General features: G+C 42.7%; 4 protein-coding genes across 5 annotated transcripts in view; 3 read left to right on the top strand and 1 right to left on the bottom strand.

Annotated features, from left to right (window-relative positions):
* The window catches only part of LOC114440796 (scavenger receptor class F member 2-like), a 12769-nt gene extending 3904 nt beyond the window's left edge, over positions 1–8865 (top strand). The window contains 8 exon segments of the mRNA XM_028413299.1: positions 44–262; positions 423–551; positions 873–895; positions 898–975; positions 1858–1972; positions 2285–2382; positions 6908–7063; positions 7511–8865. Coding sequence (XP_028269100.1) covers positions 44–262; positions 423–551; positions 873–895; positions 898–975; positions 1858–1972; positions 2285–2382; positions 6908–7063; positions 7511–8745 — 2053 coding nt within the window. The 3' untranslated portion in view covers positions 8746–8865.
* Positions 8866–20027: 11162 nt separating this feature from the next.
* Positions 20028–21778, top strand: LOC114440800 (selenoprotein M-like). The gene is made up of 4 exons (XM_028413306.1): positions 20028–20164; positions 20392–20468; positions 20751–20829; positions 21436–21778. Exons 1-4 carry the CDS (start codon positions 20057–20059, stop codon positions 21577–21579), a joined length of 408 nt encoding a protein of 135 aa, XP_028269107.1. The 5' UTR covers positions 20028–20056; the 3' UTR covers positions 21580–21778.
* A 340-nt stretch (positions 21779–22118) lies between these two features.
* LOC114441203 (transmembrane protein 17A-like) lies at positions 22119–23460 on the top strand. Its single transcript, XM_028414006.1, has 4 exons — positions 22119–22245; positions 22492–22598; positions 22852–22965; positions 23140–23460. Exons 1-4 carry the CDS (start codon positions 22119–22121, stop codon positions 23458–23460), a joined length of 669 nt encoding a protein of 222 aa, XP_028269807.1.
* A 19529-nt stretch (positions 23461–42989) lies between these two features.
* Positions 42990–58969, bottom strand: LOC114440799 (calcium-binding protein 7-like). 2 transcript variants are annotated; one of them, XM_028413304.1, is made up of 6 exons: positions 58861–58969; positions 45575–45718; positions 45334–45446; positions 43850–44000; positions 43161–43164; positions 42990–43113 (listed from the first exon to the last, which is right to left on the bottom strand). In XM_028413304.1, the coding sequence occupies exons 1-6, from the start codon at positions 58967–58969 to the stop codon at positions 42990–42992; spliced, it is 645 nt and encodes a 214-aa protein (XP_028269105.1). The 2 variants fall into 2 exon arrangements, with proteins under 2 accessions (XP_028269105.1, XP_028269104.1); XM_028413303.1 differs by lacking the exon at positions 43161–43164 and having other exon boundaries at positions 42990–43120.
* Positions 58970–72089: the final 13120 nt, after the last annotated feature.

Below are 72089 nucleotides of genomic sequence, written 5' to 3'. Positions count from 1 at the left end.
CTGTTTATCTATAAATAACCATTCCTTGGTGTTTTCCCACCAGGTGTGGGCACTGCAAAGGCCAGCAGCCCTGCAAGGTGACAGAGGGACGCTGCATCACCTGCGACCGTGGCTGGAACGGCACTCGGTGCGATCAGCTCTGCTCCAAAGGCTTCTTTGGTGAAAACTGTCAGGAGGTTTGTCCCACCTGTAAAGACGGGCACCACTGTGACCCGATTCATGGCAAGTGCTCCCACTGTAACCCCGGCTGGATTGGGGACAGGTAGGAGAACACACAACACAGCTTGGAATGTGTACAAAAACAAAACAACAACAGAATAATGACAGTACTGCATGTGTGTGTCATTTTCTGCACTGTGATTATGTCCATGACTCATACCGCTAAGCTTAAAAATGACATGTCATCATCATCATCATCACAGATGTGAGGTGCGCTGCCCCAACGGCACGTATGGTGAGAACTGTGAGAACAACTGCAGTCACTGTTTCAACGGCATCTGTCACGTTGTCACCGGAGAGTGCCTGTGTGACCCGGGATTTTATGGCATCTAGTAAGTATAAGACACTTTATAGCCTAAAAAAAACTCATGTTTATGCCCTCGGCTGTAGCAGCAGCAGCACGAGTGACAGAGGGTTTGATAGGCTTGTCGTGCACTTGGGAATTTGAAGGATGGAGCTTGTGTTTGGAGCACACTGTTAAAAAAAAGAGAGAAGTTAACATTTTTACAAACTCTCATCACAGAAAAGTCAAAGTGCTTGGAACAGCAAGCTAATCCTACTATCCCTTATTTCCTCTCCCTCCTTTGTGCCATTGACACCATCAGTCGCTTGGAATGAACATTAAACAGATGTCTGTCTCTCTTGTACTCAAGCTGCAATATGACCTGTCAGCCTGGCCATATGGCGTCAACTGCAACCAAACCTGCCCCTGCCATGACAAGAACTGTGACCCTGTGTCCGGCGCCTGCTATCTCCGTAAGCAAACCTTCATTTTTAAACCATTTATCCCGAATTTATAGCACTGCAAAGCTTCCTGTGGATTATATGTCTAATATTTGGCTGCACACATTGAGTACTAACAAACAGGTCAATGTGTGTAGGGAGACTTTTGAGGCCTTGATAGTGTTTCCAGACCTAAACCGGTGTCCTTTTTATGGCTGTGTTTGTTGGCTCTGCTCCTGTCCAGCCAGAGGGAGAGAGAGAGAGAGAGAGAGAGAGGAGAGGAGAGGGGAAGGAAGGAAGAAGAAAAAAGGGGGATGGAGAAAAGAACAGAAAATCTGGAGACAGAGAAGGGAGGCATGGAGAATATAGCAGTGTAACACTCACGCACAGGCAGCAGGGATTTTTAGCCGTTTAGCGTGATGACTGGTGGCGGCTTGGTGAGTGATATAAGACCCTGTCACCTTAGCCTCCTTTAAAATTTGTTAGGACGTAATGGCACACCCCCAGCAGTCATATCTAAAAGAATTAAGGGTCGCTGCTAAATACCCCTTAACTGATCGTCTCTGGTGTCATTATCTTCGGGGTGTATCCCACAGGAAAAGGGAGGGGTGCTAATAAATCATCAGCTGCGACGGCTGTGTGGTGAAGAGGAGGTCTGCAGGAAATCAACACTGAACGCTTAATCATGAATTATTTATGAATTTCAGCATATTTTTAAAGTAGCGATGTTTTACAGTAGCAGCTATTAACATCGGCCGATGTCTTTATTATGAAAGGTGACATACGCTTAAACCCCTACCCCCCCCAATTCAAAGCCAGGGGAGGTTTGAGTGTGACAGAGGGAGACATTTGTTGTAACTGGCGTCCGTCCCCTGACGTGGCACACCCAGAATTCCCTGCATTTGGTCTTTTCAGAGCCCAACCAGCGGATGGGTGTGATCGCAGCCGGGACCCTGGTCTCCTTCTTACTGATTGTGCTGCTCTCGCTGCTGTGCTGCTGCTGTCTCTGTCGCCACAAGGACGACCACAAGTGAGTGACAGAGAGGTGTCTTCACCTCACAGTCCGCTCCTATGCAAAAAATACACGGAGAAAAATGTTTGCTCTTAACCCTTTTCTCACAGGTACCAGGCTGTTAAATGAATAAATGCATATAAATTGTATTTTAAGTACTTTTATTGTTGACATTACAGTGTGAATAGAAATCTGAGCAGCCCCCCCCCCCTGAGCCCTCATAAGTTAGGGGCACAGGGCCAGGTTTAAAATGCCTCTTTTGAATGATTCATTTGGATTTCCATGCCGTCATCCCTTTTTCAGTCCTAACCAAGACAACTCTACCAACAGCAAAAAAGCCAAGCGGATCCTGTGTGGACGATTCAGCCGAATCAGCACTAAACTCCCCCGTATTCCACTGAGGCGACAGAAACTGCCCAAAGTAGTCGGTAAGCCCCAGAACTCTCTTCTCATATCCCACCGCAGGGCTGCCAGCAGGCTGCTGCTGCTGCTGATGTGTTTTATGTAATCTTTCTGCTTGTACAACAGTCTGCTGGATGTGTGGTGTGTGTGTGTGTGTCCGTGTCCGTCTTAGCTTCATTAATGACATTTCAGATGATAAAAAAAAAACAGGCTGTCAGTGCGTTTAAATGTTTGACAGAGTGGAGACAATGACAGTGTGAGTGTTTCAGTGCTACCTCAGTCTGCTTCTGAGATGATGAATAGGGTTGAAGAGTGTATGGTGGCTGCCAGGCGAGTGTGGGGTTTCATTTGAAAGGAATGTGCTGGTTTTAGAGCCCTATTATTCTTGGCACTCTCAAATGCCATGTGTTCATATTATTACAACCCTAAACTCGGTCTTTTTTTTTTTCTTCCCATTTTCTTTACTCTTTTCCATCATCTTATTCCCCAAGACATTTTTTTTTCTTGTGCTGAGCAGGAGGAGGAGGAGGAGGCTGTGTTATTAAAAGAAGGCCAGTGGTTGTTAGGGTAGGGTAGGGGGGGATGTCTGGTGGTGAGTGATGCGCTATCAAAGGGCGCTCTGTTTGGGTCGATGCTGCGGCTCTGCTGCTCCATGTGGAGGTCTCGTGGTGTGTGACAGATCTGTCTGTGACCCCCCCCCCCCCCCCACCCCACCCCTCTCTTCTTCTTTTCCATTGTAAGCACAGGAGATGTGGTGATGAAGCTCATCACACACTGTTTATCATAGTTCAAGAATCATCAGGCCACAGCAAGCTCCAATATCTGAGCTCCTATATTGTAAAGACATCCATGACCTCTCCAGGAGCCCTGATTTTGAGCATGTTCCCTGGTTCCGGCACGTCAGATGTGAGGTTGTGCAGGGTTTTTTTTTGAATATCTGAGGAGGACTTTTTTTATAGACCAAAAGGATTGTTGACTTTCTAACTTTGACAACTTTGGCTTTGGTGCTTTTTTAAAAGAGGTCTTTTGAAGTTAGAGTGGTGCTGAAGGAGTTAAAGCATGTTGACCTGGATTCTTTTTCCATGTCTGAGCAGCATGTGCCTCCGTTATCCAGATGATTATTTGAGCTAGAATCTGTCTACATCATGCCTCATTTCCAGATTCAACACAGGGTCAGAGCAGCCTTAGTCATCCCAGTGTGCGGCACATTAATGCTTGTTTATGAAGAGTTTAAACAAGTCGTACGTCTTGCAGTTTTGCAGAAAGATACGAGAAACACATGTCAATTTCTTTTTGGCCCATTGTCACTCTTTTACACTCACACTTTAAATACAAGCGGGTGTGTATTGCTCAAGCACTCTTGACACAGAGACGCATCAAACTCCTCAGACCCGTCACTTAGCTCCTTCTCTGCCGGTTTGTCCAATCCAAATTTTTTGCTGCTTTCTCTTGGCCTGCCCACAGAAGCATGGCCTGCCAACATTTAGAAACTCCACTCTGACTGCAGCTTCACAGTCCCCCACACACACACACATTCCAAAGGGGGCCCGATGGGGCTGGAAACAGGAAGTGGTCAAATTTACCCCAGCGAGTGTCAGAACTGTGATTTATCCACACCAGGGTCACTGGCAACAGATGTGGCAAGACAAAAAAAAGAAAAGAAAAAGGGACACAGGGACAAACAGGGGACAGAGGACAACATTTACTCCTAGCATAGCTAGCCTCCACATAAACACACTGCCACCTATTCCCCTCTTGGCAAAACTGAGGCTCTTTGCTTGTAGTTTAGCATTCCATTCTAAGCATATTTACTCCCCACCCCTCTATTCACGTCTGTCCGGCATTCCTTGCATCCACTGTGACCAAATGCTTCATCCTGAATGAGTGCTGTGAGCAGCACCACCTGCTTTTTTCATCTTTATTTATCCAGGGAAACTTGGCTGCACTTGCAAATGTGTTTGCAGTGCAGTTGTGAGTTGCCCAATAAAATGCGCTGAAAACTTTCTCACACCCTGAGAAGTGCAACAGCGAGGTGGAAAAGCTGCAGTTGTGTCTTCAGAGCTGAATCCACTGTGCATACTGTAGGTTGAATGCCATTCACCGCAGCCCTGCTAGAAGCTAATTCAGGCTGAGATTTAGTCACACATTTCCAGCGGCTTTAACCTACCCCTTCAACCCCTTTGACTACCCCCTTACCCTTAGCAAGCAACTGTTGCGATGGAGCTCTGCAGCTGGGGTGGGTCAATAATACCCCGTTGTGTGTCGGGCCTCCATGCAGGGAGGGATCGCCCCGGCGTCCAGTCTGCAGAGCGATCTGCCCCACAGTCTGGAAGAAGCAGCTTTCAAGGGCAGCAGTTGTTCGTTGCTGCATACAGCTAATCTCACAAAATGCCCATGTGTTAGCTTGCTGACTAACATGACTGAGATCTTTGCATAGGTTAGCTGCTTTACATTCCTCAGCCCCTCTGAGTCTCTGTCTACTGCTGCACGGTGAGGGCAAACACAACATATACTTGTTTTTTGTCGCCCAACATCCACTACACAGGTTGTAGTAAACAGGATATTCCTAAATAATCACACATGCAAGCTCCCTTTGCACGGAAGTCCCCCTTTTCATGTCTAAATACCTGTTATTTCTGGTCTGCAGTGACTCTTTTATTGTAGACGTGTTGCACCTGCACATCTCACAAACATGTTAAACTGCCAAACATGACGAAACCTGCTTTTTGTCTGAGAACACACTGTAAGCAACAGAAAGCTGCATGTGGTGAGCCAGATGGATGGACACAGGAAGCCATAAACCTCACCAACAAGCTTTGTTTACACTCACTAGTGAGAGGCGCCTCTCTGAGATGAAGACTGTACATGCTTTTAAAAAAGCTGTGTGAAATCTGAGTGATACAAGGTTTCTATATCTATTAAGTCCAAGTCTGCAAAAATCCAGCTGTGGATCTCATCATTTCAGTCAGACAACAACAGAATTTGTTCCTGGCCTGGGTCCTGGTGCAGTTTTCCTTCCATAGAAGGTTTATCTAAGGTCTAAACAAACGGATCTACCCATGTGTCATCGGGCATGTAAACAGGAGCATCTGATGTGGTCGGTCATGTCGCGTTAACGCCCAGGACGGCCTACGCCAAAACTCCGCTGTTCACGCCAGATGGGAAGATTAACCCCAAGTATCCCTCAGAAACCGCAGCTGTCGTGAGACTGAAGGGTCAGCAGAAAGCTGACGGGGGGAGGGAGGAAGGAAGACACAGAGAGCGAGAGGGAGACGGTTAGAAGGAAATATGGCTTGACCTACATATGGTCGAGGGAGAGGATTCAGGGAAGTTGACAAAAGAGAGCAATTGTGGTTTATTTAGCTCATATACTAGAAAAAAAAGCAGATGACATGATGCTGTGCTAACACTGAGACTCAGATTTTATTATGAAGGATCAGATATTACTGCTCCGTGATTTCTAAGGTAGACACAGATCACATTTTGCAGTGTGTGCTTGCTGTGGCTTTTGAAGGGGCAAGATTCAAAGATTTATTATCAGATTTTGATAATAACTGCTGTCACGCCATAATAAAAACGTCTGCATATTGCACCACTTGATGGGCTAGTTAGTCAGTTTCAGTTCAGCGTTCATAGAGAGTCTATGGAGCATTTTAGGACTTCCTAAGGGCAAGAGCAGTAGTGATTTAGTTATGATGAATTTGTCTGTCGTTCTATAGCTTAGCATTAGCTTTTTACTTCTGGTATTTAGACTTTAAGTTGCTCCTAACGGTCTTTTGTCAAGGGAACAAACTTCCATGTTGGCCATAAAAAACACATCATCCCCGCTGCACGCTGTTCTTGTGTAAATATAATTTTGATATTAGAGCATCTGGAGTTCTAATTATGTACATACACTATTATATGATGGTGGCATGAACCTCTTTTGTACTAGACTAGAGGTTGGGGGATCCTTGTGGGCCTAAAAACAAATCCTGTCCACCCTACTCTGGTCACAGTCAGAGTTCCGAGACTGTTGTTTTAACAACCTCTGCGTTACAGTTCCAGATGCTGACATTCAGGTCAACACTCGCCTCACTGTGGCGTCAGAAATGCAGCTCTGTGCTGAGAGGCGGCTGCGGCGGCGGTGGTTGGTGTATTTACATCAACAGAGAACGGTTCTGAGCCAGTTTCTCATCTCTCTGGGTGGAGAATCAACTCTTGCATTGCTGTGTGTGGTGATATAAAATTGAAAGTGGCTGCTGCAGTATCTCAGGGCTAATTACCAAGAAGCAGCGGATACTATACGCTGTTATTTAAATATCTTTCTTTTCTATGTAAAACCAGTTTCAGCCATCAGAAACTATTAATACTGAATGTAGCCATTATGTGGGAGCCTTTGTTAGCTCACATGTAAAACCAATAAAACCCCTTTTTTCTGCAGACTCACTTAAACCAACGCTTTCTACAACTCTGCTGTGAGACTGAGTGAGAACAGACTGTTGTTCTTGTAACACGGTACAAAACCCCCTGACTGACCTTTTGGCTTCTGCATTTGTTTTCTGTTCTCAGTAGCCCACCACGACCCAGAGAACACCTTCAACTGCAGCTTCATCGAGCCCCCATCTGCGGCCGAGGAGGCCTCTCCGTCCTCCTGGTCGTCCCAGGAGTCCTTCTCCTCGTTCGAGAGCGGGGAGGAGGGGCCAGTTTACTGTGTTCCTCATGAAGGTGAATCAACAGATGAATAAATAAGCAGATTTGTTATCTAGAATGACGCACGTAAATCCACAATTTGTCTTTGGCATGGGGTCCTTAACACACACACACACAGACATGGGTACATGTTTCTGTAAAAGTTAATCTGCTCAGTGACTCACACACTTCTGTAAATCTCATTATGGAGATAGTTGGCTTTTAATCACATGCCATGGGTCCAGGTTTTCCTTTGAGAACAAGGGGAATATAAACAGGAAATGGAATGGTCGAGTCAGCATATGGCACAAATCCAAACAGTGACTAACTCCATGGAAGTTTGCTGGAAAATACCGTTTTCTATTCTGGAAGCATGACTTGGCAAATTGGGCTTTATTTGTTGGATGTTTGTGCACATGGAGTACTTTCTTCTATGAATGGATTCTGCTTTAATGACTGCCTTCTGTTATAAATGATCCACAGAATCTATGAATGAATTCAAGGAGAAGCGGAGCCCTAGCCCGGCAGTGGAGAAGCCAGAAGATGACCCCAATGAGGAGGATGCAGGGGAGTACACCTCCCTGAAAGACACAAGCATCACCAAACCAGAAGGCAACGAGCAGCCCCTGCTCAAGTCTGTGGACAGCGAAGGGTCCACCAGCGGCTCTGAGTCTGCAGCTGCGGCCCAGTACGCCCGCATCACCCGCTTCTCCAAGCAGTCCAAGGAGGACGAGGGTAGCAGCAAGGATGGGGATGGCACACCTACACCGGAGGCCAAGCGCAACGGAAAGCCACCGCCTTCACCTGGTAAGCCCAAACCGCGACCACCAGACCCGTCCACCAAACCCAAAGTGTCATGGATACACGGAAACACCACAGGGCCGCCCCAGCCGGAGCAGCAGGGGGCAGTTAAGGCTCTCCCAGTGTCAAAGGAGAACAAGAGGAGCTCCAGTGATGGCTCGTCCAAGAGTGAGGAGCGGCAGAAAATGAAGGAAAAGAGTCGTGAGCAGCAGAAGAAACAGGAGGGGAAGGAAGCAGATGCCAACGGCTCTCCCAGCAAACACAAACCTCTGCGAGGTAAGAAGTCTGGGGATGAGCACGGCAGTCCCAGTCACATGGAGCACATCAATGGTGTTGTTCAGAATGCTCTAAAGAAGATCAGTAACTTCCACAGTTCTTCATCTGAGAAGAAGAATGCTGACAGTCCAAAGCAGACTCCTAAAGAACCGCCCAAGAGCCCCAAGCTCATCCACCCTCACATGAACTCGGAGGCTGCCACGCTGCTCGCTGCTCAGCTCAAGGAGAAAACTCAAAGTATCAACAGGAATGAGGGGACAGGACTGACAAAGACCAATGGTCTCTCCACACCGAAGGGAAACCGGGAGAAGCCCACACCTCCGCAGAAAGCCAAGAGGACGGCCTCTGGAGGAACGATCCAGCAAGGCTCCACCAAGCCCCTGCTGCCCACATCGAGCAGCCTCCAAAAGATGGTGGCGCCTGTCAGCACCAACCTTGGGACCCCTGAGGCCAAGAGCCCGGAGAAGCAGGACTTGAACGCTCCAGGGCAGGGGACCCCAGTGGATTCTACACCAAAGAAGACTCCCATTAAAAAGCCACCCAGGAAGAAAGGCAAGGAGGGTACTTCGGATACTCCTGAAAATAAGACACCTCAGCCAAAGACAGCCATAATGCCGCCACAGGTAGTCAATAGCCTATAACAACATGTTGCACAAAGTTCCTGTTGGATATTCAGATTTGAATTTGTTGAACGCTGAAGCACCACATAGTTTTTCAACCACGGAATTTATACTTGTTTTTGTGAGTGAATGTGCTGTGACTCCAGGAGAAAGTTTTCAAAACGGCGATCGAGGTCGGATTATAATAACCTCTATACACATTGTATTACATTACAAAAAAAAAACCTTTTATTTAGTATGTATCAACCTCACACCACAACCTGTGGCTAGCCGGACACGACTGTGAGAGCAGTGGCGCAAAGACATAATCCAAAGTTATTCATCTCTACTCGTCTGCAGTACGCCCACTTCTATATTTATACAAGGAACGCTTTGAACGTTGCAGAAATCTACAGGTCACAGGTGTAAGAAAATAGCTACTTTCATGTATGCTCTCCACAGGTACTAAAAATAATGACAAAATTAGATCCTCTGAGGATTTCAAGCTAATTTTCGTAACATTAAATATTTCACATTTGGATACAGAAACACGGTATAAGCCAGCTGAAGATGTAATCCTTACACGTAAAGGTTCTGTTTGTATGAATGCAGGTTTTTATTGCTTAATGCAGATTGTAAGAGGATGGATCAGGTGTTGGTTGACTGATCTGTTGTGTGAGTGATTGCTAGCCACAAGGTGCTGGCTGCAGTTCACCAAACAGGCCACAGGGGTCACTATAAACAACATGAAAGCCTTTAATGAAAAGGTCATTCTTTGCAGATGAGGGTTTACTTGAACCTTGAGTTCAAGGCTGCTGTTATTGGGCCATCCGAGTTATAATTCTTCACTAAAGTAAATTCAGCATGCTGATGTACGCACATGTGTATGCGTCACATTTAGGGCTGCAACAAACGAGTATTTTGGATACTCACCGATTATTATATATTGCGAGTATTCGAGTACCGTATTTCCGGACTATAGGTCGCACCGGAGTATAAGTCGCACCAGTCAAAAATGCGTAATGAAGAAGAAAAAAACCATATAAGTAGCACCGGACTATTAGTCTCACCAGCGGCCATCATAAAGCCCTGGAAAATACGGTAATCGGATCATATAAATGTCATAGTTTTCCCCATAATACGGCTGGCAGGCTAATAGAGTTGGACCCGTGCTTTGTCATTGTTTCAGTCCGTGGCCGCCTCCATGCACGGCGCCAAGAGTGCTTGAGTGTCTGTCTGACCTGCAAACAGCTCGCCCAGATTTTGAACCCAGGCCTGTTGCACCCAAAACGCTGGTCATCCCGCTGCGCCACAAGCCAGAGAATCATTCTCGATGACGTCACTAACGAGTCATCGAATACTAAATTAATTGTTATTGTTAATGCATTTTGCCCTCGAATATTACTCGAGTACTCGAATAATCGTTGCAGCCCTACTCACATTTAAGATGTCTCTCATGCAAACTTCTGCAAATACAAAATCACCAAATGTGCTCTTACTGTACGTTTTGTTCATTCAGGTAAACCACTACACCAAAAATGACCCCCCTAAAGCTATCCCATGTCCCCATGCTTTTAAATCACTTAAAATTCACTGACTTCTGTCTGTTATAAGGAAACATCTACTCTTTTATATGCTATATTACATCAGACAACATCCTCAGTGTGCATCACAGTTTATGATAAACAGCATGCGTCTGCGTCTCAGTTTAGGCAAGAAGTGATGTCTGCGTCACCGTTTGAGCTAGTTTCATTTGACATAAATACCATCAGGGTACCGTGGGGGGAAGGAGATGATATTATTTTAAGCTAGCAGATTCAGAGAAGTGAAACTGTGTTTTAATGCCATTGTTACCAAATGGTACTGTGCCTTACAGTGTTAGATAAAGTGCCTCAACTGTGGATCAGTTCAAGCAAAAAGAAGCTATGTTTGCCAAAGTTTATTTCAAGTGTTGATCCTAAAAATAAGTAAACAACCAAAAACAGCTTAAACGGGAAGAGGAACAAAAATAATCAACTTTATATCAGTTCATATGTTTAAAGCTATGAAGAGATTTACATCCACAGCTATAAGAAAGTCTTGATGTTTGTGTGTTTTTTTTTTGTCAAGGTACAACACATGTAGGTTATTTTTTCAACAGTTTACTTGTATACATTGTGTACTTCTTATTATCTTGTAAGCTGTGCTTATATGACCGTTCGGGTTCTTCTGTTTTCAATGAACTGCTTTCATTTTTGCTTTTGTTTTTTTTTTTAAATGTTGCTTATTTAGGGCTCTGGAGCAAACCTGCAGTATGAGTGCTCTCCTTCTGTAAAGTTTACATTGGCTTTGTAATTGTTCTCTGTTGATGTTATTGTTTGTGTAACTGCATGACGCAGAGTGTAATTATATGGCATTAATAGCTGCAGAGGAAATCTGTAACCTTCTCTTCTTCTTCTCCCTTCCTTTGTTATTATTGCCCCACTCATACAGAAAGGATTGTACGATACTGCTATAATACCACTGTTCGAATGATTGCATATACTTAAAAACCATAATATTGTATGATTATAAAGTGGCCATCTTTTTTTTTTTTTTTTTTTAATCCGACTGGCCCGGCCTCACAGAGCATTTTTTTGTAAAGAAGGGCCTGAAAAGCTGCAAACATTACCGACTGTAAGGTATAATTTGTCTTTTGTGGTTTTGATTTCCATGTGTGTTCCTCATTTACTTCTTTGGAATAAAAAAAAAAACAATACAAGTAGCTATATAGCAAACCAGAAACTTAAATACGACCCGTCCTCTTTAAATTAATTCGCTGTGACAGTCGTCATATCTGAACTCACTTTCCCTGTGTGTTCTCGTGGGGTCGTGACCTCCCCTTGGCTTCTTCTCTAGTATCTGATTTCAGTGAAAAAAAAAATCTGAGTAATGCACCACTAATGTATCCTCTGGAAGATATTCATTAGGACGCTGATTGATATTCAACCCTTTCCGGTGACTCTGGCCCGCCGAGCTGGCCTGACTTCCTGCAGAGTCATTCGGTCACGGCGGCTCTTCAAAGAGCCCGGGAGACCAGGCGACTGTTGATTTGGCTCCTTCAGGATAGGGTGGAGGGGTGGGAGGACAAGAGCTCCTTTCAATAGGGGGGGGGAACAGTAGAAACTCTGTGCTGAAGGAGTTAATCACGCGCTGCTTATGTGCCCTGGGGAGTAGACAGATATTGCTAAAACTGGGCCACCAGGCAAACGAAGGAGGATGAAGTGGATGCATATGAGGATAGATCGATCAAGAACATGTGTGATGTATTTGTAATTCACGTCTATCCTGATACCGACAACAAATCGATGTTGATCTCATCATGGCCCAAATAATCGTGAAAAATATTACAGAGTATTGTATTGGTATCCGCACCTCACAGTAAAATTTATGGTGACCAACGCGCCTCCTGTCCACAGCTGGACTCTCGAGAGTCTTCTCACTGATAGGAGAAGGTCATTTTGGTGCCTTAACTGAACCAAACAGTGACTAAAAATGAGGATAAAATGACAGGAATAATCAGACATTGTATAGGCTGGGCTGGGGCTCATTGCCAGGACGGTTGGTGGTGTCTGAGTGGAGATGACTGCAGGTGATCTGTGTTTGCTAATTAGCCTCTCTTCTTTATCTGCAGTGGACACTGTTTGGTGAACACACCACATGTGAGCTGTGGCATCAGTCCAAAGACAACTCTTGTTTTCGTGTGTGTGTGTGTGTGTGTTTTTGTCCAGCATTGAAGCTGCGAGGGCTGCTCAACACAGTGCAGGTTTTGTGTTTGAGCTGAGGTGTTAATGAGATTGTTGCCTTCACACCTTTTTTCTGGGCTGTTCAATCCCAGCTTTCAGCCCAATACACTATATGGACAGAAGCAAATGGTCATTGTGAGCATGCTAGCTTCTGGTCCTAAATCTTCACCGCTATGACGTCTTCAGATTATTCAACTTCCTTCATGGGATTGTCCGCTAAATCCCTCATTAGGATCTCCACCCACTACTCAATACCATCTTCTTCTTCATGTGACAGCAGCTTGAAGGAAAATTTATGACCAGAATGGAGAGGAATGTTGACACAACTGCCTCCATCTGCCCGTCCTCAGCTCGCAGATGGAGAAGATTCTCAAGCTGAGCTTACCGACACATGTTCTCTGGCTGTCCGTCCTCGGCGTGCTGTGGAAAGTCACAGACTGCAAATGTGCATTTCGTGTCACCACTGCACAGCATTTCAGGAGGAGCTGCATTGATTAAGCATGTGCAAGACACGGCCTCTTCACATCCCCTCTGCAGTCAGATTTGTATTGATTCTGTATTGAATGTGGACGTGTGAAACCTAAATTGGCGCTGCAGCACAAAATAACACTAACACAAAGCAGTGACTATGCTGCATAACGCGGGGGGGGGGGGGGGGGGGGGGGGGGGGGGGGGGTTCAGGGACATCTCAGCGGCCAGTCTAAACATGACTTGGAACCGGGGTGGGGGGTGGGGGGTGCCCTCGGTGTGCCATGAAACAGCGACTGTTTAAAACCCAGGCTCTATGAGTCAGCCAAAAGCTCTGAAAAAAAAAAAGACGATTCCAGTCCCTGCATTTCCATGGCAACAGGAACAGATTGGAACCACATCTGGTAGCCATTTCAGTCCCTGCAAGGAGAGGAAGAAAAGAAATTTATGAGTGAGGGGGAAAAAGACAAATATTTTCTGCAATGCAAAGCAGAAAGAAGAAAGTGGAGTCAGGTTACACTTGAAAGTGGCTGAAAGTATTAATTCGAGCACGGGCCGAGTCGGCAGCGGGTTTTCAGTGTCCGTGGAAGTTTAGGAAAAGTGGATTAGGCCTGTAAAAAGTGAACAGCATGGTTGTATTAGGTGCATGCATGGATATGATGATGATGATGATGTTGCTGAAATGGAACAAATGTTTTCTTTCACCGTCTGTGCAGCAGAATTTCCTGAAACGCTGTCATTTCCTCGGCCGACTCGTTGTATCAGACGTGGCCGCAGGAGGCTGGAAAGTGCTGTTTTCATCTCCCCTTGCCGTCGACGCGCTGTCTGCGAGAAGCGCTGTCTAATTGCAGTCCTTCTTACACGTTAAACGTTGTTTCTCAGCCCTGTGGAAACGCAGTAACTATGAAATGACATTTACTGGAAATGGAGCTCGTGCTTCGCTCGAGCCAAAACCACGGGAGAACTGAGGTCAGCGTGCACAAGCAAGATGGAGGGTTGGGGGGGGGTGGAGGGTTGCACACCAGCACCATCGAATGTGTGTTTATAGATTTCCAGTGACATCTACACACTCTGCGATTTAAGACTGTGTCATTATAATAGACCCTTAAACTCCGTTCTGGTTGGCACAGAGCTAGAAACGGCTGCTCTTAATGCTCAAATTAAGAGGAACCGCACAACGAGCAGACCTCCCAGAGAGATTTTCACCAGGCTGGTGAAGCAGAGTTTGGATTTTTTTTAAACTTTAACCCACTTTTACTGCATCGGAGCAGAGCTGATGCATTGTTGTGGACAGTTTTCTGAACAAATGCATCTTCTCTCTGTGCAAACAGTCGTCTGGGGCTTTGAGTCGCCCTGGATTTTCCCCTTTTGTCAGCATAATTCCAGGGAACGAGCGTATTAAGGGAGAAGATTTGACGGCTAATAGAAAGCAGATCAGTCAGATGCTGTTTCTTTCTTCCTCTTAAAACTTTCTCTGTAGCCTATTTTTCCTCTCTCCCCCCCCCCCCCCCCTTTCCCCTTCCCCTTCCCCTTCCCTCTCGTCCTTTATTTCCTCACACACCCATCCATCCACTATCTGTGCAGTAAAGTGGGACTTCAGACTTCATAATGTGGCCCGAGGTTTCAGCTTTCACATAATTCCACTGGCTGACCCAGAGTTTTTTTTCTCTCTCCCCTCTTTTTTCTGCTTCTCACTCACTCCATCCTGGAGCAACAGAAAGAAAGAAAGAAAGATACTGGGACGGAAAATGATCACAAGACCCAACGTGTCTGCCCAAACCCAGAAAAATAAGCAGATGGCTGCATGTTTTTATGCAGTGAACCCGTGAATGTCCCGACAATCCGTCCAGTCCGGGACCAGCAGCACTTCTGTTGTTTGAGATGCAGACTTTTTTTTCCCCCCTCTCTCACAGTAACATGTCGGTGCAGAGTTTCTCGCCTTCAGCCTGCAGCTGGGTCAGGATCGTTGACTCCTTCCTTCTGGATAGATGAACCTCCCGTAATGTGTCTGCAGTGCACATGTGAAGCAAAGCTACATTCCCCCCTGACTGCAGCTCGGTCACACACATATACGTGACCCTTGCAGCCTTGTTCTACCTCACAGGACAACACTGCAGCCATTATGGGGAGCCATGTGTTTCTGATTAGAGGGAGGGGAGCAGCGATGCTGTCTGCTTGCCCACCGGCTCCTCTGTTGTGGCCGACAACTGGACATCCATCAGCGCAAATCCCTCCAACACCCTCAGCCCAACACCCTCAGCCCGTTCCCACCTCCACATCCGCATGATGCCCCCACCTTCCACTCCTTATTGTCAGTGGTTTGTATTGACCTACATACTGAGAGCTGCTACTGCTGTAGTAGTGCTTGTTGTTGCTAAACAGTGTGGGGTTTGTCGACCTCAGTGGAGAAATGCATTTTTTAACTTCACCCTCTACTCAAATGAAGCTTGTTCAGGGTCAGATAGGAAACACAGAGGACAGCGGTGTGACTGTGTTGTTGTTGTTTAGTGCACACTGTACCAGAGATCATCATCAGGCTGCTCGCATCATCCATCAAAAGTGTCCCAGAATTGTCAAAACGTTCTCACATTGGTAGTTTTGACCCACAGAAATGACAAATATTCAGACTAATTTAATGTTTTCTGTGTAAGTTCATCATCTATTCGAGAAAAACAAAAAAAGAACAAAACCTTTTGCCTTTAGGATAAAAAAATACAAATTTCTTGGAACGATAAGATCACAAAAAGACAGGAGAAGGGCAGTGAAAGAATCCTCCAGGTCAACAAACACATGAGAAGGCGACTGAAAACAGTCAATTAAAAACAGGAACAGAAGATGTTGCCTATAAACCCCAAAGGATTATTTTTTGTCATGTTTTTTTTTTAGGTTTGCAAAAACAGACGCTGAGCACGTGTTACAGGGCACATTTTCCACCATTTCCTTGGCTACCATGGCAACAAGTCGCAGCCTGACAGATATTTTTACATGCATTTACTTACACAACCACAGGAGGGCGTATACATCAACACCAGACACTGTGTGTACGGATACATGTTGCCTCTCCGACTCCACCCCGCCATACAAAAGTGAGGCTAAAATATGGAACTCCTGTTTCAAGGAGTAGAAGTCGAGTGGTGAAGCTGCGCCATCACTGATCCTCCTGTTTTTAGCGAATAATAATCAATCAAGCAATAAACATGGATGTAACAAAACTCCAACAGGCTGCTTGCACACACACACAAACCCTCCTCGTCATCCAGGCCTGTTCAGGACGGGTCCTGTGCCGAAGCCAGCAGCGCCGCGCACACACACACAGCCACACACACAGCCACACACACAGCAGCACAGCCACACACACACACACAGCCCTCTGCGGCCTCTCTGCGTGGAGAAAATTGGAGCCACTTATTTTAGGTCGTAGGTTCAGGCTGAACCACAAGCTAAATCAAACTCGGTGACGTTCTCATTTACTCTGTAAAGCTGTAAATGTGCTTACAGTTGCTGTCACGCACAGGCATCTCCCTGCTGTTTTTGTTTCCTAATTCACTGTGATTCTATACCCCCCACTACAAACGGTGGTATTTTATATTGATAAAGCAATATTTTGGCATCAGACCTTGACCTCCCACAAGGTTACGTCCACTTAACTGTACAGTGGAGCACAGGCATTAGCATTGTGCTGAACTCCCGCCACATCGCCTTCACTTCCTTTAATGCAGCCTCTCTTCTTTATGAGCGGACCGGAGAACAGCAGGCAGACAGAGGCAGCATGCCCCCCCACCCCCCTCCAGCTGCCCCGAGGCTCCAGACAGATAAGCACACACACACACACACACACACACAGACATGGAGATAAAAGTTTCAAAACTCAAGCTATATTTGATCACATCCCCTGCTTATTCCTAAGAATACAAATAAACGTCCACAGAGACGAATCCTTCTCACAAACGACCGTAACACGCAGACTAATGTCTTGCTGGCTTAGTAGTAGTAGGCAGCATCCGGCACTTTGGAGAAACAGGAAGTGTGTGTGTGTGTGTGTGTGTGTGCGTCTTTACAGCAGGCCCTGTGCAGGCAGGAGGGTTGCAGCGAGGTGCGTTTGATCTTTTTCCAGCTGCAAGTGTTGCAGTTTACCAAACCCCCTCCTGGAAAAAGTTGCTCAGTCTAAATGTTTTCATCATCTGTGCTGTGTTAGAAATGACTGCGTTTCCCCTTTGTCAGCAGATTAATAATAACAACATCCCCCTTTTGGTGTGATGTAAGCTGAAACATGCTGATCATGGAAACATATGGAATGCATCCACCCCCCCCCCCCCCACCCCAACTCCTTATTGTTTTCTCCACTTTTATTTTCTGCAAATTTAAAGTCAGAAAAAAAACAACTTCTGAAACTTTTAACAGACACAAAAAAATAAAAACATTATGCCGGCTGCAGAGTGGAGGAAGCCCTGTAAAAAAAAAAGGGGGGGGGGGGTCTTTTTTAACTGCCATCTGACACATAATCCCAAACAGTGCATGCTGAGCAGCACTCTGAGCTCCACGCCTGGAGCAGACGGAGACAGCAGCGATGGTTTTACTTCAGCATACCAGGCAGGAATGGTTTATTTTTGTTGGAAACATAATTGTCTGTGGCTGGGAGTTTGGATGTACACACTTTACCCGCCAAACTGCCAGGCAGGAAGTGCACATGTGGCCATTACCGCCCTCTTGTGGTGACCTGATGAATTTGCTTCTTTCACAACACAAAGCAGTTTGAGCAAACCTGGAGCAGAGACAGGTTTTTTTTTTTTTTTTTTTGCTTCTAGGGTGTCGACGCAGTGCAAATGTGCTCTGCTGTCACAGGCTGACTTCAAACAGCAAACACAAAGAAATTAAACATCACATGCAACTGCAGCACCATGACAACAGTAGCAAATGTGTGTGTGTGTGGAGGCGTCTTGATTGTATTTGGGAAAAGCAAATATTCTCCAACAACAATGTTGCTATTGAACATTTCTGCACAGATACACTCTGCACATTACTGAGTCTATAATATGTATCATATCACAATATTTTATATTATATATTTTAAGAGCAAACGGTTGAGTCACAGCAACGTTATCAACACTGTCAGCTGCTGCAAAATGATGCAAAATCCAGTGAACTTAGCCTTTATGCTAACCACCTAGCATGTACAGAAAGCTAGTTAGTCACAAAGATAGCTTGTGTTGAACTGTATGTAAAAGCTAATGCTAATGTTAGAGCTAATAAGTAGCTACAGTCATCGCTACATGTGCTTCAGACAGTAAAGTCTGTTCTGTAATCTGTGGAGTCAGAGCACAGTCTACTCTTCAAGCTGTCATGGCACCATGTCTCAGTCAGCTAAAACATGTTTTTTTGATGCACCATAAAAAAGAGATTCTACTTGAAATGGTTTCAACCAATTGTCTTCAAACAACTTCATTAGACACAGAGACTCACAGAGAGATCAGATCTATAATAAATAAATAAATATGGTAAGTGGTATGCAGGCAGTGGTGGAAAGTAACTAAGTATTTGTACTTTGTTACTGTACTTAAGTAATTTTTTATGTATTTCTACTTTACTTAAGTAAAAATAATAGTGCATACTTTATACTTTGACTCCATTACATTTTGTTACCTGTGCTTTCTCCTCCACTACATTTCTCCAGTGTCTGTAGTTCCTTGTTCCATGTGATGAACACAGTGCTGGACTGATGTGAGGTCAGACTCTGCATGGAGGCGGTGTCACGCTGCCAGCTGTGTTTCTATATTGAGCCTCAGTCATGATGCCGGTGCTCTGGCTCAGTGAGCTAACTAGTTAGCTACTGTCTGCTAACACAGGTCCATCCATTAATGTCTGATGAACATGAATCATAACATGAATCTACAGCAGGAACACTGACACAGTGAACATAATGAATGCCTGTTTGTTATCAGCAGCCTCTCTGTTCACTTGATGCCTACAGCCTGCCTCATGACACACAGACCTGTCCACAGCTGCTTCTGGACTGAACATGGACATTAACTACACATGGTCCATTTTCATTTGAGATGATTTCTTTGATTATTTTAACCTGTTCAGATCCTTTGCAATGGAAATCAATCATATATATTCAGTGTGTGAGTATTTTTACTTTTAATACTTTAAGTACATTTAAAAGTAATTAAGACTTTTACTTAAGTAGGATTGTTGATGTTGCACTTCTACTTTTACTTAAGTATATATTTTGCTGGGTAATTGTACTTTTACTTAAGTACCAGGCTTCAGTACTTCCTCCACCTCTGTATGCAGATATACATTTCACATAGGTGTCATGAACCCAAGTGCGAGGGGGACCACTGTCTTCTTGTTGCAGCTTCCAAATAAAGTTTAACATTACAAAATAAAAGATTTGAAGCTCCGTGTTAGTGTTAATCATATGCTAAAAATATCAATACTTTGTCATGGTGTTAGGATAGTGAGATTGTAAGATGAGGATTAGGACACACAAAGATTATACAGAAGAGATTCCAACAGTGTACTGTATGATCCTAAAAAGTCATCAAATTTTCATTTACCACCAGTCAAAGATTCTATTCTCTTATATATGTTATGCATTTTTATCCACTCAGATCCCAAATAACTTCTGTTTCAGTGCAGCTTCTCCATTGTATTGAAATAAAGGAGACAGATGAGGCTTCAGCAGCTGTGTGAGTGTGTGGCTGCTCTCAGCGGCCATCAACCACCTGCAAGTTCACTGTATGGGAAAAAGTGATAAGAGCGCAGATGTTCTGTGGATTCTGTGGACAGCCAGCGACATCTGATGTGGAAGAAACTATAAACTAAAAAGCCATGGGGGGGGGGGCTTTAAAAAAATCACACGCTGTCTGTTCACCAACGCTGTTTCACAATGAGAACAACTGCAGACACATTGGAGAAGCAGTTTGCAGATTATTCAGAATTTCTGTGAGGAAAAAAATAACAAAAGCGAGTGACCGGTGCAGACCAGGTGAGCCCTGCCCCCCCCCCCCTGCTGAGAGTCTGCCGTGGATTTGTCCACCTTGAGAAACTGTCCAAATGGATTAAAGCGTTACATATTGTTGGGTATCAGCACACACAGATACGTATTTGTCATAAACATGTGGGCCTTCTTGGTGCTCGCCCTTGCCCTGGCTGTGGGAGCGTCAGAAAGCAACAATGACACAGCCGTGGAAGAAAAGCTCGCCATCGCCAGAGGCAAACTGATGGTGAGTACTTCATCTGGTCTTTGGTCCATTAAATATTCAGGATGTTGTGCAGAAAACAGGAAACGCTGCAGTAGAAAGGGGAGCTGTGTGTTGTGTTGTGTCAGTTTTCACACTGCTGAGACATGAAATCAATTTCTGCCACCTTTGATCACACACACACACACATGAAGCATGCACAATGCAGCTTGTCATGCTGTTTTAACAACTGTGTGTTGTCATCCCTGCAGGCTCCCAGTGTGGTTGGATGAGGCATAAAGAAAATGCCTGAGCTCCATCATTTCCTGATGGAGCGCCTGGCGTTATAGTATCCTCTTCTCATGTTCCATCAGGCCTTTTTTTTTCTGCTGAGATGTGACCTTTCCATTAAAACACACACACACACACCGACGACACACTGATTTTCTCATGACCTCTGAAAACACTGTGTTTTGTTTCAGTACGTTGCCAAATTTAGTGCCAGCTCCATGAGCTTTCCAAAAAAATCAAATCTAAGAATAGCTAAAAACAGCTGGATGCTGCTTCACAACACCGCCTACCTGTTGTTGTTGTTGTTTTTCTTCCTTGATCTACTTTTTTTCCCGTGCAGCCACAACTTGGAGTATGATTCGTCGGAGGAGAAGAACCCTCGTCTGATACTCTACGACGAAAAGGACGAGGTTGTAAAGGTGAGCTCAGGGGGGGATCTGTTTGTGATGGAGCTTATCGACGGAGGTGCCAGAATGTCAGGACGGATTCATGTAGCCAAGTTTTAAGAGCTGCTGCATCTGTTATCAGATCCTCTGTCAGTCCCACAGAGTCCAGAGTGAGACGGAAAAGTGTATAACATGAGGAGTGTTTTCTGTGCTGTTTTGATATGATGTAAATTTGAACACTGTGTGCCCTGAAAGTTTCCCACAGACGTTATTTACTTCAGGCCCTGTCGGGACAGTAAAACTCTGCAGTAATGAATTTCCTTTGTGATGGCCTACATGCACAAAGAGCCTCAGCAGCAATGATTTAGCTGTTTTTATTTTCCCATTAAAACGAGAATGTGGGAGCTTTACTTTAGTCTCATTCAGTCACTGATATTTGTTGTTTTCATTTATGGATTTCATAATGCAGGCTCCCTGTGAGACTGAATTATTGAACAAATGAATGTGCAGGAGGAGCGCTGCGAAGTTTTTTAATGAAAACCCAGATCCTGTAAACCATTACTGCACATATACATCAACAAACACAGCCTTTAACTGTGTGTGTGTGTGTGTGTGTGTGTGTGTTTCCCGCACCGTCAGACTGTTCCTGTGAAGAAAATGAAGGCGGACGAGATCGGCAGCCTGCTGGAGTCGCTCGGTTTCTACAAGAGGTCCCAGAAAGGGGAAGAGGTGCCAGAGGAGTTCCAGCATTTCCCCCTGCATGCCCCCAGGGACGAGCTGTGATGACACCTTGTGGCCAAACTCTGTCTCTGCACCTAGGCCACATAAATGATGAGTGGAGCCCCAAGGCTTAAAAAAAAAAAAAGCTAGGCATCATTCTGAGGAGCCGCTGGCCTGGTGCAGGGTGCAGGGGTTGTTACTCACTGCTGTGTCATTCTGTTTTTTTCATAAATTTAAAAAATAAAAAAAAACATTAAAATCACACCGCTCTAATTGTCACCAGTATCTGTTCATGCTCACCCTCCCGGTTTGATCTCATTGCATTTCCTAATTGGATAAACAATTTCACTGAGCATCATAAATAACTAACTGACTAACAAACCGCCATGCTGCTGCCACCGCCGCCGCTGCTGTTAATCCTCAGCCCGCCTCCTTCACCATAATCTGATTAGCAGCAATGTCTGCCAGCCTGTGTGTGTTTTTGTGCGTCCATTTGTGAGACTTAGCAGAGCCAGGATTAGCAGTTAGACACTGAAAGACAGTTTTGGACTGTTACACTTCCTGACTTCTTGGCACGGTCATGGTCACCAGCTTTACCCACAATGCCTGTGTTTTACTCGCCCGTGCCCGAGAACCTGCAGATGGGTCTGGCCTACATGGGGGGCTCGGTGTTCACCAACAACAGGACGGCGGACAGCGACTTCACCAGGGAGCAGGAGGATGCGTCTGGTTAGTTTACAACAGCAGAACAGAGCAATGCTTTTTAACGCACAAACAACCGAGGTGATGACTTCTGGTAAATGAGCAGGGCGCCTGATCATGATGAAGTGTTTGGGTTTCTATAATTGATGTTTTCAGCTATTTTTAAACTGCTACTTGCTGCTGATTACTGGAATTTAACACAGATTCCTTTTGGTTTTAGTGCCAGTAAACACAGTAACAATGACACACAATGATGGTTCACTTGCCTTGCAGTGGTCAACGAGCTGGTTTCTCACCTTCCCCTTCAAATGCTGCTGTACTTCAACATGTTTTACTTTCCCTGCTGGTGGTTCTCTGCTGTCTTCATGCTGGAAATAAAGGTTAGTTCGGCCTGTCTCCACAGGCCGGATCATTTATGTTGATATGATCGATTGATCTTCCAGGATCTCTTATTTTAGTCCCTCCTGTCATAGATGTAAACATGAAGTCACTTGGGCAACAGTTGCAGAGAAAAACCTGTGACTTTGGCACCATCTAGTGGTCATGTATAGTAACGACTGCACCACTTTGTCTTGTGCATGCAGCATTATGATAGTTTCATATATTTACATGATTGTTTTGTTGTTTTTGCAGTACTCTTATCTCCCTGGGTACTACCAGGCTCTGCTCATAACTGGCATGATCCTCCTCACAGTCATTGAAGTGGTCCGACTGTATCTGGGCTACATTGGAAACCTTGAAGAAAAGGTAAGTGTAACTAGCCAGTGCTGCTTTATGAGTGACACAAAGGAGGAAAAGCTGCTCTTGCTCTGTAGAGTTCATGTGTGGCTGGACATACAGATGTGTCTGCGCTCTCATGTGGTAAGAAGTGACGTCTCTGTCTCTGTCTCGTCGCCCGTCTCCCTCCCTCTCTGTCATCAGGTGCCAGAGCTGGCAGCCTTCTGGCTCCTGTCTTTCATGTTCCAGCTGCCGGTGCTGCTGTTCTTCCTGACCGATGAAGGAATTATCATCCTGCCCCTGGAGAGGGCCGTCCACTCCCTTTACCTCCTCTTCCTGCTCGCCCAGATCCTGGCCTCCTTTTTGGCACTCAGGACCATGACCCGAAAGCTCACCATGCTCTTCTACCTGCGCCAGATTGGGAAGGTGGAGAGCTTTGGTCACGCAGGGATGAGTCCTGTGTACGGGCTTCCTTATCACCGCAGTGTGTTGCCAATTTCCCCCACCTATGACATGTACCATTAACCCATCCTCACCTAATAACATATTTTGATTTCTCTGAAAGGATGTTTGATTGTACAGTGGAGAAGTCACGCCCCTTATAGAATATGTATGACAAACAATGTGCTATTCCCTTTGAATCTGAGCACACTGGAGATGGGGGCCGGACGTGTCCTCTCCATATAAAACCCACCTGAGGGCAGGAGTCATGATTATGTTGTTGTTTTTTGATAAATCAGAAACTTTAAGCTGTATATACAGATGGAGAGCCAGGTTTTATTTTTGCTTTGATACACAAATGAGGCCTTGTTGGAAAAAGATGCCAGAGTCTAAGCCGTCTATTTTCTCCATACTTCAGCTGCTCCATTGGCTGCTCACCATGATGTCACTTCCTCCTTGACAATAACTGATTACAAACACAGAAGAAAAAAACATTTGAACACAGATCAGTGTGATAAAAACCAACTAACCATCCATCTCTGAGAATATTTACTTTATACTATTTACTTTCTTTTTATTTTAATTGGGTCCATGTCCCATCCACTAACATGGAGGGAGGAGGGAGGGAGGGAGACCTACACTGCAGCCAGCCGTCAGGAATGAGATCCACCTTTATATACAGTCCATGTAAAATACCATCAAGAATAAACTACCTTTGTCCTTGTTGTGCCTAGTACTTAATGCATTAACTTGATGCATTGTATGTAAAACCATTGATCTGCATGTTGATCTGTTGAGGCCACCATCTTTGTGTGCATTTATATCTCCTAGTTTGGCTTATGTTTGATTTAAAATGACAGCAGCTCTTAGGGAGGGGAAAAAAAAGCCTGTGCTGTCTGACATTTTCTGTTGATGTGTTAAAAAGATGAAAAACATCACTTTAACTCCACTCTAAATGTCAGAATCTGACACCATGTTAGCCAAACTGTCATGAAGTGACACAACTTCACAGGGAAATGGTGGAGGAATACACTATCAAACTTATAAACGGGAAGAAAAAAACAAGGTAGCATGTCGCCGCTGGCTGCTTTTTTCTTTTTTTCCCCTCATCAAACTGTGTTAAAGCGTTTCATTTTTCCCCCTCTATTTGTTAATGGTGATAGATGATGGAGGCTGCAGTCAGGTAGAACAGAAACATCGGTGCCAAACCAATAGATTCAATTTTTTTTTTTGCCCATGAGACAAGATTAGTGTTTCCAGGGTAGAAAACAACTTGATGTTTCATTTCTGGGAAGAATCTAAATCATGTTTTCCCCTCTTTTTTAGTCATATGAATTATTACCCTTACAATGTGATCAGCGAGATGAATGAATGTAATTTCTCCCAGCTTGTAAAGTGAGAGAAACCTAAGTGCAGCAGAACTGTGTTAAATATTTATGACCACACAGTGGCAGTCAGTGACCAGCAGAGGAGTGACGGTGCTGCAAAGACCAATGAAAGCTGATTATCATGCAGCTCATGTCCTGATGAGGAAACCCTGCAGCAGGGGATTAAAGGTTAGGCCTGTCTACAGTTGAAGATGATGATGTATTATTTGATGATCTATAAGTCGAGCATAAACAGAAATCAATATCTTCTTGTCTGCATTTCTTCCCCCCCCCCCTCACATGAATATATCATGTTTTCCAGCATCAGCATCAGTTTGGTGTTTTTATTATTTTGTTCCTGGTGAGAAATTATTTAGCAAGTTCGGCACTAAATAGTCAACAAGCCGGTTATGTGAGAGGCACAGTTTCTGTGATACAACGTGCTCATTCTGCTCTACTTTACATGCAGGAAACAACAAGCTGCAGTGGCTGCTGCACTCTTCACAGAGAGCAGATCATTTCATGCAAATGCTTAAAGAATGACAACAACCATGAGGTCAGTCTCACAGTTTTTGTGTACATGTGAAGCAGCCTCGTTGTTCCTTCTGTAGCACAAAGACTGTGTTTTTTTGTTTTTTAATGTTCAGCATCAACATATTCATCCACATTTAAATGTGTGGAAGAGTTTCTCCACAGCCTGCAGGAATCTGACGGACATGCAGATGGTGGAAGGAAGGCTCAGGATGCTGAACAGAGGTCATAAAAACACCCTGTGAGTGCAGACCAAAGTGTTCAAAGTGGGGATTTTATTCAGGGCTTAAAGGATCTGTCTGATCCATTGCATCTGGAGTCATACAGGGGGGCAGGTTCTGAGCAAGCGGCAACCTTCGGGGCTCAAAGTTGAAGCCCATGCGGAAGTGTCAAAACTTGTAATTCACGCCGCAACAGCTGGGGGCTGGCTCCAAAAGCGAGTAATTTCCCATAGACTCCCATGTTAAAATGGCCGACTTCACAGCAGAAAAAAACATGTTTACAGCCTGGTACAAAAAACCACTCTGGTCTCAGATGATAGGTTCTCTTCTAGTGTCAATTCCGTCAATTCTTCTGCTGTTAATCAGCTGATCTGGTTCACCTGCCTGCACAGCTGTACCCGGTCACTCAGTAGCTCGACACAGGTTATATACGGAGGGTCAGAAGTCACATTGCTGTTTTCCGATGCCCATGTTAGCTGCCCAGCTCATGAGTGGAGTGCAGTCTGGAAAGCTCATGGGTCTCTCTTTGGCATATCTAGACTAGATTAGAGGGGAGGAAATCCACCTTCCAATAGCAATTTGAGTGCTCACAGAAAAATCTTCTGCTTTAAAATAGAAAAATGTTACACAAATTTTGGAAAATGGGCCCAACTTTTACAGGCAGTAGTGCTAATAAACCTGTAGCCTACTTGTCAGAGTTTGGTCTGTCCTGGTGTCATCTTCATCTTCGCCCTGACGTCCGTTCTGCCTTCACACTCCCCTCTCTGCACAGAGGGCTTTCTGTTCACCCGTCGAGCTTTGTCCTGCATCGTGTATGGGTTTAATAAGTATGAAGTCTATTAGGTGCTGGAGAGGAAGATTAACCAGCTGGTGGTGGAAAAAAAATGGAATAAAATCTCCCCCCGGAGACGCAGTGGTTACATCTATAGCAGCTCCTTCCTCGCACCTTTCGCCTCATCAAATTGCCTTTCTTTGCTGTTGTGTGTGAACAATAAGCCCGGGATGCTGTGTGGGAGACGTAATATTCTCTATCTCTCGAAACATATTGTTTGCTGCTTATGCTCCTCTCAACTTCTGATCAAGTTTTCCCATCATGCAGCATTGTCAGCTGGGCTGTCATCAGCCTAATTATGATTGGGTGTGCAGCTCAGAGGTAATCACCAAATGTGAGCGACGAGGCTGTGCTGTAAGCACCGGTGAGAGGCAATATCCGAGACATCACAGGGACATCCTTGTGCTTTATTTCACTAATCCTTCATGGTGGAGGGCTCGCTGGCTCGGCCAAGAAGCCTGGAAATGGTCCCAACCTCTTAATCCCATGTGGTTACACAATGAGCTGTAACACTCACACGCTGTCGTACTTCAGCCTCATTCATGAAGTTGCTTATAATTAATACAGTATGAGTGCATAAAAACGACACTTACTTGTCTGAATGACTTCCGTTTAATGTAAAACAAACAAATCCCACTTGTTAGATTTGAGCCACACCTGTGCACAGCGTGACTCATCGCTCCGAAACAAACCCACATGCACTGCATGCTCTGCTCTAAATACTCACCAGAGCATCGAAATAACAGCAGCACCGCTGCAAAAATGCAAAAACTACCCTGTCCTCAGGAATTCTTTCAGCATTATTTTATAAAAATGAAATCATATTTGTGATCTGTTTTCACACAGCTCAGAGCCATAAAGTTCATATTAAACCATTCTCAGCAGCAAAGTCTTTCAATACTGCAACAGCTGCATGAGCTCACATGTGGAATTGATCGTTTCCTGTGTTGCTTTGTCCCTTGATGTGCATCACCTGTGTCTAACTGTCCATCCTCTGTGTGTGTAGCTGTTGTCTTCCTCTCCTCTTTCTGTGTTAGATCATCTTCGTCGTGTCTCCCAGCCTTTTTGTTTCCTGCTGCTGCTGCTTGCTCTCCCCACGCTGTTTTCTCAGACAGAACATTTATGCCTGCTCCCTCAGATTTGTTTGCCAATCTTGGACCATTTACCTGCACAGCTCCAGTTCCTCACTGGTCGTTATGGTTGGCAGCGCCTCGCACAAAAAAAATCACGGTACAACACAAATGTTCTCAGGCATGGAAGAAAGACAAACATTTCTCCAAGGGGGGGGGGGGGGTCAGATGTTTGGAAACAGCTCCAAGAAACCAGGAATTTGTGCCAAAGACTTGCAAGAAAGCCTGATGAAGGCAGGAACAGTATGAATACTGAATATAGTCAGGTAAAGCTGGCAGGCTTGGGTTTGTTGTTGTGTTTTGGGGTTTTGGGTACTGGGAGAGGAGCTGGAGTCTGTGGTGGAGGTGACGGAGAGGAGGATGCTGAGGAAACTCCTCAGTATTCGTAACAACACGTCTCACCCCCTGCATGACACACTGCTGTCCTACAGGAGCACATTCAGCGGTAAACTGAGACTACCGAGGAGCAGCACAGAAAGCCACAGGAGGTCCTTCCTGCCAGTGGCCATCAGACTGTATAACTCCTCCCCTTTCTGTAGGGAGAAGAGCTAGATAATCATGTCAGGCATCACTGTCATTCCCTCCACTGGTCTATATTTATGTTTACTTAGCACATTATATCTCCATATTTGTATCCATGTATCATATATTGTGCTCATACTGCGTACTGTACTCTGATTTGGATTATAGTGACACTTATACTCTTATACTCTGTACTTAACTGCATTTAATGTAACTTGATACCTCTGGCACAAGAATTTCCTTCGGGATTAATAAAGTTTTATCTTATCTTATCTCTTATCTTTAAATCTGCTAAAATGGGCTTATCATAATATATGTATATTACTGTATATTTAAGGCAATTAAGCCAAAACATCTTTACTGCCCCCTGGTGGCTGACTGCAGTATGCATTATAAACGTCCCTTCTCCTGTATAAGTGGATGAAAATATGGACCCAACTAAAAAATTTAAAAGTACTCATTGAATCATTTATGGCTTGTTTGAAAACTTTATTCATGCTGATCTGTGTCACAAATACTCACATCACAATAAACACATCAACAGCTGACCCACCTCTGCAGCCCCCCCATCCCATCTTATTCCTCCATAACCTGTTTCCATTTGGAACTGTGAGGCCTGCTGCAGAGTGTCTAGCCGCGAGCCTACTGCCTAATCCTCTGGGACACTGTTCAATCATTCTGACTCATTTCCCTGGACATGCCTGGTAGGACCTGCTCTGTACAAAGAAAATGAAAATCTGATAGTTGATGGGAACACATGTATGCCTCTATTATTCGATGCCGTTCCTATGACCCAGCTGCTTCGAAACTCAAATCAGAAGTGCCTTTTAGGGGTACAGAATACATATTGCCCACTTACTGACTCTAAATGATATTGGGTCATGAAATTCAAATCTCATTCATAAGCCACTTATATTGTCTCCACCTTTACAGCCAGCAGGAAGAGCGACATCACACTGGCAGGCAGGGAATATTGAAACTCGGACTGAAACTGGCGGATGGATATTTTCAATTTGGGTCTGATTACCTGGGTGAAGGGGGGATGGCAGGGCAATTCACTTCTCCCACTGGTTTAAATGGACACTCGGCATACAGTAGAGATGAGTATTTCATCAGCAGCAACAGCATTAAATCTGCAGAGCTAGATGACACTGAATGTACTTGGCTTCAGGGGAAATCGGAGGAAAAAATGCTGCCATTTCATTTATGTGTACGTTTGATTTTGTTATAATTGGAGTTTTTGTTGTAATAAAGTCATTTCCAACTTACCTGGGTGTGCCAATATAAATAAGGTGGAATACAACTGTACAATACAGTATGTGGACATCCAGGGTTTGCTGGCCTCCATGTTTTTTGTTACCTGTCCAGCTCAATCTGATGACCATCAATAAATAATTCAAATAATCATCAGCTGCTTAACTAGAAGACTTCAGCATTAATATTTCTCATCTTTATAGTCAGGACAATAAAGATGCTAGTGGATGCTAGTTCCTACAGTATACTATGCAATAAAGATGACAAAATTATGTCTAAATAACATAGAAAAGATTGTTATAAGTTCATGTTTTACTAAAACTGCACGTTAAAGAGGCACCAGCACCAAATAGTTAAAAGAATAACACAGGATATCTCTAAATGGGCTACTTTTAGGCAGCCCGAATGCATCAAATCTGCTCTTACTTATTTCCGGGTATTTTGTCCCGCCCTCACCAGATCGGTTCTGACCAATCAGCAGCGGGCTGGCGCCGGGTAAATGATTGACAGGTGTCGTTTCACACCCCCCCGTGATTTACTTGTCATTTGGGCTGATTTCACCAAAGAAGAAGAAAAAAAAAGAAGACGAAGAAGAAAAAAAATGGCGGACGTTTATATGAATGAGGTGGATGAACGTAATAATAATCCGTTTTCTTCAATGTCCTATGAGGAAAAATTAGAAATTAAGTTTTCTACAAAGTAAAATGGGACAGGACAGACTAAACGCCCTGGCTCTGTGGAGCGGGAGTTCAACAGAAAACCAGACTTTTATGACAAGGACATGAACACCTTTGCCTCCAAGAAAGGCTGCAGGAGTGAGCTTCTTCTCAATTAAGGTAGGCCCCAGTTTATAAACTGTTTAAAGGACAGCAGCCATGCTGTCTGGCCTCTGTTGTGCTGTTGTTCGTTGTTTTTTTTCAGGGTCCAGTGTAGCTACATAAGCTATTCTATTGCTATATTTATTTGTTAGCCCACCCAATCAATTTCACCACCAGCTGCCACTGTTTATAGCTAACAAATGACCAGCTAAAGCTTCCACACTAGTGTACATAGTGTTTAAGGCTTTCATGAATGAACACACTCAACTTTCTAATAGAGTTCCAATGAAACAGATTAAGAGAGGCAAAAATTGCATCTCCACTAACTCTGAGTTCATTTTCTTCACTTCTCATAGCCAGCCACACACAGCCCATCCATCCAGCACTAGATGCTGTAAATCCCCCTCCATTACAGATAAAATTTAACTACACCATAAAAGCAATCCATCTGCCTGTCAGATCCCTTGTCCTTGGTGGATTCTACAGGAGGCTGTTGTTACTGTAAGGCTTAATGTGTGGGGAAACCCACCTAGGTAAAAAAAAAAAAGGAAAGAAGAAGTTGTGAGGGATGCTACCTAATCTGATAGGTGCTTAAATCCTTGGTTGATATTAAATATCTGCAATAAGGAATTTAATCCATATAATCCTGGAACTGCTTGTTTCAACACTGCATTAAAGTCAGGACTTTGACTTTGTTCTTTGGCATAAGGACTAGTGTGCGTGGGGTTAATGCTGTTTCTCTTGAGTTTCAGCTCGGAGACAGACTTCCTGACATTTCCCTTTAGAAGGGACTGGTATAATTAAGAATTCATTGGCTCAGATGCTGCAAAAGAAGCAGAAGTCATGACACTACCACCACAGATTGCACAAGGCTCCTTATTTGATTGGGTTTTCTTTGTCTACTTTGAGGACTGCTGATATTTTAGGTCATATTTATGCAGAAATGTGTTGACAAAGTGATATATTTTGATCAGAATTGTAGAACCATAAGTGGACAAACATCATTTCATCACTGGCAGAAAACAGAGACAGTTTAAAATTTACTCACGTTGATTTCTACACTGCATTCCAAGCTGCTGCTGCTGCGGCTTCTGTCACCTTCAGCTTTCGATTCAAGCCCAGCGGTGCGTGGCGCTTTCTGTAGCGCAGGCATTTCCTGCCATCTTTGCCAAACCCATTGATTAAATTCAAGGTTTGTTAGACAGCAGCCACTCTGACCTGCGGGTGAGCGCAGTTCAAACCATAAACGAGCAGATGACAAAAACATGGTGCTCGAGCAGCCGTGAATTACAGTTTAGGCCTTTATCTAATCAAAAGACCTGTCATTGAGTGAGCAGGTGAGGGTTAATCATCTCTCTCTCTCTCTCTCTCTCTTCTTTTCAAGGACACTTGATAGATCTACAGTAACCTTGGCTGTTGAACAGACTGAACAAAAACATTCTGCTAGCCATTTTAAGGAGCTGAATACTTTTATTTAATGATGGTTATTTTCAGATGCTAAATAGGCCTGCATGCAATGATGCTGTACCTGTTAGAATGGCCTCTGTGTGGCAGTTCCAGCCAGCTTCCACTCCTCTCACTCAGGTTGCCTAATGAGATCTTTAAAGCAGAATCTTGGGAATTGAAGGAAAAGCAATTATCCTGCATTGTGTAGCTATGGTGGCTGCAGAACATCAAAAGTAATGCTGTGTAGCTTCACAGCGTGGCGCCTCAGTGCTCTTATTTTTGGTTTTTTAAATTATTGGATTGTAGCCAAAATATTTTTGTTTGTTTTTTTTTCTGCATTGTGTTTCATTTCGGAGGTTGTTAATTGACAGAAGACGTCTTAAATCTGTCACATCAAATAATTCAATTGATGTTTCAATATTTAGTGTCTGCCAAATCTAATCTCTGAAACTTTGCAGTTATATTGCATATTCTGTATAAAGTCGTCATCCGAATCTCCTGCCTTTTTATGGCTTTTGATTAATCCTTCCTTTGTTCTCAAAAGACAGTTTGATGATGGGTCTATGAATATAAATATAAGGGCTCATTTAAGCCCCTCTATTAAAGATCGGAGCATCACAGTTACATTTCCAAGCAGGACCTGGCTGCCAGCATTTGAGTCAGGCTGATATCTGTTTGAGGTGCGTTCTGACAAAAACGGTATGAAAGCCTTTGGCTTGAGAGATTCTAGGATAAGCAGCAGTTCAGTTAATTGATGGGTGGGATGCAAGCATGCAGTGCTCAAGAAAATGCTAATTATTTTTGGAATATTAATAATTTATTCAAGTAATGAGATTCATTACACCCCAACTCCCCCTAAAAGCAGTTGCGCATGAACTCTTATTTTCTGCATGTTCTGGCTGTGTGTTTTTGTCAGGAGGGGCAGGAAGCCACAGAGCTTCTGAGAATTCTCCACAGGCGCTCATGGGAAAACATGTTTTAACTGTGATAGTTAGCCGGATGATCGAGCTGCCTCCAAGCTGACAAACAGTTGAGGGAGAACATGGCAGAGAGTGATGAAAAACTCATCGCTCCCTTCCAGTTCCGACGGTTCTTCAAGTGAAGCCAAGTACATCAAAGAGATAAATCCAAAAAAAAAAGCAGGAAATATTTGACGATCAAGACACAGAGATTAGAATTTATGATCATAAGAGGGGGCACAGCTTCTGAGTCACGCCCATTCAATGAGATATTTGTTTATTTATTTTTAATAAAATTAAGCTACATGTATTCTGACCACATTTTTTTATATATATTCAGGAGCTATTAACTTTTGTTATGTCTTCAGTTATTGCACCCGTCTCATGCATATTCTTAATGCTCTGCTCGGTATTTTTCTACCCACGGGCTGCTGGTAGACTCCTGGGGAGACTGTGGCTTCAATTCAATTAAAACTTCGAGTTCTGTGACTCCTGATCCAATCAAGGTCTTGGCTGCGGTCCTTAACCATGACGTGAATGATAATGCTGAAGACAATTGCAGAGGCAGATGAGAACGCATGACACTGCAGAATCTGGCAGGCAGCACAGTGTGATGGAGATGAATTATACAAATAATAAGACCAAGCACAAGTCACTGCAGCGTGATGACCATATGTCTAGAAACTGCAATGATGTTTCATTTTTCAACAACAGAAAGAAAAGGTTTTTCCGAGGTGCAGCTCTGATGGAGGAAACGCTATATGATGGCAAACAGAATATGTTTGTTATGTGAATGATACAGAAAAAAAGGGGGGAATAAAGGTGTACAAAACCATAGAACTGCCAGTCAAGAATTAGGGCGTGTTATGCCAGGAGGGGCTAATGTAGCCTGGAGTTATTAGCCTCAAGCAGATGAGGAGCTAAGCTGACTTTTCGATATTCAGACTTGTCATCTGTAGCCTCAAATGATGCCGATTTAAGTGACATCCCTTGAGGGTAATTATCTTTACACTGCTCCCTCCGCAGCCATTAAAAACAGCCTTATTTTATCCCCAATGTATGCAGGAAGAGTCCCAAAGTGTAAATCAGTTTGAGATTAAAAACTGAAACTAGTGTATGATTAATCCCAGAGTGATGGTTACATTTTACTTTGCAGCATCTAATGTGGATGAAGTTTTCTAATAAATAAAGCAGGTGACCGTTTTTAGAGTGGAAGCTTTTACTCCCACTCTAAAAAGGGCCTGTTTAATTAAATATTGATTAAACAGGTTAAACAATTTGGGGATGAAAATACACAATTATAAGTTACATTGCAGTAACAACCCACATTTATTTATTTTTAGTTGGTGGAGCTCCTGCACATGTGAAGAGCAACATAAGAAGAGCTCTATTTGTAATAATTGTCTTAAATACTGAGCAAATATATGATATAATCTGTCCCTGCAGCACCACTCCCTGACACACTGCAGTCTGTAATCCATCTCTGCACAGGGATCTGATTGGGTTGAGGGCTACACTCAGCCAGCCAGCCAGGCAGGGGGTCACATCCCCTAAATGTTGAGATTAATTTTCCCTGGATCTGAGTCATTACACACTGCTCCTGAAATTGACTACAAGTGGCCTTTCGCTTGCTGTGACCTTAAGCTTTCAATTAAGAGCTTTGGAAAGGTGAAATGATTTTCCAAGTGTATTATATTAAGCACCTTTCAGCCTTTTGTGCGAATAGAAAGTTACAGTGTCCCTACATTCATGTAGCGCTGCAAGGGTTTTGCTATAATCACATTTTTGTGTACTTTTTATACAGATTTCCTCCATTACATGGTAGCAATCGTAATTTATGATGATACCAACCAAAAATATGTTGTAACTAATCAGGTGGTGAATTAAAGCAGCTTGAAACATCATAGCTGCAGAGGCTTACTTTGGACAGTAGGCGGCAGAGTGATACAGTTTTGAGGAGTTCGTGCTGAAGTGGTCACAGCCAAACATGCTAGCTATATGTGAACGTTGCTGAGACTGCAATAAATGATCAGTTGCTGTTTGTGTGTGTGTACTTGGCAAAATACAGCACTATGATACAGTGGTGGCTTCATTTAAAAAAACAAAGGCTCCAATTTAAGACATAAAATAAATACATGAGCATTCAAAGCTGGATATATAAGGCAAAAAAAAATCAGGTTAATAATAGAACAGGACAGACAATGAAAGTCAAACATGCAGCCCCAGCTGGCCTAGCATCTGCAGTGAGCTCTCCATCTGCCCCCATCTACTCCAGCACTGATGGCATCCAATAGATTCCCAGGTCCTCACTCACACAAGCTAAGTGGCCTTGACCTTGGGGGTCGGCTTGAACGACATCTCCTCTTGGCAGGAAATATAGTAATGTTTGATTTCCTGGAGGTTGGATGATTACTTTCCATCTCCTGAGCTGTGAACGTGCCGGACTGGTGGACTGACGTGTTATTGACAGTTTCTAAGTGGAAGCTGGATGGAGATGAGCAGCTTTCATATATATATATATATATATATATATATGAAATCTCATTTGTCATTCAGTTTAGTTGCTTTGCTGGGAAGGCTGACACTTATATTTCTTGGAGGATATTCTTGTTGTGCGTTGCTGAGCTTAATGTTACAAGCACTGCTGGATTTTGTGCACAAACCCACAGCGGATGTGTCTGAGCGGTGTCTCATCTTTTTCTTCTTTTCAGTTGATATAAGAACAGTTTTGTGTTTGTGTGGTGAATTTATTTATGGGATGCAGTGTAGCAAGCACACACACATGAAACCTTGTTTTCTAACGAAAGAAATATGGACCTATTTTACAGAGTGCGTTCTCAATAAGCCAGATCAATGCAATGGATCATCCTGAACTGCCCCTAACTGACTTTGGTCTTCTGCACTTTTGTTTACTATTGATTGATGTGGATGATGTAATGACTTTTAACAATTGTAATTCTTACTGAAATGTAAGATTTGAAAGAAAAAAAAAACTGAATCTGTGATTCCATTTAAACAGGCTCATCAGTAATAGATGAGAAACCTCTCCATTTTTCTGCTGCTGTGAGAACCAGTCCTTTTAATCACTGGATCTCCATGGGAGATATTGTAGCCTGATGTGACTACCCGTTGACAACAATGTGATCCATTGCTACAATATGCACTGAGTGCAGCCATTTCTGAAAGCCTGCTGCATGTACAGATCACAGAGCATCAGTCATCTGTATGCAGCCCGTGCTGCCCAAATGTATGATGATTGGCAAACACTACAGTCTGTCCCTTGACAATTAACTTAGTTGGATTGTGTAAATGTGTTTAGCACCTTATTGAGAAATGATAATGACTGGTTGTGCCGAAACGCCCAGGAGAGCGAGGGGGTGACTGGCTGTAACAAAAAAGCATTTAATTCTCAGTTTGAGCTTTAATTTAAACCATTATTTTACACATTTGCATTCAGCATCCACTATCTGCACAGTAGTGCAAGTCATGCACCTGACTGGCAAACATGTGAGGGGTGATTGATACATTTGTGGCCTAGGGTAGACATTTATTTGTCACCATAATACCATTGTAGAGTCCACAGATCCACAGTCATATTTTCTGAGGATTCTGTTTAGCGTCAATCCCTGCCGTGGACAGATGTGCTGGAGCTTCTCAGCTCCAAATGCTGATTCATCTTCTTGACCTCCACAATACCATTGTGCAGTAAACTTTGGTATTAGTCTGTCTCTTTTCATTGTTGTGATCCCCTTGTGTCCCAGAAAACTTACTGACTTGTCTTGGAAGTAGAAACTCTGAGTGTTTGATTGAACCTTCTCCTCTGATTAGAAGTGCTGCACTCAAGACTCGTCATGCCTACAAAGTCTGTGAGAATCGTGGTTAAAAACTTGCAGATTGTCCCCTTAACATGTTGTGTTGTGCTTCTTATCCGGTGGTAAACAACTATTAACAACATCATCCAGGTTTCCTCTGTAGTCCTTGAGGTAGCATTCAGTGATATAAATAAACACAACACTTAGACCCTGTTCACACTGGGGAAATTAATCCGGCTAGGGCAGGATTCGGGCCGTATCCGTATTACATATATCCGGATAGGTTTTTTTCTGAGTCTGAACAACACGAATCCGGATATATCCGGATAGATCTCGATGCACCTCTCAGAGGTGGATCTAGCCGGATTGGCTCTAATGTGGCTGAGGTCTGAACGCAAATGCAGCTAGCAACGTGATACGTCTGGTTCTCGGGGACAGTGTCCTGGTCGTGTACAAAAGCCGTATGTAAATAACCGTCGAACTACGACAGCTTTGCCCCGAGTTTATTTTCCACAGGGCTACAAAGGAATAAACTGAGACACAGGACAAAAAAAAAATGCATGACGCATGTGTACACACGGTCCTACCGCAGTCTGAGTGGACTCTGTATGTTACGAGGCGCTACCTAGTGGTTTGGATGACAACGAGCAAGCCAGATTAAGCCAGATTGAGCGCGGACATTGAAAATAGGTCTGAACGTATCCAACTTGAAGGCTATTCAATCAGTGTGAACAGGGCCTGAGTTTTTCAGTTTGCCTTGTTTGTCTGTAATATAATGTGTATTGTTCTATTTATTTAAACTTATACCAGAACATGTTTTGTCCTCACTGTATCGTTCAACATCATCAACACTTTACTTTTTTATTCTCTGTGTACCTCTTTTTTTTTAACTTTAGCTTTGGATGACGATTTAGTTTTTGTGTGCATTCAATTCTCCCTTGTGTTGTTTATGCCATCTGAACATTATATTATATTTATGAATCTGCAGAATAAAGTTTTTTTATTTGCTCTTTAATTCACTCCCTTCCATAAATAAATGTTATTATCAGTGGCACTGCACCACATCGGCTTAGCTCTGCTGCCTATTAGGTATGGTAGAGAGGGAATCACATTCAGTTGCCCATTTTGTTTGTGCAGCTGTGATGAGATTAACACAACTTCCTCTAAGGGTTCACACTGCTCTTAGTATTTTTTATTTTTTTATTTTAACACGCTTCACCACCCATGGGGCTCATGCTATCCTTGGGTTTTCGAGTCAGGTTAAGAACCACGTCATTTGAAGCAGCATCAACGTGTTCTTTAAACGAAAAGCCTTTAAGCTTCAGCAAGACAGGAGCTTGTCCGTGGGTGTAACAAAGATGCTGGTGATATGCAGGACTTCAGTGATGCAATAGTGCTCTTTGTGTGTCGCAGTTGAGTAATAAAGTGACAGTGACTCCCTGATCCCAAAGGATTCTGGGATAAATCTGGCTCCGTCTTGAAAAGAAAACAAAAGCTTCTGGCTTTAGCATTATAGCATCATATGGCTGCTCTTCCATTGTGGTTTATGTGTTCATGTGGAACTTCATTTTCTGACCTCCGTTGATCATCAGGTCACTGTAATGTTTGTTGGTTATCAGTTGAGAATTATTTCTTTTTCGTGTCTCCAAGGTTGTTTAACGCAACGCTGCAAAAAAAAAAGATGAATGTCATGCCAGTTGTTTTTTTCTTTTGATTACTGATGTTTACCTTGAGGCATTCAGCAACTGATTAATGTTGAGACAAAAGAAATGAAACATTTTTCCCATTTCCTCTCCTTCTGGGAATACCAGAGCCGTTACTCACTCCAGCGTGTGCTGTCATTTGCTAACATCAGAAGCAGAAACAGTGTGGTTCGGGACACACAAAATAATCATTATGAGTGATCCTGATAGTCCACAGTGGATTAATGTGGGCACAAGCTTTCGTGAAGGTGCTGGGTAATTTCTATTTTCTTTGTAACTGCAAAGATTTTATTTACTTTTGCTGCCTTATTTGTCATCTCTATTTATGACTATTATGTCTATCCAAGTCTGTGCTATTTCAGTGCGGCAGTTTGTTTTTATTTTAGCTATTCATATGAGCTGTCAGTTTCATGCACCATCAAATCTCATACTGTTGTGTTATTGTAGGAGAACATGCAGCCACAGACGCTCTCAAAATGTGAAATGTGATTTTTTTTTTTTATGACAGTGTTTAACCAAGACATGACGGAGAGATTTTAATGTTTTTATCTGACATACAGTATGCATAGATTTATGGTCAACTGGTTGTCAAACTTGGTGCATGGAATTTGGTCAAAGCCATTCATGTCTTTGCAGAGCTGGAAATCCATGTCATGGAATTGATACATTTAGGAGGATCAATCTTTCTCCATCTCGGTGCACCTTTTGGTTGAGAGTTTGTCCAGTGCTTTGTTTTAATTAAAGCAAAACACTGTCCAGGGTCCAATGTCCATTCAACACTTTGTCCTACATGCTATATTGTTGGATTTAACATGTTGTTAAAGAGAGTGTAGCTCAATATGTGTATGAAGGTCCAGACCTACCCAATCAGTCAAAGACCTAGCATCGATGATCTAGCAGATGGATGAAAACAACATTCCCAAATATGGCACTTTCATTTCATTTAAATCAAGAGTACTCTGGTTTCATCTGTCTAGAGGCCATTTTCCGAGTTTTTCCCAGTTTTAGTTGTAATTTTCACAACACGATGTAATAACTACAACTAACTGCCAACTTCCACATGATGTCCAAAATCAAAGGGACACACTTAGTATCCATTTAGTCGCATACCAGCCAGTAAACAGAATACTACAATCATTTTCCATTAATCTGACAGCATCTCAGCATCATGCATGAGCACTAAGTCGAGCTTTTTTGCTATCATGGATAGAGAGGCTCTCTTTGTCTGAGAGCAGAGGGAGTGCAGTGTTACTTTGAAAGTTTGTAAACCACAAAGAACCCTTCTAAGCAACTAAAGGCCTCTCTGACATGGGCTTAAAGTTTGTGTATTCACCACTAGGAGAGCACTGAACAACCATGGTGTGTATGTGTGTGTAAGGCACTGCTGCCTGTCTACACTTTTCTAAAGCTAACGTGCAGAAGTGCCACAGGGAAAATGCTCTGGGGACAATGGAAATATAATTGTGAAACAAGGTGGTGGCAGTATCATGGTTGGGACCTAGGTAACTGTCATTATTGAATAATTTAATAATGCTATTATGTCCTTATGTAGTTGAAATCTCCACATCAGCCATCACTATTGGCCATGAGATATAAGAGGTGATTTTTGTCGGGATAAATGTCACACATGGGGCCAAAAAAAAAAAAAACACTCTGCTAAGCCAAAGGGCGTAACTAAATGGAATAAAGCAATCCATGGATTCAGCAGACCTTAAAAAAATCCATCACTTTCTATGGATTTCAATCTGAAATGTCAGAATGTCAATCAATAACATGAAACTGATGCTGAGCATCTCATAGAGTCATCCTGAACTCTGCGATGGAGGATTTATGACCAATGGACACAGACACAGCACGGACACAGTTGTTCTATGGATTTATTCATGTGAAATACCATTCCACACACATAGAGGAACATTGGGTGAAGTCAATGAACAGATGTCACATGTCACATGTTCAATAAACATTTTTGCAAGATCCAAAGACAAGTATCAAAGTACAGTACAATGGAAATAGAACATTCAGTAGACTATCAACATGTTAGTACAGTTTTTTCTTCATCTGTAAAAAGAAAATAAATATCGTTTTGTACAATTTAGATCTGGTGATGAATAATAGAAAGTATAATAAACCCATGAGTATGCACAAAGTGTCTCAAAGAATAAGGCAACAAATCAAATTATTAGTGTAACTTTATTTACTGTGAAATGCTCCCTCTGTCATGATATATGAAAACAAATGAAACTGTTTATTTTGCCAGTCTGTTAATATTCCATTCCATCACATTCTTATCACAAAAATAGATACATCTATGGTAAAAGTGATTCTTTATGCCTAAACTAAATTTCTGGAAAATGGGTGAACAATCATGGCGGTGAGTCGTCGTTGTTGTTGTGCGCTGCAGCACGTCTTAAAGTGCAAAATGGAAACAAAGGTATTTATTAATAAATGGTCTCTTTTTTTTCTTCCCTCTGTGTTCTCACAGAGTTGACACTTTTGACAAATTGCTGAGGTGCATCAGATAATCCTTCCACTGCCTGGCTCTGGGTGATAGTGTAGTCTAATTCTGTGAAGTTTTGGCTCTTGTTAGATCCAACTTTGGGGATCTGCCAATAGCAAGATGTGAACTATTTTAGAGCTTTGTTTTTACAGGGGCATAATGGTGAGATTTATTTACTTTCCAAACAGATCTTTGCCCTGTCAAACATTCATATTAGGCTTTTAAAAAACACACATTTTTGTGACCACTCTCACATCTGTTGCAGATCTTCTGATTAGAATTTTTACCTATGAGGGGTGATTGGTAAATTTGTGGCCAATAACAAAAGGGAGACAGACCATCATCCTGGCCCTCCTCCTCTCTCTGAATTATTGACTGTACATGTAGTTCTGCCTCCGCCTGTTGTACATAAGTGAGGCCAAAATAAATTATTGCGCTGCCATATTGGGAAACGAAGCCAGAATAGGTGACCAGAAGCTGTATGGTCACTACTACACTCAAACACTCAAGCACTTTTGTGATGAGTCAGTAATGGGGGGCAATCAAGATGTTTTGGCTTCACTTTTGGGGAGTTTTTATATTGACAGTAGACATGACTCATTTCCTGTGTAAAGACTTTTTTGTGCAAAATCCAAGGTGATCACTCTGCCCAACTATGCACATCATGTCATTAATCTTTATACAGCCTATGGTCTAAACCTCCTCCTGGTCCTCCTTGACCGAGGTAGCAGCTGACTGCACAAAGCCTGATTATTGTTCATTTTCTCACAGTGCTGACTTGCAGTGTACTCAAAACAGAAGTACACAAACTTTTAGTACGTTCAGTATGTGCGCTGTATAATTCATCTTCAAGGCCAAAAACGTATCAATCAACCCTTATCAATAAAGTGTGTACAACAGACTGCAGATATACCAATAATTCAGATTCTGTGTGAGGTTTGGCCCAGTTCTTCTTGTCCCAGAAACCTTCCATAGCTTTGGTAATGTTGGTTTATATATACAATACACATTGACATTGACAGACCTTACCCAAATGCATGCACAACAAACTAACCTACATCCCATCAAGTTCATGTGGTGCTTCACAAATATAATCAGTAGTTTATTGCAATGTTCAGGCCCTGCAAGACTCACTGGGCACACGTCTGTCTGATGTTTGTATCACTGAACAATAGGGCTGTACCCTGTTTGAAAACCTCAAATATCTCCGTTCTATTGCCAAACCCTTAAGAGGTGCTTTGGGAAATTTTCTTGAGCAATTAGTAGGTCCACTGGCACTAATGATTTCAAAGCATTGTGAGATGTCTATTTTACATACAGTTATTGCTCTATAGCAACGCATCCAGACAGAAATAAAAAGAACAAAAATACATTCCTACATTTACCCCCCCCCCCCCCCCCTCTCCACTAACCAGATCAGTTTTGATGCATATTCTTTGAATGTCTGTGGGACACATCTTGAAGTCCGCCCTGTGGCACTGAGAGATGATCATCAAGGCAAGATGTCTGTAAGTTAGCAATCCCAAAAGTTTTTTTTTTATTTGTTTGTTTCTTTTTAACGAGCATGTACTAAAGCAGCCCTTCTTTTTCATGCAGTTGTATGCTTTACTTTTGTTGTGATTGCTAAGACCCTGCACCACACACAGTTGCTCACAGTTGTCTTTAAATAATTGAAAACAGCTCTGTTACACAGTCATGATTAATACATTGATAAGAACTTTTACAAATGTGTCAAGACGACTGTTTAAATCCATGCATTTCATGCATAGATGATGTCATCCTCTGAGGCCTGCAAAGCAGAGAGAGATAGAGAGAGTCGAGTGTTTGCTGCATGTCCAGCCAGTTACCTGTCCATTCAGACCTCAACGCCTTCCCTCCGAGAACTGTTAACCTGCTTCACCCTGCTCCAGCCTGTGAATGTGTCCAACCGTCCACACGGTCGCATCCCTGCAAACCCTTGCCTATTATCCGTTTCTTACTAAGCTATTGTTATTCCCAAGAGGTTTTTGAACAATGTTGCACTGCATACAATTTCTCCACAGCACCGTGCACTCCAGACCTTGCACGTAATATCATCCCAGCCTCAGTAATACTCCTCGTCACTCCAATGTCCCCACAATGCTTCACAGAGTCTTTCTACTTTATTTATAATAAACCGCATGGCACACTGGACAAATACAAAACTGGACAGTCACTACACTTCTCTCTATAGCTGCCACCATACTGAACGCAACACTGCTCGAATGCACATAGCTAACGAATACTAAATGATGTGTTAGGGTGATATGTTTAGACAGCTGTCCAGTTAAAACACGCCACTGTCTCATTGCATGTCCTTGAACCTGTGTCAGAAAGACAAATTCCTGCACGTGTAGTTGTGTCCTTGGAGACTTCAGTTTTTCTGCAGTCATAGTCAGCCATGTGTGATTGTCTGTTGTGTTTTTAGTTCTTGAGCTTTACCTCTTTAGTCTGTTAAGCAGCCTTTAGGTGGTGGTTAAGGCTGAAGAAGCCACAGCTCCTATTTCATGCCGCTCCGCAGCACCTGATTGGCCGCGATGAGCATGACACTGATGATAAAAGCAATGGCGAAGGCGCATATCAGGCTCTTGCGCACACAAGTTTGCTTGACTTGCTGTGTCGGGCTGGAGCCTGGATAACAGAGAAAAAAATACCTGAAGGTCCACTGAACCAGGCTTGAAAGATATCTTATAGTCATAGTTCCAAATGAAAGAGCTCATCACAACATGAACGCAATTAAAGTGGATGAACACTGCCAAAGATTTCACACCTGTATGCCGCTTAGCTGCTTCTAGATTGAAATGTTAATTGAAGTTTTGAAACAACGAGCAAATACATTGGTGTCTGACTGGCAAATTAAAGGATGCAACTGAACCCTGGCAGCTGAGGAAAAAAGAAGCAGTTGAATAGGAGTTGAATGCAAAGACTTCTAAATTATCTATATTTATGCAGAATGGTGACTCAAAAGAGTTGACTCTAGCTAATCAGCACGTATATAGCACGGCTATAAAGAATTGGGTGTCAGTAAGCATTTTATTTTATTTAAACAACAGGGATCTATCAAGTCTGATCTTCATTCACTAAGATGATTTGTAGACTGAGGAAGCCAACATGGAATTGTTTGATTTAAAGAAAAACCCTGCTAATTTTCCCTAAACTCTCTGTGTAGTTTTGTCATATTAACTAAGGCATTCCTTGTATTTTGGGTCATATAACTCATCTCATTGATCCACAAACGTATGCGAATACGCAGCCTAGAATTTTTGGAGTGTTTCCTGCCGAATTCCAGATGTTACCTTATGTTTTAACACTTAAAAATTGCCAAAAGTATTACAAAAAGTATAGGAGGTTCTTCCTTACTGTCTATGTCCACCTGACAGTCCTCAGGATTCTCTATGTGGTTCTCCTCGGTCATGATGATGTTCTCGATGTCTTTCATGGAAAGGTGATCGCAGAAGGTGTCGTACAGAAGCCTCTTCAGCTCCTCCACCGTCAACTTCTGCATGTCACACTGGAGATACACATAACGCAACACAAGTATTTCAGTCCCACACAGAGTATAGAGAGGGTGTTAATGAAAATTAAAGTTTAACGCATGTTTTTTTTTTCTTTTTCAAAACAGAAAACTGACGACTTCCTTAATCACTTACGGGGAAAATCCTCATTTGAGTATAATTTGAGTTTAATCAGTATAATTTGAGCTTAAACTGTGAAAATGTAATTTTCATCAATCAGTTTCTTTGTCCATCTGTAACATTAAATTATTATTGAATCACCAAAATGATGGAGGAGCAAAATAAACCAATTTGTGGTAAAACATTTTTGTCATTAAAATGCAAAATAAAACTCACAGCAAGGAAGAAGCACCAATATATACTACAAGTAGTAGAATCTATATTATCCCTTGACTGTGTGTCTTGCATTATGACATAAATATACTTATATATTACAGGTTGAAGTCCACAGAATGGAGTATAGTTCCTAACAGTGTCACAACATTATGTAACTGGATCTAATGCACAAGTGTCTGATCAGTTTTTCACAGTTTAACCAATAAATATTATCCAGCCACATGTTTTCTATGATAAATAATATAACACAGCTATAGTAGTATTAAATGTGATTAGCTGCATTCCATCACAGCATCTAAAACTATAATTAAATGGAGTAAAGATGTTTCTGTTGGCCTATTTGTTGTGTTTGGAAAGCTCATGTATGTTCTGAGGCGAGCTCAGCAGTGTGAGCTCAGGCTTTGTGTGATCAATCCTGCAGCACTTGCTTGATACTACTATTCTGTTATATAATCTTATGTGAAGCTGCGCAGTCTTTGCTACAGTCCCCTGGGCTTTTCGACTCCCTCAGCAGGTGTCTTTGGTTGTGCGCCCCCCCTCCCCGTACACCAAGAATTCCCATAAATCCCCTCGTCTCTTTCACACACTTAATTTGAAGCCTCACTTTTTGACAGGCACTCCTGTGCAACAAAGACACAAGCTCCATCCCACTAATTTCCACCCCACTGTCAAAGCGAACAGCTGATTATCTAATGAGGTGTCTGTAAATAAATGAATATCTATTTTACATGAAAATTGACTTTAATGTTCTGAGTAATAAGACCGTCGCCACACACACAAGAGGCAGAGATATCGAGTCAAAGACTTGATGAAGGACACCGTTCTTATCCAACCCTCTCTCTGATTAAAACCCTCTTATTAATGACCTAGAGGACGTGACATTTAAGTTTCATTTGAGATTCGCTGTGTTTCTGGGCTTTGAAGTTTCATGGCTTCTCTGTCTATCTTCTCTCTAATAAGCAGGAAATAAAGTCTATAATGAATAATGAGCACCTTCCAAAAAACCGAGTCAAAGTCAGTGCCGTTGAACTTGTCTGGCATCCCAGCGGCTGTCAGCTTCGGACCCAGAAGAGTGACAAACTCCTCAAAGTCCACCTGGCCGTCGCCTGCAGAAAAAGAGGAGAGCAGTTCATTGTTGCTGGTTTTTACCGCCTGCTGTTGTGGGGCAAACACAGAACAAAGCTTCAGCAGCTGTGTCATATGCACTACAATAAAACATGACTATTGGCCTCACCATCCATGTCCAGTCTCTGGATGATGACTTCCAGCTCCACCTCATTTGGCATGTAGCCCAGGGAGCGCATGGCCATGCCCAGCTCCTGCTTTGAGATGAACCCATTTCCATCACGGTCAAACACTTTGAAGGCCTCACGGATCTCTGCAGAATAAACACACACACACACACACACACACACAAGCTGAAGTCTCACGGCAAATCAGGATATGCAAGTGGGAAATGTTCCACGCACCGAAGACACATTTGTTATGCTGCATCAGTGCTTGAGTCATAGTTATATGGGGGTTGGTGGCTCAGGAGAATGAATTTCACCAGTAAACTCACACACACACTAAAAAAGAGCCAAAGTAAGATAAATAATATCAAACAAAGAGCCGAGATCCGGATAAATTACAGGGGGGAGTACCTTGTATTTTAAATTTTATGGGAATAAATCAAGTGTCCTTGCTGCCAAATTGTTAAATGCCTAAAATAACCTTAAAGGAATACGCTCTGCTGCCACAGAGAAGGCGAAAGTGAAGCATTCTCGGGGAAGCATTTCCTAGACTCACAATAATTTGACAAAAAAAAACATTAGAATAAAACGACCACTATTTGAAAGAGATGAAAACCGCCAACTCAAAAAGTGTGATGACATGAAATCAAATCACTCCCTGCAATGTGAAGGGATTTCTGCAGTAACACTGACGAGCTGATTTTAAGCTATAGCTCATAAAGGTCTAAAACAAAAATGTGTGGGTGGTAAAGAATATTCAGTATGTAGTGATCTGAGGAGAACTGAAAAGTGATTACTGGACTTGTGCTGCGCTGGGTTTCAGAAAATAATCAGGCTTAGTGGCTTCCTCTCGTCACATCTTCATCTGCGGTACAGGAGGAGCTTTCTGAAGTCTGAGAGGAAGCTAACCCTGAAGAATTGTTAACAGGCACTCTGCTTTTCAAGAGTTTCTGACAACACAGGCTTTTACAGGAGAGCGAGGGCCCAACATGATCAAGAAGATGCATCAGACGGTGTCATCACTGCTCAAGAGCTGCTTACATTTGATTCCTCTTTGTTCTTCAGTTTATTTAGTGATATAACAGAGGTCTTATTTTTTTTATATCTTCACACTGCACTGTAGATTGAAGCTGATACTTCCTTTGTGCCTGTTGATTTTAGTGTGGTTTTGGCTTTAGAGTCCTTGTTGTGTTCCTGGTAATACTGGTTAATGAATGCTTCCAAGTCCTCCTCTCCTCCATGTAATAATTTGGTTGTAGGTTTAGAGCTGCAGATGAATTTTGTGTAGGTGTGATCTAGTCTTTATTCATTTGTGGTTTATTCGAGTATCTAATAGCTGCTCAGACGGAAACAATTTTCAAAAATGCATTGTAAGAAAAGGTGAAGAACCCAGAGTGGCTGCAACCTGGTGACTGGAATTCTGATGGGCTTGATTTGTGTTAAGTCTCTGTTGTATTTACTAGTGTTTTGGCAGTTTCATGATTCCGGTTTTGTTTTTCTGTCATGTGTCAGTGTTTCAGTCTCATCCTTCTATGTTTAACTTCCTGTTTTTTTGGTAATCCAGTTTTCTTGGCTGTGTTCAAAATCACCCACTCACTCACTACTCCCTACTCATTATATTGGGAGATATACAGAATAACCAACACAAGATGATAGCATGTACTGACATCACATCACATTTCACATGCATTAACTGCACATTTGAAGCTATGCTTGTGTTACTTCATCACTGTTTTTAGCCAAAATGGATTCTTTTAGCTTGCAGTTAAACTTTGTGTTTACTGTGTTACTTCCTGACTTTTTCCCTCCTCTGTGATTGGCTGCTCTGCCCTCATTGTTTCCACCTGTGTCTCGTTACCTCACCTGGTGTTTTAAGTGCATGTGCTGCCATGTTGTTGTCAGTTTGTTGAAGCCTGTCTTCATGGTTGCTGTTGGTTTCTTTATCTCTGGTTTCACTTGCTTTGCTTTACTGTTTGAGTCCTTTGTATTTACTCTGTTAGCTCATTTTTACTCTAGTTTATTTTGGTTTTGATTAATCAAAGCTCATCTTGTGGTGGTTCACCTTTTCCTTTGGGCCCAAGCAGCCACCACACGGACCATTACTGTTCAGAGCTGCTTAGTAAGGAGTCTATAATGCCCCACCATATTGTCTACTGGTGTCCACATTCGTGTCCAGGGAGCAGACACTGGAGAGCCGGAAGTCATTTTGGAAGTGTAACAGTAACCAGTGGATACACACAATACAGCTCTATAGCTCCAAAGCATCACAGCATTTACAGCCCACAGTTTTGGGCATTAGCAGCACTATTTAAAAGTGTAGATCCTTCCAGTCGCTACGGGAAAACTATAATCAGTTAATTCTTCCTTTAAGCCCTACTACATATTCCCTCTCACTCTCTATACTTGTTTACTTCGCACGAGGGACTGAATCCCTTAATTTACATGCAATAGCATCCACGACCAGCTCACCTACGATTTTAAACTTGTCACATCCTTCTGACAGTCGGCCGATTAGCACAGAGGCTAGAGATGAATCTTAAGATAAAGATGATGCGCAGTCTGAAAAGCATGTGTGGTGTTTCTAATTTATCTGCAGGAACACTCTGTCTTTGTATTAAGGTTCAGAGAAATCAAGAGAGAACATCCTAGATTAGGTCATGATAAGGATGAAGATGATTTTAAATTTGAAAATGAGAAAAATGTTGAGTGGGTTTTGAATGAATAATGAAAACAAAATGAGAAACGGCAGCTGTTACTGAATAATGCACAACCCAACTGACAATAACGTCCTTTTGGGTAAGCCAAATAAAAATTCAAATGTTCATTTAAATGACTTTCTCTTTTCCGTTTACAGCCAATTAGCTGCAGTTGAGCTACCGCTGTGTAATACTAAACAAACTTTATCTGTTCACTGCAAAGGCAAATGTCTTGTAAATGGGGAAATTTGCCTCTCCGTTGTGTCAGAACTGCGACGAATGGCCGAGCCTCGGGGCCAAAATCCGCAGCATGACAAATGTTTCAGCTGGAAAACAAAACATAAAATACCAACAGGAAACAGTGTGTTATTCTGTGTGTGATGTGGCAGCAGGAACTCGAGGAAATAGTTTGTTGTAATCAAGTACATGTCCACGGAATAGAAACCGTGCCACAGGGACAAGGGTACTTGGCAATCATGTATTACAATGGATTACATCTGGCCATGCAATTTATAAAAACCGAGCCGGGTGACATTCACAGCAGCTATTTTTCACAGTGCTTTCGCCTGCAAATGTCTTCCTGCAGGTATAGTTAGAATCATTGAGAGCCTCTAGCTGTGTGTTTTGTTTTTTTCCCCCCTTCTTCACTGGATGTGATCTTATTGTTTATAGAATAACAATACCTCAGTATCCACCTGAGGTCCTTGCTCCATCTGTTTACTTTAGAAAGAGGCTGCTTCTCTCCAGCACAGACACTTGCTGCAAAAACACGCCGCCACCTCACAGGAGGCAAACACACTCTTAAATAAGGTGCCAAAACAGTTTTAGCAAATACTTAGTCTCTCCTGAAAGCTGTTTTTTTTTATTGATCAAAGGCAAAAAAAACATCCAGCGTGCTGAGTGCTGTTTGGCTGTAAATGTTGTATTGTATAATAAAATATGGGTACAATTTTAGGTTCAGGTTTTTGTATTTGTACTCGATTTGTTTTTCAATGAGATCGCATTCTTTGACACAATAAATATGTAACACCACCAAACACATACAGCTGACTATAGCTATGATAAAAGTGGTAAAAATGCTCAAGTCAAGGATTCACCAATCTAGACTAGAACTTTGTGACTGCAGAAGGAACAAAGCTGTTTTTGCAAAGGATGGGTGTCATCATTTAAAATGGAGGTACAGTAGCTATCCTCCTGTGTCTGTCTGGTGTACAGGGATGCTGGACTCGGCGCAGGAAGTGGGCGCATGCGCACGCACCGACCAGCAGTGGGTGATTAGTTTGGCGTCCTTAAGTTTCTATTTTTCTGTTACAATTTGTTGCAGGAGGATTTTATTTTTATGTAATCATTTGCAGAATACTAAGGCAGCAGTGTAGCAGTGTAAGAATGGCTGGTGGGATACACTGAGAAATGTATAGCCATCCCAAATATGTTATCAAAGCCACTTGGCTCTGCTTGAAATCAGGACAAATCTCAGAAGAAAAGCAGACCATGCATAATTTCCACTCCAACAATTTATCAAAAGAGTCTGACTAATCATCCTCTAAGAGAATTAATTTCTCTTTTTTGACCACACACACCATGCAGATAGATAAACTCTCAAAGAGAAGGCCCTCTAATCGTAACCGTCCCCAGGAGAGATGACTATATTCTCTCATTTTCACTTTTTGAACGAGCCAGATTCACATGCTCCCATAGAGACTCTATTGTCAGACTAAAAAAAAAACGCGTAAATAGCTAAGTGTGAGTCTTTGCTGATACAGACAATGAAGAGATGAGAACTTGAAATCTTTAAAGTGTGGGACAACAGTCCAATAATTAGTGACAATTTTAAATGTGTAATTTAGTTTTTTCTAATTGATTTATCACCTTTATCGTGTGAGAAACTGGCTCTACACACTGGCTGAAACATTTATTTTCTTTTTTTTTGCTTGCCTTAAGTCAGCTCATCACGTTGGTGACACATGTCACACGTCCATCAGACAGACGTGGAACATCATTAACATTCAGCTGAAGTTTCTACCCACCTAATGAATATAAATCCAATGTTCTTCAGTCTTCTCAAAGCTCTGGCTGCACCTCTGCAGAATAATGAGGAAATTATCAGGCTTTTTTTAAGCTTTTAAATAAACTCTCATTTTCTTCACCGAGTCTGATTCTGTGCTGGTTGGTAGTACAGTCAGTGTATCATACAGTATGTTAAATACTGATCTGAGCAGTGAGCGTGCGTCTTAATTATGAGGCCTATACAGATTTTTTTATTTTTGGCAGAAATCACAGTGGTAATTAATAGAGAAATGTGTCTAATGCTGCAGTGTACTAGATCTGCACTTGATGATGGTTTGCTGATTATTGACTGACTAATGATCCATGACTAATTATTTCTTACATTGTATGGACAAACCAGCGAAGAAGGCCCTTACAGTGTTTCCAAACTTTTATAATTAACTAATAGTTGCAGTTTTAGAGCATATAATGATGAAATCATCTGACTTTACAAATGCTTGCTGGGCCGGTGCAGGGTACCATTATAACAGAGGCCAGCAAACACCTATAGTGGATGTACATATAATTTAATATAGAATCAGAGGCTGCTGCTGTTGCATTTTCCACCCGATCTCAGCTCCACCAGGGAGTTGTGATTTGTTTTTTTTTTTTGGTCAAAAGCATGTGGTATTTTCTTTGATGTAGAGCAGTGCTTGTTTTAGTCCTTCAAAGATGCAACACCATGCGGTCCCCTGCACCGTGATCTGACAGAGGATGAAAAGCACAGGTTAAGATCAGGGGAGCTGCAAGAGCCAAGCATCTAAAGCTGAACTCCCACAAGAGGAAGGTGCAGCGTGCTCTTTACTGCACTGATGTGCATCAATGAAATGCGGCGGATGCTTGCTGCAGCTCGGAGAAGAGTCTGTGAAGTTTACACAGCACTGAACAAAGCTCGGAAAACACACTTGGAAAAGGAGCTGATTCATGCAGACAACTGGGCTGAGACATCACTGACAAGGGGCATGACATCCATCTTCTATGCTGTGTATAATGATTTTAAGAAATTGGAAATATTTACTTAGATTTTCGAGCCATGCCCGGAGCGGAGCTTTACCCCTTTTTTAAGGCTAAATTTTGCATCGGTGAAAACTTTTATCAATTACACGTGGTGCACTGTGTGCAGAACAGGCTGATGCCAGGGGGGTTTTGTAGCAGTGAAGTGTCCAGGAACATAATTCAGGGCAGCCAGAGATCCTCTTTGCCTCCGTCAGACCTGCATATGCTTAGGGCTGCTTTGGATCAGTAATTGCAGCACACCCACTCTTTATGTAAGACCTTATCAGTGTGAGAAAAACACTGCTTTGCTGTGTGTGTGTGTGTGTGTGTGTGTGTATGAACCTCGAGCAACTATTTTTAAACACCCATAGCAACCTTAATCCATCTTTAGCTGGATATGGGCCGACTTGGACACCCAGAAGATTTGAATATTACCATAACAGCCTTCTAACAAGGCTCTGGAGGATTCAATGGAGTATATGGCAGAGTCTAAGATGTCTGTGGAAGGAGAAATCCCATCTCTGGGTTTGGATTGAAACTCCCTCCATTATGAAATTTGAGAAGCATTGACCTTACCAATGCAGCTTTGACATGACCACGAGGGGAAAAAAAAGTTGGAAAGGTCGAGGCGCTTTATCTTCTATAAGACAAAATCCCTCAGCCAACTTCTTAAACCCCACTTGACCTTGAATGATTGAAGCCGGTGAAAGGCCGTGAAATTTTAGACTTTCTGTTTCCAGAAGACAAGGGGAATCATTGATCTGTCTCCATTTTCCCCCCATATCCTTCTCTCACTCTTATGTTTTCAAAGCTGCAAGTTTTCATCATCACAGCTGAGCCTGAGCCAATATCCACGTGGCGAAAACCCGTGAGAAGCACCTCAAACAAAGGTCAGACGTGCACAATCAAAAGCCTGCACTATGCATTACAGTTTTATCCAACACTCCCTCATCAGTTCCACCGAATTAACGACACGCACTCACTGTTTTTTCTGCCGCCATTATTGTCTGCTGTAGACTTTGTTGTATTGTTCATCAAGGGGAGGAAATATTACCCGGGAGCAAAAAGCACTTTACCTTCCAGAACTCATCACAGTTCATTTCACAGGTAATAAAGTCTGCTGGATCCACTCCTTCATGGCAATCAATCAAGATGGGAATAAATGACTTAACTTCAACCTACCTGACAGCGGTTATCACAGCATTTCATGATATTCCCCGCTAACCTACACCACGTGTTTTCCATCAAAGCCCATTTTGGCAAGGTTGGATGTCCTTGCCAGAACACCACACCAGATTAACCTTAAGCGACTGCCGTGTTCAAAATGTGAAGGAAAAAATAAAACATTAAAAAAATACCTTGTATCGCTCTGTGCTTCATCATGTGCTCCAACTTCACTAAGAATTACACCTTTTTGTCTCGTGGTGGAGGAATAATACTTTGTGAGCTTGAGATGATGAAAGTTCAGTAAACATTAAGAAGCGACCACAAGCAGTCAGTTAGCACAGATTAGCTGGAATCAAAGACGACACAATTTGCATAACAGCACCCCCCAAGCTTGTTTTGTAGAGATCTGCCTTTGGACAGAGCCAGGTTCTTTCCCTACTGTTACCAGTCTCTATGTTAAGATAACCAGCTTATGTGTGGAAACAGTTTCATGTGTAGCACAGATGTTGGGGGCAGTAGATTCAATATATCGATAAAATATGGAGAAATAACAGCCCATCCTCATCAGGAAAACATGACGTCGGTATTTCAGTCCTCAGAACAACAACTATATGTATTTATGGAGACGTCACACTACCCAGCAATGACAGAAGCTTCTTGATAAACAACCAGGGTTTAGTAGAAAACTGACCAGCCCAATGACGGACCTTGCACATCACTTCTGACGCACCCAATGGGGACCTGGTTGTCATAGCAACGTGAAGCTGCAACGCTTATCCAGCAGTTCGTCATCCAGAATAATTGTTGGATGATTTTTCCATTATATATATATATATATATATATATATATATATATATATATATATATATAACAAACGCCACTTTTACGTTGCTGCAACTCCAGCATTTAGATTAAATGAATATCATCATATGACAAAAACAGTTTTTTTTTTTTTATACCCTTCGGGTTTGGTTTTACAACCTGTGGCTCACCAGCTGTGACGCTGGGTCACTTCACCCTCTGAGAAATGGCTCACATCTTTATCACCATCTGTGTCAAGTAGAGCTTTTTCATATGTCGCATCCAGGCAGGTGATACATTCGAGAAAGCCATTTTGAAATCCATTCCCTGCCTGCCTGCCTGCCTGCCTGTCTGTGTGTCTTGTCTGGCAGGTTGTGCAAGATGGGCTTACATCAGAAAGGCTGATGGTTAAGAAGAGTGACACCGAGAGGTGCAAAGTGAGATTTATTATTTGCAGCCTGATTATATTCAAGGAGGATGCTTTTTATGGCCGTATACGCACACGTCTGTTATGTCACCAACAGTGTCTGCCTCTAAAATGAATAGTTATTTTTCCTGTCTTGTTTATGTTTCTGTTTTTTCATGCACAGGTGTTAATAACAATCAGAAAGACCTCTGAGGCTTTTCAGGTCTGCCATCTTTCCTTCAGCCAAATCCCTCCCTCTTGCATCATTAATCATAATATTCTGACAATGAACTTTGAATATGTGGCAGACATTTGACTTTGGAGTATTGCCGCAGTCAGAGCTGCTGATGCCGCATGTCTTTCTTCTTTGTTACTCATTAACAAAAGCCTGTCTGTGTTATAAAAATGATGTTTGCCAGACTTGTAGCATTGTGAGGATTTGTAAGTGGAAGGATAATAGTGTTGGCAGTAGAAAAGAAATTCATTTATTAGCTTAATTCACTTTATTACTAATCATATTCCAATATATTTGAAAGGGAAAAAACAGTTGGATAAAAACTCCTCTGTTGGAAGCTCTCATCTCTAAGAGGAAACTTCTAAGGGATCCTATTTAATTGTGTGTTTTTTTTAGAGAGCAATAATTGAACTAATTCCAGCTTCCTGTGGGAGCATCCTGCTAATAGCAGTCAATGGCTAAAGCGAACAGAAGAGAATAACAACTGGATGGTTTCCACACTGAGCCAGCACATCCTCTTCTATCATGATCGGTCATTCTGTTGTTCTTCTCGGCAGTATGTGCTTTAAAATGGTCTCGGTTGACCCTTTAGAAGTACACCCCCGCAACGCCTGCTGAATTTGCACCGGCGATACGCATAATTCCTGTCTTTCCGAGCAGATGCCGGTGTCTTTAAATATCTTCATTTGTATTCATGTAAGTATTTCCAAAGGAATGGAAGTCAACCCTCCACCTCAGGGCGAAGAAATGAGTCAATGTTACTGCTGCAGCTACAGTAGGAGTCGAGCAGAAACATCAACAACGCCTCACAGGCTGTTTACGCCATTAGAAACACAGCGGTGTCAGTGTTTTTCTTTAATGTATTAATTTTTTTGAGCAGCTGTCAGTCAAAGCTTTTTTGCAATCCTAAAAACTGCAGAGGGAACAATTAAAAATGTTGAAAAAGAAACATTTCTGTGACCAAAACCGCAGAGTGGAAGTGTAGGAAAACGCTCCTAAATGCATTTTGTTTTGACACATGAAGAGACTGAACTTTCCCGTTAGTCCTGTTTAAAAACCAAGAGCGCTGACTATCAGGGTTTCATCATCCTAACATGCAGACTTTACCCCCTGGAGCTTTGCTGGATGTTTCTCAGTTTTGCAATATTTACAACAACAACCAGAAAATACACAATTCCCTGCAGCATGTCACAAATCCACTTCTTTACTTTGCTCCCATTAGTCCAATCACTTCCTATGTGCCGCATGTCACCAGCTCTGTCTCTGGAGGGTGTGACGACCCAATCTGCCAGTGTGAACACATGCAGAGATAACTTTGTTGGCTGCATTGATTTAGTTTGCTGCAGACAGTCACTCGGTGAGTTTAAAATGCTCCTTCAGAGCTCTGCTTCACAACAGCTTTGGACACACTTTTATGTTTTGTGTGATTAGGAGAATCTTTCATGCTCAAATCAACACAATGGAAGCAGAAAAAGGCAGCTCTGATAAACAAACTGTGAAATATAGATGTTGCCTGGGACTGATATCCCTCCTATTGCATCCGCAGAGTACAAGCTCCTTTTCTAAATATGATGCCCCTCAGATACGACCGCCATGTCTGCCTGTCGTCCTCCTTTTTTATTTGTAGATACATAATAATGCCTGCAAGCATATAAAATGAGCCAAGACTAATATGTATTGACATCTTGCTTCCAAAATAAATAATAATACATTTAGTTCTTGTTTTTAAGCATAAAATTAGTTGATTATAGTTTTATCTTTTTTCTTGCTTATGTGTGCCAAATAGATTAACTTGCTATATTGACACACAAATTGAGTTTTGAGGTTTTGGGGACAATACTCTGGAGAGTTTGTCGGCAACAGAAGGAATTTGGGACTCGCATAAACTCAGATTAATACGCAGGTCATAAAACAGAAGTGAACTGTTGTTTTTGGTCTTTAACTGGCAGGAGACGTTGATAATAGTAAGGGGCGGGGGGTGACAGGGCGCCGCCTGGGTCACTGCAGTGAGGGCTGTATAGCCTCTGTTTTTGGGGGTGCTCGCTCTACCAGGCGAAGTCTGGTAATTTTAAAACTGTGAACAAAAACAGAATGAAACAGTGATTTGCATTGCAGCAATAAACAAGCTGCTCCGATCAGAACTTTGTCAGAGAGATGCAAACATCCTGCTAGTGTTCTCCTTTTGTGTGTGTTTACATGAGCCTCACTCTGGGACCTGTTACAAATGCTTTAAGCTCAGCGCAGGGACTATTTTGAAGCTGCTTCCAATAGGGCTGTTGTTAGGCAGTGTAGAAATGAGCTACCCACTTAATTCCATCTGCAGTGATATTGACACTGTGCTTTGCTTGTGTGTGAGTGTGTGTGTCTGTGTGTGTGTAGTGGTGGAGGAGGTCTAAACTATATTGAGCTCCTGTAATATGACCAACTGTTTTTTCCCTCTTGTGTAGGTGGGGAAATGGAGAATATGGAGGCCAATTCAATTTATGCTTGTATCATTGTACATTAAGGTACTTGCTATCACCCCCCCCCACACACACACACACACACACACACACACACACACCTTCTACCACACACAGACATAGGCTTATCGAGCATCAGAAAAATACCGTTTTGTTCCAATTATAGCTTTGACAGACTTCACAAAGTATGGCGCCATTGGTCCATTCCCCAGGGTGTCCAAGCCAGTAATTGAAAATCAGCTCCTTGGTCTATGCGTGCCGATGGGCTTGAGCCTCCCGTCCCTATACATGCGCACGCACACACACATAGTCGCTAATGTGCAATTTCGCTTTCGTGACAAAGCCCCGTCTCCCTGATGGCCGAGCTGATGTATGTGACACTTCAGACTTCCAGCCAATTCTCGTCCATCTCTCAAGAGATGAGAGCGGTGACGAGACGCTGCCGTCCGAACGGGGGATAAAGCATCACTGCTGTCAAAGTCCAAATGCACTGAAGAGTGTTTGATATGTTAAAGTATAGATATTAGTAATGTTTATAGTATCTGTTATGACAGCCTGTAGTAAATCTGTAGCATTGTTGTCCTGTTAAACTTCTGCAGGCATGGCAGTAATCTGTCATAATCTGTACCTAATTTCTTAACGAAATCCTCAAAACTAAACTAATAAACAAAATTAAGTCCGGTCTTTAGTCTTATAAGTTACTAATTGGAGCAGTGACTGCAACATAACCCTGCAGGAGAGAAAGATGATGTCAGATTGCGGCACTGTCCTCCATCTTTGAGCAGCTGAAAACATGATGAGAAAATGATAAAAGAATTTATTAGTTATTCTCATAACCATTCACTTTTGTGAGCTATTAATCAACAAACAACAATAGATGCTTCTAATGGTTACCTCCCTTTGGATCTCACTCACTCTCTTGACAACAACAACAACCATCTCCTCACTCACCACACCTTTAAAGTCTGCCTGGTTCACAACCTGTAAGACATCCCTCACATGGGATTACTAAAGCTCTGCAGCAGCTGAAGAAGGCCCTGTCACTGCTGTTAAATGAGCATTACCCCGCGGCTCTCCACAAAGCATTCCAGTGCTTCTCCAGTCAAACTGCCACTACAGGTTTCAGCTGTAAAGCCTGAAGCGGCTCACTGTGCAGCAGGTACCAGTGGATTTGACCAATTACAGCTGTCTATTAATCCCAAATGCTTCTTCTGGTAAAAAATGACAGAATCAGGCGACAGTTGTCATTGTTTTGTGTGTGTGTGCTGCTGCGCACACTGGGAATCATGTTTGACAATAAAGCGCTGATTGATGCAGTGCTATAATCATGAAATCATGCAAAGATCAGTCAGCGCTGACATGTTGCCCTTTTATCAAAGGCTGCGTTTTTTTTTTAAGTCAAAGCAAAAAAAAACTGATCGAAACATTTTTCTGGATGTTTCTGATACAGGTATTGTGTAAAAATGTGGCCTCTTCTACTTCTAACTAATATCAGCACTCTATAGCATTTCACTGCCAACCTTATTATGTGTGCGGGAGTGTGTTTGTGCAGATGCAAACCTCTTGGTGTGAGACAAAAGACTCTGTGTGTGTGTGTGTGTGTGTGTGCAGGTACAACTGACAATTTTTTTCCTGGTGTTTGAAATTCTGCGCCCACAGACGCAGGGATTTTGCACAAGAACCTCTCTGTAATTCACACATACGCCTGTCAGTCAGTCTTTTAATAATGATCTCTCTGAATCTGTCTATAAAAGCAGTCAGATCTGTGTGTGTGTTTGATTGCTAGTAATGACAGGAGGTGCAGTCAACAAGCCATTCAGCAGCCATACCTTACAGGAGACATGGCAGAACTTACTGTCATCACACACTCTTTGGGAATTCAGTAATGTCTCAGGGGCTGCTGCATGGTAATGTGCAGATGTCGCAGGTTCACATCACAAAGCGCTGAAGTCATGAATATTCTCAAGATATTTTAAAAAAATTACTCAGAATAGTTGTCATGTGTCAGCATGCTTGTTGGAAGAGGAAGGTGGGGGGGGGGGTGTCACTGCAGTGAGGTAGAGGATGGATGTGTGTATTAATTTATAAAAATATAAAGATAGGATTCACTGGATGGTGATGGATCAAAAAAATGATGTGGAGACTCAGAACATAATTCGCTCAGTAAACTCGGGCTTCCGTAAACCCCCCTTTCCACCCACTCTGCTTCTAGTTAGACCTGATAAATCACTGTTGTCCTTAAGAACAACACTTAAGCTTCACACTGAGGGGGACTGTGAATGGACAGCACATCTTGACACTCATTCTGTTTCACATAGAGAAAATCAAATGAAGTCAGAGATCTCTGAGCGCTCTCCAAGGTCCTGACTGCGCGTCTACATGAGCTCCACATCCACAGTATGAGTCAACACCTCCCGCGGCCCCACTGCTGTCCTAATAACCTTCAGGTCAGCCTGAGCAGGTATCATCTGATCTCACCTTCAACTTCGTCTTCAGGCAGGTTCACCGGCGCGCTGTACGAGAGGATGTCGGGGATGGTGCAGATCCCCCGGTACATCAAGGTGGAGGTGACTGGATGCATCGGCATGACTGCGACCTTTGCGTGGCACCTGCGCCCTCGTCATACAGAAATGTCTACAGAGAGGTTCCCAACTTCCCCCCGCGGTCACCGAGGTAACGGAGAAGCGAGTCCATGGGATAGTGGAGGGGGGGGGGGGCGAGGCGGTGAGGTGGCTTCCGCAGCGTGTCCGCCTCAGTCTTCCTTTTTTTTGGTGAATGAATGAAGAACAAGAACAAAAAAATGTGTGGCGTGCCCTACCTCATTGCAGGTTTAGTATTTGATTAGGAAACAAAAGTCACTGAGAAAAACACTACCTAAGACGGGAGAAATGCGCACGTACACACATCACCATCAGCTCACACGGCATCTCCACACCCGAGCTCATTAGCAGCAGCTTAATTGTCTCTTAACCGACCAATCGTTGCAAAACTGTAGCTTCAGAATCCAGTGGCTGCGTGTGTTTCCAGTCCCGGGGATTGATCTGCTGCGAGCATGCATCCACTTGTTGGATACGTGCGCTCACTTGACGCACTCAGGCTCCAGCCACCTTCATATAATCCACAGAAACGACGTGTTTATATATATAAAAAAGAGAAAAGAGAGAAAATAGCGGAAAAAAATCTCTTGGAAGAATGCAAAGATATTAAGTCAGCGTGTCCGGATCCTAAAAAGACAGTAATTGCGCTCTCGCACCTAATTTGTCATTGGATACGGGGGCGCGTTGCGATCCAGTTGTTGTGTTGAGTGGAGGAGTGTGTTTTTGTGAAAGGAAGCTCTCTGTGTGGATCAGATATGTAGTCAGTCTCCTCTCTCTCTCTCTCTCTCTCTCTCTCCCTCCTTTCTCTCTCTTGACTCACCCGCGTCACTGTCTCTCTCTCTCTCTCTCTCTCTCTCTCTCTCTCTCTCGCTCACACACACACACACACACACACACACACACAGTGTATCGGTGTAGGCAATCCCCCTCGTAAAAGCACACGAACACTCCCACCCTCTCCTCTCCTCTCTTCTTTCACCATTCCAACATTACACTAAAACCATAAAGTGTGATTGATGACCGTGTGTGGTAGGTGTGTGTGTGTGTGTGTCAGATTTCCTCCCACTGTTCCTATAAACTGTAACAACACAATACATGCCTTTATAATCCACAGGGCTGGGTGACTTGTTATTTTGCGTTTGAACTTCTTGCTGTGACGCAGACTGTGCCACTGGTTCAGCTGCAGCACTGAGATGACTGACGTTTGAGAGGAGAACAGTAGGAAGTGTTTTATAGTTTGTGAAGGAGAAGAGGAGACGCAGAGTTAAAGTCCCTGCAGCTATCTCTCTAATCATCTCCGAATGTATGCTTAGCTGCTCCACTATCTGCACTGAGCGACCCTTTGAAATGAACTGTTGTACTTTTCAATTGACATGGTTGGCTAAGTAAAATAGTGGTAAGAGCCATGCTGAATGGATCCACTTGAATTTCTGATGACCAGGTGCAGTTTTCGAGGTAGTTTTTATGAAATGTATGTCTTTTCAGAGGAGCGTTGTATCAGGCTTTTCTTATGGGGACAAAATCTTTCTCATTTTTAATGGATATAAATAGTTTTGGCTGATAGTGCTGACATGTTTGTTTTACATATATGCACATATTTTTCATGAGTTGTATCCCAATGCAGGGGCTGCATCCTTCACTGGATGCAGTTGAAGGATTGTTTGCTTCTTCAGATTGCATCCTTCCTTTTAATGTTAGCAAAGGATGCAATCGGTAAATCCTGTTCACTACTGAAGATGCCACAAGCTGAACTCTAATGGCCAAGGAGTAAACTTCTAACTGTTATTACCAGCCGCAGGTTGCTAGGCAACAGAAACGGCACAATATGATAAACAGGAAGTTTTCAATACAACCAGACTCACTGTCTCATTTAACAATAAATCTTTGCAGTCAACACCTCTGTAGACAATTAAACTGCAGTTAAGACTGCAATGACTCACACAGTTGCAAATAGACATAGACAGCATCAAAGCCATTTTACAACTGAGTGAACTTATTCATCACTATATTGGCAACATCTGACTCTGCCTAAACATCTGGTGAATCCAAATTCAGGCAAAGAGGTGGCGCTAAGACAGGCTGGCAATATGAGTCGTTATATAGTCGAAGTTATAAAAATATACACTCTCACAGTCAGAGTCATCATTAACTCATCAAACAAGCCGAAAATAGTGTTTGTAGCAACGTATTTATTTGTAAAATTCCACATGAAACATGGAAGTGTTTGAAGCCAGCGTCCAGGGGGGATAGGATACCTCCACAGATGTGTCCTCTGAACAGAAGTAATGTAATGTCCGGTAATAAAATGGCTAATAAAATAAGTGAAAAAACCATTAGTAAGCCATATGATGAGCCAGAGGAGAATGATCCCTTTACTGTGCATAGTGTTAGTTCACTGTGGATCCTCCTGGCTGCTACTGTTCATTGTTGTCAGGGGACTGTTACAGATAGATGTTGAAAAGCTTCAAACCCCCTTGCTCATTACAATAAAGTGTTAGTGACTGCTTGGATAAATGGGTGGAGTGTATGACAGGAGGAGGCCTGATTTAATCAGTGATAGTTTAATAACATGTTATTAAAAACTTGAACCTTCTCCAAAATTCCTCATGAAAAGCATCCACTTTCCTGGCTGGCATTTTCAAATGTTCAACCAACCATTGGTCAGAGTGACAGTGTCAGCAGTCTCCAGCAACCACTGGCCGGACACAAAAGGGCACCACCAACTCCGTATCCTCGGGTGACAGGTGGCACCTTTTATTTCTGCAAAAAGCAGTCTACCTAAAGCCTTCTCAACAGGAGGAAAGTTTGAAGGTCAGAACACTTTCAGATCCAACAGCCACAGTGTTCAGACTCCACTGTGTCATGCTGCTCTTTTGTCACTGAAAATGTGTAATGATTACCCCCCATGGGATAAAGGCTGGAGTTCTGGTTATGCACCTTTCGTGTATGTGAGGCTGGCACTACATGTCAGTTGACCCTAGCTAGGAGATCAAGTCTAAACTGTAAAGTACTGTGTAAAGACTTTAAGGCATCCATCATGCAACACCACCATCAGGGAGGCATATGATCAGTGGTGGGAGAAGTACTGGAGCTACTAAAGTAGGCCGACACAGAATATATATATATATATATTATTGATTTCCATTGCAATATAAAACTGACAATGTGTCATTAAATTTAATTTTCAGTACAGACATCTTTCAAATGTACCCAGAACCAGTTATGTTCTGACATCTGTGTGTCATGAGGCAGGCTGTGAGCATTGAGTGAACAGAGAGGCTGGTAAATGGATGATAATAAATAGCAATATAAAAAATAGGCATTCACAATTTTTACTGTGTATTTTGGCGGACAATAGCTAACTAGTTAGCTAACTGAGCCAGCGCCATCATGATTGAGGCACATTATAAAACACGAGACCTTCATCTCCATGCAGAGTCTGAACTCCCATCACTCCAATGGAGTAAAAGTATAAAGTATCCACTATTTTTACTTAAAGGTGGGGTAGGAGATTTTAAAAACTCAGTGAGAGTCAGCCAGATTTTGAAAGTAAACACACGCCCCTTTCTCTCGGGGCTCACCCCAAAGCTACGCCTCTCAATCACATGGACGCACATTACCTGAAGACGAGCTGCGGTCTGTGACTTCGGGCATCATGCACGTACCTCTCTGGCGTGAGCAGAGCAGGAAGAGAGTGACAACCAGCCAATACTCCGCGCAGGGTCCACCCGGAGGATTGGCTGATGTTTTTAGCGTTTTATAGCTTCCACAGATGATTCATATTCTTCGTATTCTTCTTGGTTGCTATCGGATTGTAAAGAGAAGTTACACTAATTTAACAAAAAGCGCACCAGAATGAAATCTCCATGCAATTTCCCAATTGTGGGACTAATAAAGGTTTTCTTAATCTTAATCTTACCCTACCTTTAAGTATAAATATGTAAAAATACTTTCCACCACTTCCCACCACTCCATATAAACACCACCTCCAGGCACCCAAACACACAGCCAGAGATAAAAAAGAGCTGCATTCACTATTAAGAAGAACAAGGAGTCCTGCAACAGATGGTAAGCTTTCCCTTCGAGCCCTGATCTCAACCTCACTGAGTCAGACAGGATTTCAAGAGACAGCCTAAATACCTCCAAACACATAAGTGTGTATTTGCCTTACTCATTTTTCTTTCAGTGCCTACAACTGTTTCACATATTAATGGATTAGAAATATGTTTAAAATATTTAATGGAGAGAAAAAAACATTTTGTGCTTTTCTACTCACCCTCATTTAAATCTAAACACCACGTCTAAAATGTTCACATTAACTCAGCAGGTGCAAGTTTGAATTGGCTGGTGAATGTGAACATGTTCTTTTTTGAGGACCATAAAATGGCTGGAAAATTACCCATAAACACTTTTGTGAAATAGTCCAAGTGTTCCGAAGCCAAATGGTTGCACTGTGGATTGAAGAGTCCAGTATTTCCCTCATTAAGTCCAACAATTCTGTCATTCAGCATGCATCACACTGCAGCACTCTGCTGCCTTCATCTGCTCATAAGCCCCTGGTATGATGAACACAAGTATAACCTCAACACGTACAAAAGAATCAGAATCATTTGAATCATTGTCAGTGACTTTAATAAATGTGTAACTTCATTTTTCAATGTGGAATAAGGACCTGTGTCTGCTGGCTGCCTGATAGCTGTCTGCCGTCTTTACATTTTATATAGAGCCTTGCAACAGACTGGTGGCATGCCCAGGGTGCACCCTGCCTCTCACCCATTGACAGTTACGATAGGCTCCAGCCTCATGACAATCACATCCATCGCACTTACTCCAGGGACAGGAAGTGGATGCAATTTTATATATATATATATATATCATTAGCACAGCTTGTATTGTGTCACAGCATCTTAGAAAATATCAGAAATACCTCCTGAAAATTCATTTTCAACATTTAGGGCATTGGAGCTCTCAGACTAACAGAAGCAGAGAGAGAATTCCCCTGTTGGTGCAAACTGATACTGAGAAATAACAACCAAAAATAAGAATGACCTTACAAGCTCGGATTTTAGAGGCTTCACAGTGAAGCTTTTTGTGTTGCAGTTTGTGTGATGAAAATACAAAAGGGACAAAATTCGCACCATGCTCTGCCACTGCATCATTTGCACTGGAACAAATGTCTGGCATGAGAATTACATTTCTCATAAAGATGCTGTGGTCCTTTAGAAACTGATTGGAAAGTGCAAATGTGTGTCAACACTTCTCTCTCTCTCTGTTATTGTACTTGCTTTGACAGATTTTGAACTTGTCACAGTCAGCTCATCTGACAGCATTTTTTTTATTCCCCTCACATCTCATCCTCAGATGAGCAAAGAGAGAGAAGCTTGTAACCAGGACGAAGCACAGAGACGTGCCGGTACGCTCATTGAATTGTTGCAGATTAAAGTGTAAAGAAAGATGGCAATTCGTGTCAGGCTTCCTTCCAGAAGTTATTACCTCTGAGGATTTACCGTATTTCAAAATAAAATAAAAAAAAACAAAACAAAATAGCCTGCATGAGATGAAAAATAAACAGACATATGTGAAAAATGTCTTCGGTGTCAATTCCCCGCAAAGAAAGCTCCATAAGATGTTGTTGTGATGCTGCCCCTGTGGTCAGATCCATCTGCTTTGGTGGAACAAATAAACCTTTTCAATTCTGAGTCCGTCCTTGGCTATTGACCAGCACAGAGAAAAAGTACTGGAGTGAATAATGGCCCATACTGCAAGCCCATTGAGCTGCTCTAGGATTATAAGCATGGAGCCAGAGAGAGCTGGAGACTAAAGAGGATAGGGGGAGGAAAACGCTTTCCCCAGGAGAAACAGAGACAGATGGGGTCATTTCAGAAACTCCTCACCAGACTTTTGTCGTTAAAGCTCTGCATTACAACCAGTTAATGTTATTAGATGTTGTCTGGATGACAAGAGCGATATTTTGGGAGTCTGAAATGCTGACAAAAGTCTGACATTACTGACTAAGCCTCAGCATGGATCCCACAGTCCCATTACACATGCACATATTCTCTGTTTGGAGAGCTGGCATCCTTCTCCTTTTCAGATTACGCCCTCCAAACATGGCTGCCCTCGTGCTGCCATTCTTAAAACTTTCTGTGGGAGAAGGAGTCCCACTCTACGAGGGAATTATGGCTAAGTCAGTGGGCGCCAGCACCGAATCCGCCTCTGAATGAAGCTGCAGGATCAACATAAGCTGCACTGCAGGCCCAAACATGTATTCCCTGGGTGTTTTGGCTGGTGTTTATCTCTGTGATACGCCCTCCCATCTCTTCCCTTCCTCTCTTCCTTGCTGGACAGCCTCGAGCTGGACCCTGTCAATGGTTTCCAGAGGATGTTGGTGTCTGTTTGAAGTGCTGCTTTGCTATTTGGAGAACTTCCGCCGGGAGGAGGTGTACAAGAGGGGGGAGAGATTGGATTTGGGAAGCAAAGAAAACCTCTTTATTTGTGGATGAAATAAAACAGCAACCCCTGGTGGCAAACAGACGCAGGCTGGTTTCTCCCTGCAGGAACAGGCTCTTGATCATCCAAGTGAAGATCATGCAAGCCTTTGCTGTGGGTGAGACTTGAGGGGAAGAAAGAGAGAGAGAGAGAGAGAAAGCAGTCATTTGAAAAGGCAAAACATTTGATGTATTTTATGTATTATTGTCCTTCTCCTTGTACACATGCTACTGGATCTTGCATTATCGATTGATTCTCCACATTTAATCAATCAGGATATAGATAATAACTGTGTGTGTTTGTCAGCAAATGTTTACAGGCTGCAGGGAACAGACCAAATGTGGCTGTTATTGTAAAGCTTATTTTTCACCATTTTTTCTAAGGATGACTCCCAGACGGCACTTTGTGTTCCGAATGTTTCATTTATTTTTCATTAGAAAACAAACATTGGTTTTATAACCTTTATAAGCAACAGAACATGTGTGTGTTTCGTATTTTGTGTTCATGAGGGCGGGGACAGAACTGTGCTATGAAAACGGTTTTATTTTGATTTTTTTCATGCAAAATACAGCAGCAAATACAAACAAACCTTAAAAGCAGGTGAAAACAAAACAGCTTGTGGTGTTAGGGGGACCTGAACCTCAGACTCCTGAGTGAAAGTACACCAGGTTACATGTTGCCTTGCAATCCCTCTTACCTCTTTGTTTGACTTTTGTGGCTCTATATCCCTCCCGTGTTCAGATAATGTCAGACAGTTTGTTGGATTTCCTGTTTTATTGTGAAGGACCTGTTACCCTGTGTTCCTGTGTGTTTTGCGTCCTCTACTTTCCCTCCTTTTTGATTACCTGCCCCGCCCAGATTGTGTTCACTTGTGTTTTTTACCCTTGTGTATTGAAGTCTTGTGTTCGCCTTTTGTCCTGGTCAGATCATACTGTGGATTACTCGAGTTGCATTTTGGAGTGTGTTTCCCGTGTCCCTCGTTCCTGGATGGTTTCCGTTCTGTTGTTTCGTTTGTTCGTTGTTTTTTCCATTGGATCCTTTTGAGTTCGTGTTTGGATCATCTTTTGGATTTTTGTGTTTCGGGCTTTTGGCTTTCACCTATTGAAAGCTCACCTTTAGTTGAAAATCTTACCACAGCAGATTCTCACATATAAACGGCACGTTGAGATGATTGTTAAGTTATGTTTATGCTGGATGACCATCATCTGACGAGTAGGACTTTCAGCTCTTTGAGACCTCTTTTGGTCTCTCCTCAGGTGTGTTGATGAGGCTGCAGTGGCTGCTGGGTGAAGCGCCGGGCTGAGTGTACACACCTGCATTCCATTCCTGCCGTCTACTCTTTTTTCACTCTCCTCGTCGCCAGTCTTCAGATTGCCTACACGGTAGCATGATCTCAGATCACTTTTTGAAAAGCCTTTTGCTCGCTTCTAACTTCTCTCTCAGGAACCACTCAGCCTTGGTGACCTCCAGTTTGCTCTGCAGTCCTCTGAGCACCTGACCAAGTCTTTGGTCAACTAAAAATTACATGTTTAGTTGTTTTTTTGTTTTTAGTAAAATAAAACAGCTTAAATTAGCAGCTATGCTCTTGGATCCTTTATTCAACCACGTAACAATCATGAGCCTCACCTCCATATCATCACTTGTGGTCGGGGTTAGGTGTTAAAAAAACAAGGATGTGTTTAGGTCAAAAAACACACTTTAGCTTTTACGAGGCAGCATTTTCCCATCTTCCTCTGCCACCAATTTCACACTATGTTTTCCTAGTGATTTCAGGGTGAGAGGTTGTTGACGGAGGTGATGAGTGTAAAATGGTCCTGCACTAGAAAGGGAACATAGTTTCTTGTTTGATTTTTTACTTTTTAAGATCTTGAAGCTCAGTTCCATGATTGTGATATTTCCTTAACCTTATCTATAATATAGCTACAGATACTGCAAAAAACTGGCATTATAATAATCTAGTTTTGCAGAATAGGCCAATAATAATGACCGATGAGCTCAAGCTAAGTCCAGGAGTGCTGTACGTGAGCAGTTTTAAAAAGTTAACCCTGTGCATATATTAGTATATCACCCAGGCCCCCCCAGTCATTAAAACCAGGAACCCTGTGCAGGGTTATCCCCCAGCCATTTGATAAAACTTAATGTTCCATTAAGAGTGCATCAATCAGATTTTAAATCATTTAGATGCCCATTAGTCCGAACAGAGCCACTGCACTGAGACTACTCCCGGTGTAATGATATTCAAGAGTCACAGGGGACATTGTCCTTTAAAAATCCATCACACATTTTCTCCTCCAGTTTCTCACTGTGATGTCAGGCGACCGTGTTACCAACAGCCAGAGGCGTCTGAGCGGCGGCCCGATAATCCGAGAAGCGTCACGACGATGAGCACAAAAATTGCTGGTAGATTTTTTTTTTCTTAACTTCTGCCTTAAGCTGTGAGGTTAAAGGATATCAGAAAAACACAGCACGAAGCTTGCTCTCCCTCCAGAATGCTAATGCCATCTCCTGAACATCAAAGTTGTGGAAACTGGGGTAAGAAAGTCGCGTCATGTTTACCTCCTGAGTGAGCTGCAGAGTGTTTACACACCTTTTCTACAGGAACCGTTTCGACACATCAAAAAACGCCCTCGTCTGTTTTCCCTCTCCTGACCCAGAAATGAAAGACAGCACTGAAAACAGTGGAAAGTGAAACCACAGGGGAATTTAGCCTTTTGAAAAAAGTTAAGCAAACTCCAAGTTCAGCGAGAGTGAGGTGAAATCTGATTAGATAACCGTGACACTGGTAAAAATGTTCTTTGTTGTCTTTTTTGCACTGTGGGGCATCGGATGTCCCAGCGGAGGCCCTTAACAATGGCAGCACTGCTGTTTCTTCAAGTCTTCTGGTGCGTGTTGTGTCTTTGCACAGTTCAGAAGCGGTAGTACTACCATGTTACTTTAAACATTGATATCTGAGCGTGAAGAGAAATTTCATTCACATTCCTCAATAAAACTTAAGCATAATTTCCTAACATCCTTAGGGACACATGGTAGACCTACAAATTATACTTTCTCAAACTTTCCCAAAGTGTTGCAAGTATCAGTCGACTATTGAATCACCTCTTCAACACTCTCCTCTACATGGAAATGGAAGGAAAATGCAAACGTCTCCCTGGTTAAAATCAATTATTCACAGTCATCTCCAGGGATGTGAAGGCCCTGGCAGTTCCCTAAGATGATTCAAAGAATGTGTGTGTGTGTGTGTGAGGTTCAAGCTAAACCATTTAGCATAATGTGAGTAACATTCAAGATGAGGAGTGTATCTGGCCAAACTCTCCCTGCCACCATGACTGAACCCCACTGAGAAAATGGGCCTCTCAGAGAGGTCTGCAGGAGCAGATAGGAAAAGGTTACGGTGTCTCTTCAGTGTAGAGTCTACTCGCTGCTGAAAAGTTGTGTTATATAGAGAATAGATGTGCACTGTTCCTCTGTGTCCTTTTCATACTGTGCTTCTCTACTATGCCAACACCTGCAACTATTAACACATGCAAAATATTATGATAGCTGGAAACAATATTTTCAATATTTCATTTAATTTGCCTTACAAAACTGAGTCAGCTAGTAGTCATGCCTTTATTCCAATAACGTACTTCATCTATTTTCCACCTCCATCCTTGTTAGCTACATGGATGAGCTGTCTGTCCTTAAAAAGCATCAGCTGACATACCTGCTTATTATGTAAAGATCAGTGTTGGAACCAAAATCATTTTTCGGACCAGCCTGTAAACAGGTTTATTTAAGTTGGACATTTTGACATGGAAATCTATGGAGGTTGACTCATAAGGGTGGAGCCACTCGAGGGACTGTGTTGGCTTTATTTCTCAGAGGCTGCTGCTTCAACTCGAGACAAAAGCTGCAGCAATGCATTGGTGTATTACACTGTGAAGTAAATGATTTGGATGTAAACACATGAAGGTGTCATGTGACCCCCAAGGATCACCCAGCTTCTAAACCTGTCTTAAATGAAAGAGGATGACAAACAAAAACATCCAGATTGACAAACTGTGAGCCGAGGTTATGATAACTTTAAGGGAAAATAAGCTAATTCTCCTCATACACACTCATCTTTTACGTCAAGACACTGGATCAATACATCAATGAAATACAGCTTCATTATAATGTGAAAAAAGTCGTATATTGACTCTTCTTTAAAGCTGTTTGTTTAGCTGAGAGGACCTAATTTAATAAGAAAGTCTTTGGAGTCAATACTCTTTCCTCAATCAGCTGGCCCCTCATTGTGTGTTTATTTACAGTGTAAGCCTGGGGTTGACCACAGCAGTCAATAAACCCTGACAGACGCACACTTCAACATCTCCCCTCCACTGCATCGCTTCCTCTTGCATACCAAACGAGCGATGCTCCATTTTTGTCAGCATGCACATTACTACACCGCCGTATGAACCAGCAAATAAATCTGGGGAAAAAGTAGAAATGCAGTGCAGCCCCTATCTGTGCTCGCTCTATGAGGTAAAGAACCAGCAGACTGTGGCAAAAGAAATGAAGGAGAGCTGATGGCGGCTCTGGTTCATTTTATATTTGCATGCAGTACGCCCATTCATTTCACAATACTTGTCTTGTGTATGGAACAGCAGGTGGCTCATGCCAGTTTAATTGCAAGATTTATTTTAAATTTGCATTTTTGTCTTCATTAAATGTCATTTTCCAGTCGTTGATATTCAAAATGGAAGGAAATTTGTCATCTTAAACATCAATGTCAATTTTATCTTCTCAGGGAATAAACTGTTGTATATTGCTGTGGGGAATTTAAACGTTCTGCTCTCTCCAGTAGGAGTCCAGCGTTACTGTGCGCATACATCATGAAAATATGGCTTCAAAATGTAAATAAGAAACTGGTGTAGACTGCAGGGACTCTTTTTTTCCTGTGAAGTGGCTTTTGTAGAGACTGCAAGGTGCAAAGGTGTGAAAGTGAAATCGTTTTGCACTCAGAGGTTTGTAGGGGTCCACAGGAAACAGCTGGTGTCAATCTGCCTCTCCCGACACCCATGAAGGGCATCCATCCATCTAGGCGCCCTTGTTGCTAGTAGATGAGTTGCCGGTGTGCACAATGCATGTATGAAACTGCAGGTATGACAGCCACCCCCTCTGATTCCCACACAATTTCCATGGTGCCATTCAGACGCCCCGTGTGCAAGCTCGCCTCTGATGGATGTGCTTCAAACAAAAGCAGCGGTTCAATAGAGCCATTCAATGGGGTCTGTCCGTCAATCCAATCCCTCCCCAAATTTCCCCCTCACAGCAGCATTTCTTCCAGGTAGCAGCCTGTGGTCGATACCGCACCCCCCACTGTGAAAGACTCCATTTCGCCGTGACACCCCGACTGTGTGTTCACAGCCGAGTATCGACACAGATGGACTGAGTGTTATTTCCTCCTCCACCGCTTGCAGTCCACTCAATCTGTGCTGGATAGTAACATGTTGTGTAACTGTGACACATTTGGCACTGCAATCAGTCATTACATCAGGCTCATGACTTGAAACAGAAAAAAGTCATGGCTTACAGTAGATGGTTAAAATGTGCAGTCATCTTTTTTTTTCTCAACAATTATTTTCATTTTTGACTTTCAGGAATACATATGTATTTTCAAATGGAGGTCTATGGGACTTGACCGACACCCTTAAGTGGCCATTTGAAGAATTGCAGTTTAATTTCTGCCACATGCACATTTTATTTCTTGATCTGCTTATTGCTTATTGTTTGATTATGTTTGGGAAAAGATGTGATGGTGTGATGCATAGGCCAGTACAGACCAGGCTGGAAACATGTTTCTCATACCTTCACATTAGATGCATCCTTCAGCCCTGGAGAGCCTTTCACAACACATATCACTTAGCTAAAGTTTCTCGTCCACAATGCTATGAAAACAGGACCCCTTCTTGAAAAAGAGATTTTTATTGCATTTATAAACACACCTCTAGAGGGCGCATAATCACTAAAACACCAGCTTTCAAAGGCAGCTCTTGAGCTCCTCAAGAACAGACAGCTGAGATAAAATTTTGGGCGAGAAAGGTGAAGATGTGACTTCTGTCAAAGAATATATTTGCCCACATCCATCTATCAGTACACAAGCTTGTCATTTCGAGAGGAGGCTTAGGAGACTGAAGGGTGGGGGGGGGATGAAAGGTCCTCATGGCCAGAGAACCTTATCTAGACCAGCTTTACAGCAGCTACGATAAGCGAGGAAGATAACGGAGCGGGAACAGTGGCAGTGAGAACAAGGTCAGCAAACTGACAGACGCACATCTTCCAAAGACGAGCTGGAGATCAGAGAAAAACACGCCTGCCTTTAGGAGAGGTGATAAAATACATCTATTTTTACTCATTGGTCTGACGTGTTTATTCCAGGAACTATGAACTGAGAAAGATCAGATAGAGGTAGAGGAGGAACTCGCTCTTTTAGATGCATTAGTAGCACATAAGCTGAACACAAATACACTCACCCTCTCATGCCCTTATTTTACTGATGCTGCAGTATTATAATAACCCAGCTTTGATTGTAACCAGTTGTGCTGCATGGTGGTTCAAAGGTGACTATGAAAGGAATCATAAATCATTACTCATCTTCCG

Source organism: Parambassis ranga, chromosome 9 (assembly GCF_900634625.1).
Source record: "Parambassis ranga chromosome 9, fParRan2.1, whole genome shotgun sequence".
Taxonomy (NCBI): domain Eukaryota; kingdom Metazoa; phylum Chordata; class Actinopteri; family Ambassidae; genus Parambassis; species Parambassis ranga.
This window is presented reverse-complemented; position numbering and strand designations above follow the sequence as displayed.

Coding starts and splice junctions, on each gene's coding strand:
- LOC114440799 (XM_028413303.1), bottom strand. CDS start 58,969: ATGCCGATGCATCCAGTCACCTCCACCTTGATGTACCGGGGGATCTGC. Junction 45,719..58,860: donor GCCTGAAGACGAAGTTGAAG/GTGAGATCAGAT, acceptor TTTATTCTGCAG/AGATCCGTGAGGCCTTCAAA. Junction 43,121..43,849: donor CTGTCAGGTGGACATAGACA/GTAAGGAAGAAC, acceptor TCTGTTATCCAG/GCTCCAGCCCGACACAGCAA.
- LOC114441203 (XM_028414006.1), top strand. CDS start 22,119: ATGCCTGTGTTTTACTCGCCCGTGCCCGAGAACCTGCAGATGGGTCTG. Junction 22,599..22,851: donor TCTTCATGCTGGAAATAAAG/GTTAGTTCGGCC, acceptor TTGTTTTTGCAG/TACTCTTATCTCCCTGGGTA. Junction 22,966..23,139: donor TTGGAAACCTTGAAGAAAAG/GTAAGTGTAACT, acceptor CTCTGTCATCAG/GTGCCAGAGCTGGCAGCCTT.